The sequence below is a fragment of the Aulonocara sp. 'chitande type north' Nkhata Bay genome, linkage group LG16 (genome assembly GCF_057382095.1).
Source record: "Aulonocara sp. 'chitande type north' Nkhata Bay isolate Kocher_YH1m ecotype deep benthic linkage group LG16, A_spYH_male_GT1.1, whole genome shotgun sequence".
NCBI lineage: Eukaryota > Metazoa > Chordata > Actinopteri > Cichliformes > Cichlidae > Aulonocara > Aulonocara sp. 'chitande type north' Nkhata Bay.
This window is the reverse complement of record NC_141359.1, coordinates 5,034,004-5,106,092: the sequence shown is the minus strand read 5'-3', so window position 1 is coordinate 5,106,092 and position 72,089 is coordinate 5,034,004. Positions and strand designations below refer to the sequence as shown.

Genomic DNA, 72,089 nt, shown 5'->3' with positions numbered 1-72,089 from the left:
GTCTGAATAAACTTAACGCGTTCCTCAACTGGTCTTTCCCTGAACTTCCAGCATGTCTGTATGCCATGATTGCATCTTTCACAAAAAGTGCATTTCTTACGTTCTGCATTCTCTTCAGAGTTGCTCGCAAGCACCTTTGCACCAATGTTTCGTGCCTTTGTTATCTTTACCTTTTCACCATCATTAAACTTCAGGGCATGAAGAGAAGTCACTGGGTTGCAAGCTATTTTTGCTTCCTTTGTGATGAATTCCACGAACTGACTGAAAGTAGGAAACACATTACAAGTTTCTTCTACCTCGGTCACCTTCCTGTTCCAACTGGCCACCAGCCAATCTGGCAGTTTTGTTAGAAGTTTTTGATTTTCATCACAGTCGTTCAATACTTCCAGACCCTTAATCTGGGACATTGCAGCCTGGCAGCCTCTAAGGAAGTCTGAAAAATCCCTCAGCTCAACACTGTCTTTGGGTCCAATTTTGGGCCATGCGGCAAGCTTATCCTTGAAAGCTTTAGCTATCACGAATGAACTTCCAAACCTTTCTTCCAGGATGTCCCATGCTGAGTTGTAAGCTGTATCCGTTCCTAATAGGAAGTAGCTTTCAATGGCCTTTTTTGCAGGTCCGCCAACATATTTACGAAGGTAATAGACTCTTTCCCCTACTGGAATGTTTTTCCTACCTATCAGGGTTTGAAATGACATCTTCCAATCGCTATACCTTAGTGGATCACCCATGAAGATAGATGGTTCAGGTGTTGGGAGACGGCTTACATTAATAGACTCTGCTATTGCTTCAGCGAGGACTGTGATACTATCTGCTTGGTGTATCACGGGATGCTCACGTGGACTCCTTACAACTCCTGGAGATCTATGTTGTTGAGCTGCGTGGTTATGAAGTAACTCTGTTATTTCCTCATCCGAGCTTATGTCTTGTTCATAAACTTGGAGTCGTGCCTTCGCCGCACTTAGCTCCTTAACAGTCTGTAAGCGCTCTATTTGTCTGCGTTTCTCTTCCAGTGCTTTCTTTCTTGCCACATTTTCTTCCTCTTGTAATGCAATCTTCTTTCGATTTTCTTCTTCAAGACTTTCAAGTTCTTGTTGCTCACATTCTATCTCTTGCAGGACCTTTAGTGCAGCTTGTGTAGCAGCTAGCTCTGCTACGGCCTCTTGTCTCTTAATGGAGGAAAGGCTTGACTTTTGTGACTTTATGCTGGAACTGCTTGCAGAGCTTAGACTTCTTTGAGAGCCCTTACTTGTGCCTTGAGAAGCTGAAGATGAAAACACTGAACTAGACTCAGGCCAGACTAAATCCTCTATCTGAACGTCTTCGTTATCTTTATTCTGAAGGTAAGTGGTTGCATTGTCCAAGATTATTTTGGATACCGCGTCACAGGTGTCTGCCCTACGACGGATCTCACTGTCTGGGGAAGCACATTTGCGCAAATCTTCATATGCGTGTCTCACATCTGCTGATGCACAACTTAACTTACACATCAAATCCTTCACAACCTCAACAGAGGGGGCTCCCTTTATCATTTTCTTAGCTTGCTTGGCGTTTGCTTTCCATTTATCATAAGTTGTAGTGAAACGATGCTGAAGTTTTTTTGACTTATCATCATGCAGTTGCTGAGCCTTTTCAGTAAGCTTTCGAGGTCTTTGACTTCTTCGTGGCTCTTCTTCACATGACTGCTGTACATTTGTGGCACTACTATCCTCAAGTAAGTCGCCGTTCTTAGTTTCATATTCAGTTGTTTGATCCATTCTGCGATGTTTACTTATTACTTGGCACAAAATAAATTCTAGCTATACCTTTAACAGACATGCGGTTTAACAACAGACCAGCTCAATTGCCTGAAATATTAATAGCTACAAGCTTAACCTTGTCTTTAGGTGAACTTGTCCAAAACATCAAGAATGGATAATACCTTCAAGATTTTACAACACCTTAAACCTTAATAAAATATCTGAATGAATACCATCTTGAGTCGTATAAATATGGTGAACTTTGTTCCTAAACCAACAACACATACGACGCAGCACTTAATTCTACAACACTTCTAGCATCCAAATAACACGAATAGGTAAAATGACTTCACCTATAAAAAATCTTATTAGACAGAACCATGAACTTAGAAAGGAGATATGCAGAGCACAGATTACTTTCAGTTCTTACAGTGTTCCGTTAAACAGTCGTCAAAGTTGACCCACTTCTTAACATTTAACTTGTTTTAAATGCATCACTTAAAGGATCGTCCATGTAAACTTCAACTGTTTGCTGCTTAGGTTAACTGGCGTATGCATAGTCTTATCTGTCTGATGCTAGCGTGCGATGAATTTCTTCTTGCTCAGTGGATGACGACACCGCTACTCGTCTCCTCGCCTCATGCCGAGCAGACTGAGTTCTCACTGTAACTCCCTCCAAGTTGAAAAACGAACACAAGGCGTTCTTGATTTACTGGCATTTATTGCACACGGGCGCCACCAACGATGCCACCAGAGATGCCGTAACGATGCCGTGAGAACTGTACAACAACATAAAATAATCAATTTCCGCCGTACATTGTTCTCATAGAGAATAAACAATAAGGTACATCATTAAACAACACAAATGCTTACAATTTACCTTCACAAAATGCTAACATATACACGTGGTTACCATAAACTCGCTCGCTCTATCACAAACAAACATCTTATTTTCTATCACAACATATACAAATTGCATACCTCATTGGCCGCATTAACTTGCAGGGGTTAATGAAACGCTTCTTGTAGTGTCACTCTTTCCCATAGTCGAACACTCCGTTGCATACGTCTACATGTTTCTACCACCACCAGAGAGACGAAAAGCATGCTGCGCTCTACCGAGTGTGGCGTGTAACTGAAAATATTGTCACCCCAAACAACAGACTAAACATTGGTTCCACCCCGGAAACATTCTGTAACCCTTGTAAATGTATTTCCAGCCAACAACATACATTACATCACACACATATATTAACAATAAAGTATTTCACTTATTCATTGTAACTTGAACCATAAAATTGTCTCAAATTGCATAACTGCTGCTGACGGCAGCCACAATAATGGTGTCAGAATATGCGGTGCACCATGCTGCTGACTTGCTCTCTAAATCCCCCAGATGCCAGTCGAATTGGGCATCTGTTGGATATATTAATTTTTTACTCAAATATCTGTACTTTCTACTGCTTACATTTTCAAGACAGGCTTGTTAGTTTTGGTTTAATAATGAGTAAAAGAATGAGAGATGACTCAGAGATGGAGAAGGATGTATGAGAGGGCAGGAGAGGAAGAAATGTTAGAAATCAATCTAAAGGTAAAGACTGCACTGTTGCCTCACAGCAAGAAGGTCATGTGTGTTTGAATAAACAGATATTTATGGTTTGTTTTGTGCATACATACAGTATGCATGTATGAGTTGGGAGTGTTTGTGTTTATATAAAGAATGTGAGGATATAACAATATACTGTGTGTGTGTGTGAGAGAGAGAGAGAACAGGTATAATCAGGATCAGTGTCTGCTGTTGTTCAAGGTGAAGAAGAGGAGGGTTCTCTTCTTCTGACAGTTGCAGTGCCAGCACAGTAGACAGGTAAAGGCCATTACTGTTTGTGTGTACCGTATTAGACATAGTCAGACGTGCCCTGTTTCTAAAACCGTTAACCTCATCCTAACTGTGAGAGGCCTTTGCCACTATCCCAACAAAATCGAAGGTTAAGGTGCAAAGACGTTTTTTTCTTCTGTACTTTGAAACTCGCCATATTGGACAGCAAAGGTTCCGCTTGTTTTTCTGAAGAGGGACTGCAGTGATGATTAGCTCAGAGGAAGTCCTGGATTAAAATGCTTGAACACTGCATGACACAGTTAACTATTAACATATACAGATGATATTAATAAATACATGAAGACAGGATATTAGCAAAACAGCTAAACTTAACACATTTAACCAGGTGATTTCTCATTGATCCTAATCTGAAAGTGCTGGTGGAGCATGCACCTATCCAACTGTTGTCTGTTGGCAAGCCGTGTTTCGGCCCAGAATCAGGTTGTTAACGGTTATTTAGCAATGTCAGAAAAATCCTGTAAATTTTCAAAAATAATACTGGCAACACTTTACTGGAAAATTCACCATACTGCAATTTATTTCACAGTGTTTTGTTGTTGCACCTGCCCCTTTGCCCCAAGTGCCCTTTTCTTGACACAGATTTTTATTTATTTTTTTGTAATGTGTGTGTGTGTGTGTGTGTGTGTGTGTGTGTGTGTGTGTGTGTGTGTGTGTGTGTGTGTGTGTGTGTGTGGAGTCCTGTCTGTGCCCCTCAACAGTAATATTTAACTATTAATCACAGTTTTGTTAAATATAAGGATCTGGCTTGCAGCAGTCACATGATGACCATTAACCAATGTTCGCCCCTGATGGCAGAGGGCGCTGGTTACGAGCCGGGAATGAGCTTGCAAAGAGCAGTTGCCGCCTGAGCGGTGCAGACTGATGCAACAAAAACCAGTAAGCAGGTTTACAGCGTACACTGTAGTCTATAGCACACACGAGTATTAGCTTATTATGTATATGTTGGTCAGTTGTCTTGTGACGACTGACAAATTGAAACAAACATTACTGGTCCTTTTATGAACTGGTGTGCTGGTCATTAGCTGCTAGCTAACTGGGGAAGGGTTTCAGGGGTCTGTAGCTCTGTTCACCGTTTTAGGGAACATGCTTAGTTTAAAGTAAGTTACAGGGCTAATATGCATATCCACATAATTATGGATTATTATAACTATGAAAAAACACAGTTTATATTAGAGACAGTTTATATTAGATTTGTATTTCAAATATGACAAAATGTTGATTTTACAGCAGCAAAATTATATTATCTCCACAATTTAAACATTTAATAAACTTTCTGCCTGCACGGAGTGGATAGTCAAGCAAATTGAATCATGATAAATACATTATTTTACATTTATTGCTTTATTTTTTTATTCTCATTACTTTATTATTATAGCACTAGGAATAAATATTAAAGGAAGGATTCTGGAGCAGCTCCAAGGAGCAAACTTGTGGCCATAGTATACACAGTATTCTGAAGAAGGTATAACATGTCACTGTGTGTGCATGTGTGTGCATGTTTTATGTTTATAGATTTTTAAATTATTACTCATGATACAACATTGTCCAGACTTGCCCTGTAAGGAAATGAGGAGGAAACCGTGACAGAAGGCGCTGTGTGAGGATCCCTCAGCAGCTGGATTACAAAGAGCTCAGGTCACAATAACAGCTGTACCAGTTGTTGCATTGCAGAGGTGTTCAAGTATGAAAATAATAATAAACACAACTGCAATGTTTTTGTTCTATAACAGTTTTCTATCATTACTTTATTATGGATTAGGTGCAAGAGTTGTTACGTGTGGATAATTAAATAACAGTTTAATGCAACAGGAAGTTGTGCCTTGTTCTCAGATGGACACCAAGTGGAGAGTGATAGATGAGATGGAAGAGATTCAAAGAGTGAGTCACAGGCAGAGCCTGGTTTATTTTTTATATCTGTTTCCTTATGGTTCCAAGCTCTGTCACCAGTCTTTGCATTTTATTATTATCTCATAACACATGTTTAATCAGCTCCCATCTCTCCTGTGGACTCCTTAATGTCTCCAGTCTGAGATCAGCACAGCCCTGCCCTCCAGCACCATCAGCAGCAGCAGCAACATTGTACCCATCAGGTAAAACATCGGCTACATTTGCTTCGCATTGTCCCCACATGAATAATATAGTATGATGTGATTCCATATTAGATTCTTGATGAATGTGGGTTGTTGTTATTCAGCCTGGTTCTATGAGCCCATTTTTAACTTTGAGCCCTGCACCTGTAAACATGGCTATCAGCACTGTTTAACAAGACTGACTTAAAATTCTAAGATAAGTGAAAATAAAAGGCAACAACGTCTCTGCATTTCTGTTTTTTCACTAGCGCTACGTTTTTTAGCATTTCCAATTGTTTCTGTAACTGAAAGTAACTGGGATGATAATTGGGGTGGCTGCAGCTCAGGAGGTAAGGGCAGGTCAGCTACTAATTGGAAAGCTGGTGGTTCAAACACTAGCTGCTTCAGTCTGTATGCCAAATATCTTTGGTCAAGATAACACCCCCGAGTTGCTCTCCAGTACAACAATCGAAGTATGAATAAGTGTGAATATTACAGACAAAGCTGTCATGCAGAGAAAGCATTGAAAAACAGCTTGAATGGGTGGGAGATCATTTAGTATACAAGACCATCACCATATGAGATGCTTACAGCCAAAAAGACCACTACTACACTTCTTCACTCAAATTCCCTCCATCAAATACACAGGTACACCTTCAGACACATGCAATGCATTTCTCACACGCATGCACATGTTCAGCAGGGACCACACACAATCCTGGTGTTAAAAATGTTAGCTACGGTCTGCACTGAGCTTAATTCCCAAAATTCCTCTCAGTTGTAACTTGAACTCCTGGGATGAATGCAGCCACTGTCTTTACATATCTCTCTCTGTCTGAGTCTGTACTTATAGACACATTATGACACCTCAGAACTTCAGGACTTGCCAAACTATTGATCGTTACCCAACCTCCATATGCTACTATTAATATTCAACAATTCTTCATCCCAGTTTATCACACTTCGGTTAGCCCCACCGAAACTTCCTTACATCGCAGCTTAGCTAATGTGGGGGCCTTAAGTTATGGACTTACATGCCAACCCAATCCAGGCCCTGCCAGATGACATTGGTGGTTCTGTCACTTGGTGTTCACTCTCTCTGCGTTAGAGTATCACTTCCTGCTACTGTTCCAACACACAGTGGTGTTTTTGTGTAGCAGTTTAATTAAAAACTTATAGATAACTTCTTATTTCATAGTGTAATCTTCACATGCTTCATCTGAAGCACAATCTCTGCATGTTCTCTCGCTAATTTACGGTCACAGTTTTCACTTACTGTGTCTTTAGGGTTTCACTAGCTTAACTTAGCTCGTAGCCAACTCGCTAGCAGCATGGCCTCTTCACCTGTCCCTCCTGCACTTTCCTGCTCATTGTGTCAGATGCAGTTGCTCCTCAGCCTCCCTTAGCAGTAATGATACTTGTAACAAATGTAGCCTATTTGCGGCTCTGGAGTCCTGGGCTCCAGGACCTCATCCACACTCACCCTCAGCACAGGTGCCCCCCAGGGATGTGTGCTCAGCCCCCTGCTGTACACCCTGTTCACCCACCACTGTACAGCAACACACAGCTGCAACACCATCATCAAATTTGCAGATGACACCACCATTATCGGCTGCATTTCTGATGGAGATGAGATGACATACAGGGCAGAGGTGAGAGCCCTGACATCATGGTGCCGCAACAACAGCCTGCTGCTTAACGTCAGCAAAACCAAGGAGCTCCTCGTGGATTACAGGAGACTGCAGAGAGGAGGCCACACCCCCATCCACATCAAAGGGGCAGAGGTGGAGAGAGTCATCTGCTTCAGATTCCTGGACATCAACATCAGTGAGGATCTGAGCAACAGTGTGAAGAGTAGCGGGCTCTTCAACCGACAGGCTCCCCACCACGAAGGTCATGGAAAGACACTGTACACTGTGTAAAGCAAACACACATCACCCGACAGTAAGTGGAGATCAAGCAACCAGTGATTTCACATCTGTACAGCTTTTTTATATATAAGCTGTGGGGCATAACCAGGCAAGTCGGAGTGTGTTGAAGAAGTGTCCACACGCCCTGGCAAACAGGGATCATTCCTCATAAATAGGGAATATGTAACAGAAGGTATTTTTTCTCCTTAAACAGCAGCCAGGATCCAGGATTGTTAACAGGTGAGTTAATTATCACAGGTATGCTAGACTGAAAGGCAGGAAGCAGAGGGAGACCCACCCCTGCCACAGAAGATGTGGGTAATCCGCACACATATCCACACCTCCACACACAGACAGAGGAAGGAGAGGAGAGAAAGATGGATACGATGAGCCTGCACAGGAAGACTGACCACGATGTCTCAGCCCGGTTTTGCTTTCAAATCTGACTTTTTAGCAACAAAATGTTGTGTTCTGGACATAATGACAGAAGTAAGAGAAAATCATTAATGAAATTATAAATGAGATTGATGCAACTGGCCAAAAAATTGTAAAATGGAATAATTCTCCATGGGTTCTTTCACTATAAGTAACCGTTTTGATTATGTGTGCTACACGTCTAGTCGCGTGACCCTTTCCTTAGTATAACAATATTTATTAGTGCAGTGTTCAAGAACTTGTTTTGTGGCCAGTGCTCAGGGTCATTATAAAAATTGAGTTGACTTTTTAATGTTGTAAATCAGTTAAACTGAGAAATAGGCTACATTTGTTACAAGTATCTGCCCCAGGGCAGCTGTGGCTACAACTGTAGCTGCCTCCACCAGTGTGTGAATGTGAGAGTGAATGAATAGTGGAATTGTAAAGCGCTTTGAGGGGTCCCAAAAAGCGCTATATAAATGCAATCCATTATTATTATTATTATTAAATATTGAGTGCATTTCTACTTATTTATGAATATGCACAATTATAGTAAACAAGTCACCTATCTTCCTTAAATTATGTTTAATTATTAAATTGTATATTCTTCCATATTGTTGCATCAGAGTATGCATCATATAATATTTATGTATGCTCTCAATTTTGGTTCCAGGACAGGACTGAGAATTGAAAATTGCAGTGAGATTAAAATCTAGAACAAATAAAATTTCATTGCTAATTGCTGTATTGTGATACATTGTTGTTATTATTTAGTCGATCTTCCAGTAAATAAAATATGCTATTCATGTGTAAATCACATAATTGTTTTTTCAGGATACATTGTTGATGTCAGATTTAGGCTTTCTCTGAGAACCTGCATTTGATATTATTTTTTAATGATTCATCTAATTATCTTTGCAAATTATGACATGCAGATGTATTTTTGACTTTCTGTTGCACAATAACTGATGCAAAAATAGGCTTGAAGACTTGCCAAAAAGTTTGTAAATATGAATTTTTATGGTTCAATTTCTAATCTGTCTAGTGTGTTTATTGACTGAGAGCCAATACCAAAAGTCTTACATTTAATGCTTCTGAAATGATAAAGAACACATTAACATTGTATTTTATTACTATTGTTATTTATTATTAATATTAGTAGTAGTATTAATATTAGTGTTATTATTTTTGATGTTGTGTCCTTGGGCAAGACACTTCACCCGTTGCCTACTGGTGGTGGTCAGAGGGCCCGGTGGCGCCAGTGTCCGGCAGCCTCGCCTCTGTCAGTGCGCCCTAGGGTGGCTGTGGCTACAATGTAGCTGCCATCACCAGTGTGTGAATGGGTGGATGACTGGATATGTAAAGCGCTTTGGGGTCCTTAGGGATGAGTGAAGCGCTATACAAATACCGACCATTTACCATTTTGTTTTTTAGTTTTTTTAGTTTGTGTACATCTGTGTTATGTCATTAAAAAACAGCATTAATAAATTCCTGGGGTAAAATCTTCCAAAGTGTAATGTAGTCTGTTGGTGCAGAGTCCTTGTTTGCTCAGACACATACGCAGTAAGCACTGCTGCCATTTTGTTTGGCAATTGTTGATAACAGCGATTGCAAACAGAGGATTCGGGGAAATGTCAGCGTTGTCATTTTTACTACTTCTTTAACCTTTTACAGCGGATGTTCAGAAGATGCCGAGGACTTTTACCGCTCTGCTCAGAAAACGAAATGCTGGTGTGTTTTGGTATTCTGTTCTGTTACTGTGTGAGAGCTGAGAGTGTCTTGTGGATTACATGGCTGAATTTCCAGTCTTGTGTAATTAAAGATTACAGAAATGACCAGACAAATGCATGCGCTTATGCTTCCTGACCCTCACTGTTATGTGGCCACAATATGTTTTTTAATAATATAGACTGTCATGAAAAACAATGTCAAGTGATAGATGGTGCACTGGGGGAAGAATATTATGCATATAATCAATTGTAATTTAAAGGCAACACTGTCAGTGAACTGATATGTGTGTTGAGACATTTGTTCACAAACTGAAGCATTTAGCAACCACTGCACAAACTACTGAAATAATACTTTTGAGACTTTCTTTGGTTTGAACTTCATTTGCCTGCTGGCTTAACTCAATTGGCATCACTGCAGCATGGGGTGGGGATATGAAGAGATCCAAGTTCAGACCCTTGAATGGCAGTTATATTTGAGGAGCTGCAGAAGGAAACCATGTAAATACACTGTTTGTATGCTATATTTGGGAACAAACAGACCCTGGGAGGAGGTGGGCCGGCTAGCTTTGATGGCTGGCTGGTAGCTTAAAAGTTTTAAGCTTTTAGGGCCCGAGCACTAAAAGTGTGAAGGCCCTATTACAAGTGATCTGTTTAATATCATCTTCAATCTCCTTTTTGAAGGCCTTAGCATGCTCAAACACTAATGAAGTATTGAATTTTGCACATGCATCGGGTCCAGTGAATACTTTTTGAACTCCTCAGGATGTTAATGGATCATTTATCAGATTCATATTTTGACGTGGGCAACATTAAACTGCTGAGCTTTTGAGTTTTCGTTGAAGAGTTTGTTTTTGGGGGAATTTTGATCATTTGCTGTGAAATTTTAATTGGCTGACATATTTTGTCCAGTCTGAACCAAAGGTCTCACATGTCATCAGGCTCCGCCCCCAAATACATATTAACTGCAATATTGTACAGTGTTCACAGCGCCACCTAGTGGGAACAGGAAATGTAATGTTTTACACTTTGGGGGTACAGTTTCAAGGCAGCTGACCTCAGCAACCTCAAATTTCGAGTTGGTCTTACACTACAAGGAAAACTGAGTTTTCATCTAAGCGTGTAACCTTGGCAACATTGCGAATTTTTATGTTTTGCCATGAGGCACGAAATTGCTATAACTCTACGACACCTTGTCCAGTTTCTCCCAAACTTTAAAGGCATGACGAGAGTCAGACTCTGAACAGCTTATGTTCATTGTAAGCAAAAGCTACAGCGCCACCTAGTTGTAAGGAAATGTGATGTTTTATACTTCGATGTACTGCTCCTCCCAGGTTGACCCCATACACCTCAAAAGCTGTCTGAATAAACATCAGAAATTGATGATGCTTCAGTGTGAAAATGTGAGCTTTCATTTAACGGCGCACCCATGTAGAATAGCGATTCTGTCACAGTCTGGCGAGGGCAGACTGTATGAATTGAAAAAGGACCCAAAACGCAGACGCCAAGGAACAGGGAACAGAACTTGAAATGTTAACAAAAGGCGAGCCGTTTAATAAGGCTAGTAGAAGAGGTACAAACAAAGGGCAAGGCAAACTGAAGCAAAATTAACACAAACCTAAACTGGGGAATCTAAACAAGCAATAAGAAAAACCTAGGCAAGAAACTTGGAAGCATGGCATGGGAAACATGGCGTGGACAACAGACGACCTGACAATCACACACTGAAAACAGAGGACTTAAATACACAGGAGGTGATTAGGGGAAGTGGAGACACATGGAGGAACAGCTGAGGGTAATAAAGCAGGACGAGGCAAGGGAAGCAAAACTAGAAACACTCACATGAGACATGGACCTTCAAAGTAAAACAGGAAACACACTGACTGAATTCTAAACATGCAAACTTAACAGCAACTGGGGAGACAGAATATAGGAACCTGAAATATGGTACAAAACCATCACAGTGGACATAACATGGAACACAGGGAAGCCATATGATGAAGCCAAAGAACTAAACCTATGATAACCATAACTGAGATCTAGGGAAACACGAAACAGTACCACAAAGGACTCAAAACATAATCCATAATATAAAAACACGAGATCTCTCCAAAATGAAACAGGAACATGAGAGGCAGACATAACAACATAAGACAACAGACATGAAACACACGAAGGGCAAGGGAGATTTAACATAGTTGGAACACGAGGGGGAAATAATAACTAGAAACACTTAGGCATAATAATACAAACTTGATAACATAAGACACGCAGCATGAAACACGAAGGGTGAGGGGAAGCTTAAATACAGGGGAAGAAAACACAAGGAGTCTAATAACCAAATGAACTTAGATAACCTAATGAACAAAATAAACTCAAACTTAAAACGCTGGGTCAAGAGACCCAGGACCATGACAGATTCGCCATCATCAGGAAGTAGTTTTCACAGAGCTTGGAAAGCTTGAAAAGTCGTCAAACCTGGCAGACTCTCAAATGTGATGAAGGCTTTCCTGTTTTCTAGCCCTTTTCATTGAATATTGCAAAATGGCTCCACAATGCCACCTATGAAATTTTAAAGGAGTCCCTGCACTTTTTCATCTATGCGTTTGAAACTTGGCATCCTAATGTCAGATATCAAGATATACAATAAAAGTCTCATCCTCAACCCAACAGGAAGTCTGCCATTTTGAATTTAATGTGTAATTTTGGCCACATTTTCTGCTAATTTCAGGCCTCATACCTTAACAAACACTGAGGGATTTCATGAGCTCAACACGATCTTCACTTAATGGATCCTAAAGAGTTTTCATGAAAACTAAATGGCATAGCAACACTCCGAGTTTTGATCAATCACCGTGAAGCACGAAACTGTTGTAACTCAAAGACACAATACTCAGTCTCTACCAAACTTCACAGGTGTGATGAGAGTCCAGCCCTAACACACACACAAAGAAACACAGCACAATCATACAAAAGACACAAGTGAAGTTGTGCTGATAATTCAGTTACACGATGACAACATGTTTAAACGTCTTTCTTTTGGTTTTGTTGTCTTTGCTCTTTGGTTAGTGTTAGGCATCAACACCATGTTTAGAGAAAGATGATGAGCTGGTTAACAAACATGCCACTGTAACAAACCACCATTTCTGGTTAAGTCTAAGGCCTGTCACGGATCTGTGGGAAATAAATATGTGGATTTCAGTTCTACTGGATTCAAATTCTTACTGCCAAAGTACAGTTTGTGTCCATGTATGCAACAAAGACACCTTTTCATTCCAGCTTCATTAATTTCCAGACGGCCAGAATACACCAGAGTACACAGAGGAATTGTGTGAAATATAAGAAAAGCATCTTTTGTCATATCTCATTGTTTATCAGTTTGTTTCTAATAACTTTATATCATTGTTTTCTGTTCCTTTTACCAAATCATTTACTGAGTTGCTTTTTGCCATAGGCCGTTTAAAATAACACTGCACAGTGACGGGGGGGCACACACAGCTTTCTTCTTGTACTCTGTGTTTTGCCATTTTAAGAAAGTGTGTTTAGGTGTTTGGTTGTTTTTTTAAACACAATGTGCAAAATTAACTGTAACCTTCCTAAAATAATAATCATAACATAAATAAATTTAGATATTGTTGTGTTGGTTTACAGATTATCTGTTCTAGTCCTTCTTTGTTGAATATATCGGCTTATTGCTGGTAAATGTTCTATCTTATCACAGAATATAACCCAACATTTCACTCGCCCCTGTCTGTGTGAAACAATCTCGAGTATCAGAGGTGAGCAGTCAACATGTGACATTTAATGACTGAGTAATCCTTATCGAACAAATTCTTCCTGGCAGATGGGCACACACATGCACACATACATCTAACATCCAACAGTTAATCCATGTATGAGTTATGGATCTTAGCACGCACACACACACACACGCACACACACACACACACACACACACACACACACACACACACAGAGTGTTCAGTAACAGTGTGGGAGGCCTGTACAACTCAATGCCACTTTTGTTACTCACCCATGATAAAACAACCGTGGCCATTTGTGCCACAACTGTTTTGCTGGCTCTCACAGTTCACTTGTTGACAGACTGTAGACAGAGAGAGACATGCAGAGTTCAAGTCTGCACACCACTGTGTATGTTTGTGTTGAGACACATACATAAAGCCTTTGCATGTGTGTTGGTATAACCGTGTGGGGGATTTTTCCCCAAATTTTAATGTGAAGATTTTGAATTTCAGCACAAAAAATGTTGGCTATGAATTGCATTCCTGTAAATTCAAATAAATTAGACACCATGGTAATCCACGTGTGTTCAAATTTAATGTATCACTTGTTAACACCTTTTCTTTTCTTCAGTCACTTCCTCAAGAAAGTTTTTTGTTTACTAAGAAGGTTTTAAATTTGATCATTTTATGACTTGAAATGTAATTAAGTTCTTTAATTACCACGGGATCATAGCAGGTGTTTACATCAATCTGCTGATTTGGAATTTTCCATTTTTTTGAAGTTTTGGGTTTGCTGTGTGCACTTTTTGTTCTAAGAAATGAGGACTTTCAATTTTTTTTTGCTGCTCACAGAGCAGATTATCAAAGATTCCTACTGTTCTATTCAAGAAAAGTTATTATTATTATTATTATTATTATTATTATTATTATTATTATTATTATTATTATTATTAACAACAACAACAACAATAATAATAATAATGATGATGATGATGATGACAGTAACAACAACAGTACTAATAATATACATTCATAAAGTTCTATATCAGCAGGGAGTCTTTCTTTATTACCTTCATTTGCATGTAAATGAAAGCTGTTCCTGTAGCTGCAGGACCAGCTGTTTGGTTGCACTCTTCAGTCACTGCATCTTTACCAGTCTCCCTCACACACACACACACACACACACACACACACACACACACACACACACACACATAGGTATAGATATTCCAAAGGCCTGTATAAGAATCCTCTTCCCCTCCTCTTCCTCTGAGGCTGGCAGCAGCAACAGCAGAAGAGTGGAAGAAAACAGGTACAGGCAGAGGACCATACAACTTGTCACAACATCTACGTTTGATTTTGACAAATTGATCTCAGCCTGCTGTTACCCTCTGCTTTCTTTCTTTTTTTTCTTTTATAAGGAGTAAGGAGTGCTTTCATTGGACAGGCTCTGCAAGAGGCAACCATAGGTTAACTATGAAGCTCCAGATGACAGATGACCTCCAGGCTACAGGAAATAACTGGTTTCCTCTCCAAGATACTCATTCTGTTTAATTTAGTCCAAACTAATTACACAGTGGACTTCTATCAGTAGCTGATAACGCAGATCTAAGGTGTTTATGTTTATATATTTCTCTAAGGTCTAACAAAGCCCCCTTTCCTCCAAACAAAAAGGGATTATGGTTCATTTTACTTGTCAGATTAACCGGAGGTCATTTATCTGTTCTACTTAGCTGATAGAATGAAGAACACATTTCTTTGGATGAAAACAATAGCTGGATGGAGAGTGAAGAAAGAGATTATGCCGGCCGAAGGTTACATTTATTTATTTTAAACAAACACACTTTTTATCTTGTGAAAGAAATCATCTGGAGCGATAGTCTGTAAATGTAGCTTGTATAAAAACGAGAAAACTTTACAGTTTCTTTATTTCGTGATTTTTAAATATACTCCAAAAATAATACAAGAAAGAATTTATCTAAAAACAAACCAAACCAAAGATTATTCGAGTGTTTTTGGTTTTACATGGATTGTATTTAGTAAAACCCGATCAGGCTGCTCAAATGATAAAGAAACGCACCAACTAATTAAATGTAGGGAATATGAATTGAAATATTCATTTTCTTTTATAATTTTTAACCATTTGCATGAAAAAAAAATCAGATACGCCCTCCCTCTCTCACCTGCTTGATTTGTGCCTTTCTGTGTTATTTTAGTGTTGCTTGTAGGCCGTGCCTTGACCTGTCGATTTGCTGGTTGTCTCTCGGAGACACACACACAGGCGGACTCACACTGCGTTTACCTTCAGCACCTTGGTATTTTTGTTTAAGGCTGTGCAGAGAGCCGGCTGATGAAATGGGTGATCACAGAAAGACGGAGAGGCAATTTCATGCTCTGTAACGCTTTGAACGGCGTGATAGCGATGCGTCTTGCAGTGTAAATTCACCTCCTTTCCAAAGACCTATGAATATGGATTCAGTTGTCCCCACTCACTTGAACCAATGAGCTGCGACGTCCCCTTACCCCCAGCTTCTCCGCAGACAGCCTCACCTCCATTTTATTTTATTAATTGAATATTCAGTTACACACACACACACACACACACACACACACTCACAACTGGGTCAGTTCCAATATAAAAGTGTTTATTTGAAATTGTACATAATGTATTTCAAGATGTATTTCAAATAGTGCGATGCTGTTTGCCGAGTGTCTCAGGCCGCTTTGCACCAGAGGAAATGACGCACAGAAGCGCTGTAGTAATCCTTGGGTCCGTTTAAGAGACATTAAGCTCAGAAAACACAATTACACAATTTCGACTAAGAAACCGCTGCAGGTGCACACACACACGGTGACGTTATGAAAATGCAGTACAGCTCACACGTTCATTTGATTTGATTTTAAATTTCTTTGTTCGTTTGTTTATTTCTTTTTATTGATCGGCCGATTAGATAAAAGAAGTGGCACAAAAACAGAGAGTGTGGCAAAGCTGCAGATGTTGTGTTTGTGTGAAGGCGTTGTTGTTTCAGTTTTAGCGTGTATGTCTGAAAGTGAAAAGGACCACAACACGTTTTATGTGCTGCTGTACCAATAAAATATTAACAAAATATTAACGATGGGCTTTTATCGAGGCTTTCTCTCAGCAATTACAATTTTAAGTTATTATTTATAATACTGTTTTTATATTTTCCGTGTGGTTTCTCAAAGGGCATCATACAGAATCCTCTATTTAGATCAGATCCCACATGTGTTTTCACTGTAACAGATTGCATGAGACGTTCCTAACAAATTCAAAGGGATTTCTTGTGTCTTTTGAAATGACAGAACCACGTTGTTCACATTTGGTACTCAAACTGTGTGTTGAACCTTATTCAAACTGACCGCAGGATTAGTAAAGTACTCGTATGGCTGTTGGAAGTGGTCAGCAGCGCGTTCCAGAACGAAAGCAACTACCATTAGTAAAGTAAAAATGCCCCAGAACATCAGCTGGTGTGCGCCTGTTATGGCTGTGAGGAGGAATGGATGGGTGAGGGTACACTTCAGTCTAACATCAAGGGTGCTGCTGCTTATTAACGTTTCTGAAAGTGTCTATTTCTCAATAAAATCTTTGGTTTGGCGGTGGCAGGTCAGTCTGCTCGAATCTTCTGCTCTAGAGTCACTTCTGAAGAGGAGGAGACGAGGAAGAGGACACTAGCTCGGTCCCCCATCCTCCACGTTAAATTAGATATTATTATTTACAATGTACAGCGTGAGTGTAAGCAGGAAGTCGTGTTCATCAGTCGCTGTCCTCCTTGTCCTCCTGGATGGTGGTGGTGGAATGGTTGTAAAGTCCCTGCGCCATCAGCTGAAGGGCCAGCCCGTTCTTGAAGCCACTGGCCTTTTTGATCTTGGCCCTTTTGTTCTGAAACCATATTTTGATCTGGGACTCGTTGAGGTTGAGCTCCTGGGCCAAAGACTGGCGCCGCTGCTCCGTGATGTAGCGATTCACTTGGAACTCTGTCTTCAGTCTCTGCAGCTGCTCGGCCGTGAAGGCCGTGCGTGGCCGTTTGTCCTCTTTGCCGCTTTTTGACTTTTTCAGTTTCCGTGTCCTTGGGCCTGCAGTAGGGGCGAAAGAAGAGAGCGGAAACATAAATATGCAGCGTGCGCAAAACAACAGCGCGCTAACAAAGCTGGAGTTCTAAGTAATCCAGCCTGCAAGCTATGGATACATGACAGATACTACTACTACTAATAATAGTTATTATTATTATTATTATTATTATTATTATTATTATTATTATTATTATTATTATTATTATTATTTCTTTATTTAATTTACAGAATAACGTTATGCGGCACGTGTCTGTGTGGTGGTGTCTTCAGAGTATCAGCGCGTTTACACACTCCTGATTACTGCCTGCACGGATGACTACAGCAGCCTGAGCCCCTGTCTGACATCATTGCGAACACATGTACGTTTAGGTGTTTTTCACACAATAATCTGTCATCTAAATATTCGACAATAAGATTTCCTTTTTTTTTTTTTAATGTTTTAGAATATTCGGCCGCCCAGATCATGGTGTGCATAGAACAGCACGCGTTTACTGCTTTTTCTCTTTTTCTTTTTAAACGACAAAAACAAATAATGCCAGTTGGAACAGAAAGCTTCAGTTCACACTGAACAAAGTTAAATTCATTAACAAGATGCCGCACAAAGACTATGGTTTGAACAATCCTCTGGTGTAGTGACTGGTGTACGATTGACTTTTTAAAATATTAATAAATGTCTTTACTTGTTTGGCTTTGAAATACTGAAGTCCACGTCACAAATAATATGGCTCACACACACACACACACACACACACACACACACACACACACACACACACACACACACACACACACACACACACAAATATATATTAATGAACGTGCACGTGTCTTCTAGCTATTTACATCTGCATAGTTTCTTTAGCAAAAATTTAAGCACGCGCTTAATAAATTCAAAATGTCCTCTGTAAAGACGAACAGGCTCGCGAGGCTGTAAGACTTTATTTACCTTCAGTTCCTTTGTGTTTTATTCCACCTTACTGATGGCAGCTCACACACCGGGTCACAGGAGCTATTACACGCCATCACCGGTTTTTGTGGAAAGACAATATCTCCTGGAATCAGCCAAAGTGTCAAATATGTTCCGTTGTCAGCTACACAATTCTAATCCTCCAGGATCAACGCTGAGCGACTGCTTATGGAAATCTAACAAGACTAAATACCGTTTATGACTAAAACGGGGAGAAGTTTTTACAGGCCGCACGAGCACTGGTTGTGCTTTTTGATGCGCGTGAATTTAAATTAAAATAGCTTTTAGGATTATTTATTTAATCATTTTTTTATTTTGCAAGTGAAACTTTAAACAAACAGAAATTCACAGAAAACCTCCACGTCAAACACACCAAAGTGTTACAGATGTGTAGTGAACAATTTTATATTTTCATCCCAAAATATATAAATGTAAAATATATATTATTTTTGAACCGAAATAAATAAATACATGAACCAGCATTTTAAACTGTTTTCTGTCTTTATCGAGTTTTTTTTATTATTGTGGTGCTGCGTCGAGCGGCATGAAATCCTGAGACGATTTAAAAATAAATCAAAGCGGCAATACAAACATTATAATAACATATATCCAGTATTGTATTGCTAACCAATAAACGATTTGGTTTGATATTAGATTTGAGTCGAGTCAGTGCAGCTTCATTTTTTGAGAACATTTAAACGAAGGTCTGAAAATGTTCTAAAACTTTATTTCGTGCTTTACTTTATTAGAAAAATTGTTCTTCGTTTGTTGCATGGAAACTGTTGAATATTAACGTTTAAAAAAAGTCTTGATGAATAAAATGTTAAGTGAGTTTAGGGTGGAAATAATCCTCAGTTATGCACGGTCACAGTTGCATTTCTTCACGAATCTACTGCCTTACCAGATGAGGGCCTGTCCGAGTATCGGGTGCAGTAAACCCAGGCAGGCCAGAGCAGTGGCTGCGTCTCCGGTGTGGGCGCCGCGGTGCCGTTCAGCACCACCAGCGAAGACGAGGTATTTTCCCCGGTCCCAGTGCCAGTTCTCCCCTCTGCTTTTACGCCATGGCCGTTACCGGTAGAGGGAGCGGCTGCGGCTCCTCCGCCGCTAACGTTGCTTTTTTTGGGACTTGCCAAAGAAGCGGAGGAGGCAGAGGACGAACTACTGTCAGTACTGCAGTTGGAGTCCTGGCACGGCGTCCCTGGAAGACTCGGCCTGCTGATCGCCGGGTGGACGCGCTCCCGACCGGATGTCTGCGCCCTCTCCCGCAGGCCAAGGCCGTGCTCCTTCTTGCAGCCAAAGTCCGGTCTCAAAATGTTGTCAATGAAAAAGTTGGTGGTTCTGTGGGCCTGTTGGGCGACCTGTAGAGGCAATATAGGCGGGGAGGGCAGGCTGGGAGACGGGGAAACGCTCTCCCCCTCGCTGTTATCCGAGCTGTTAAGATCCCGCTGCTCCTCCATCGGTGCTTCTCTGAAGAACCTGGTTTCTGTTCTCTTAATCCACTTCCACTGCGTGAGTTTATTTTGTATCCAAATTATGACTACTAACTAAAACATAGTTATTTTCTCACCGGAATGGTGCTGGTTGTTGTCATTATTCGGAAACTGTGGGCATCCTCCCTGCGCAAAGGCGCTCCAGAGGGTCATGGTCGTTGATTTACTATAAGACTGACTGTGGTCGCTGTTGCACACTACTCCCACACACCCAGAGCTTTTCACCGCTGTGTGACACTCTTCACAAAGTCCACACACACACACACACACACACACACACACACACACACACACACACACACACACACACACAACTAGAGGCGCATGAAACGTATCGGGCCAATCACCGACCGGGACACTTTGGAACAGAGTGTGACGACGTCCAATAATGTCATGAGTCTCTGAGCCAAGTGGAGAGCTGTGGCGCAGGGAGCAGGCTTCACAGAGAAACCAAACAAGAGATTATCGCTGCTCCTCGCCTTCAGTCTCGTTACGGTGTACTGTTACATCTATACAGCTGATGAACGGAAGAATACTGGCTGTTTACTGCTGGTTTTTGTATGAAATTCAACTGCGCACGTCTACTTTACTTTGACCTGTACAGACACAGGCGGGCCTCAGACCCAGTTAAACCGTGAGCCACGACTGCACACAAAAATGCTTTTAATTGGGCCGTAGCGTAAATAGATAGGATGACATTTGGGGGTTTGCTTCCCCACTTACAAGCATGTTTTATCCAAACCAAAGCGCACGCCTTCTACATCTTCATATGCGCCCGTTCGCTCTGAATGGTGGTATCTAACTGCGCACAGCTGCAGGTTAGATACCACCACCTATCAAAACACACGCACATACCTGCTGTTTCCCCTTCTTTCTGGCCATTGTTAGCGCGTGTTGTTTTCGCTGAAATAGCGCGCTCTTATCTCTTTCTGAGAGAGAGGAGCTGCCGAGGGATAATTTATAGGTTTTAATTATTTTTTATTCCGCCTGATGGGCCGGACGTTCATCACCTGGCTGCAAGAGAAAAGCCTTTCAAAGTCTCCGTCAACGTCGCCTTGCCAAACACTTCATCAAAGTGTGAGCAAAGTGGGCCGATAGAATACCAGAAATGCGCATAATAGACAGGCACGCCGCCTGCCAAGATGTTAATAGAAAAGCTGCTGTGCAGCGGAATACTGAGAGGTTGTGTGAAGGGACAACTTAATTGGTATAATTCATATTAAATGAAGCCTGATTATATGTCTTATACGAAGTAATAATAATACTAATAATAACAATAATGATATGTAATGTTTTATATTCTAAGATGCCCTAATTGGCTTTAGTCTTCCTGCAGCAATTCTCCAATAGGCTGTGGTTTTATCAACAGAAAAACACTGATAGTGTGATTACAAACCAGACCCTGTGTCTCCTTTAACTTGACTACTTATTGCCTTTTCTTCGTTCCTTTAGTAGGATAAGGAGTAAACTTCATAGCAGTCGTGTCATTAAATATACCGATAATAACTAATACAGCGCTTCACTCGGCTCTATGTCGTCGACTATAAAATGTTTATGAATCATTTTGCAATTCATAATCGTTATAATAATTTGGTTGTTATAACAAGCCTTATTATAACAAGCTATGATGAGTCGTATTTTTATATATTGATTATTGAAAATGTTTTACATTGAACATTCACAGTTACATTACTGCTGCGATCATTTGCTTTATCTCTGGCTTTCATCTCCGTCAGTCAGTAAGCGTTATGATTTAGAGCTGCTTGTTTTCCTCACAGACCTGTGATTCCTAATAATTCCCTTATCCTCTAGTTTAAGGTTTAGTAATATGATTGTGACACTGCAGAAAGAGACAGGCTCAGAAAACGCAATAACGCAAGAACCCTCGGAGTTGAACGGACATGAAAACGAATGAATCTATATGAACACAAAAAGAACAGACGCGTGTTTAGATTTTATTCGTTGACGTATCTATGACATAATCTGCTAACTGTAACAAAAATACAGTTTGGCTAAAAAGAAAGAAAAAAATCCGAACTTCTGTGTTTTCATTTTTGAGTTCTATTTTTTTTTAAATCGACTAAAAAAGTAATGCGTTTAATTTGATAAACTGGTAATAATGATATCTGTGCTGCACCTGATTAAACATATACTTGTACATGATTTTAGCTTCACAATAATCTGCTTAGAGCTGCTATTTAAACTCAAAATCAAAAGAAACATTAAAACTACAAAAAGCGAAAACCCGTTTTTATATAATCCGCTAAGGAAGTATCACGGATCACCCACCGGTGTCTCTGAACCTGTACAGCGGGACAGTGGAGCAGGCGGTCAGACCTCAGGACATTAAAAAAGTACGATGTTCGGCTGTTATTATTGTTCTTATTATTATTGTTATTAACAACCACAACACCAATATTAATAATAATAAAATCACGTGTATAGGAAACCTCAGGGAGCTGTCTTTTTAAAATTATAATTTACCTTTAATTTCATGGCAAACGATCTAAAAACATTGTAGCAGTTAGAAACAAAGGAGAATGACATTTTTATTGAAATTTGTTGGGGGAAACATTTAGCAGTAATGCCAAGAGGAATTCTTAATTTACAGCGTGACACACACACACACACACACACACACACACACACACACACACACACACACACACACACACTTTCACTGTTTTTTTTTAATTATTGTGATTTTAATGTTACTACTGAAATAAGTCTCTATCTTTAAAGCAGAAACATTTCAGCAGTCCACGGAAAAAAATTATATCAGGGCGACACCTAGTGGTTGGTGATGGGTACAGCAGGTCTCTCGAACCACTGCCGTTCCTTTTTAATAGCTATTTTGTCCCGTTTCTCGGTGTTTACATCTCCTGACATCTTATACTAAATTCTAGTTCAGGGGGTGTTAGCTGGTAGGAAAACTGTGGGCAGTTATAGACAGTTGGTCTACCTGCTAATAGTCTGCTGTCAGATAGGGTCGTTTCAACAATATGTGGTGTCTGTGGGCTGTGGATGCTCATGCTGTTACTGGTCCATCAGCCAGCTCCAGGTAAACGTGAAAACAAAAAAGTGTTTAAGTGAAACCCAGTGTTAAAAACAAGGAAAATATCCACTGCAGCCACTGTCTGTACTTGATGTTTTAAAATCTTTATGTCTCTTTATTGTAGTGCGTACACTGGGATGGCTGTAGCTCAGGCAGTATGCCATCTAACAACTGGAAGGTTAATGGTTTGATCTCCTCCTGTTTACATGACAAATAATCACAGGGCAAGAGGAGACTGTGTGTGTGTGTGTGTGTGTGTGTGTGTGTGTGTACACTACCAGTGAAAAGTTTGGATGCACATTTTCATTTAATGGGGTTTTTATTTTATTTTTATGACTATTTACATTGTAGATTCTCACTGAATGATTACGTATGACATTACGTGGTAAAGTAAAAAGTGTAAAATAACTCAAAACACGTTTTAGATTTTTTAAAATAGCCACCATTTGCTTACCTATTTGCACATACTTAGCATTCTCTCGATGAGCTTCATGAGGTAGAAATCGCGAAGGAGTTCTCAGAGATGCTGAGCACTTGTCTGACCTTTTGCCTTCACTCTGTGGTTCATCTCATCCCAAACTGTGGAGGCCAGGCCATTTGGCGCAGCACTCCATCACTCTCCTTCTTGGTTAAATAGCCCTGACACAGCCTGGAGGTGAACCTCAGGTGACCCCAAACACATGTGTTTGGGGTCAATGTCCTGTTGAAAAATAAATAATGGTTCAACTAAAAACCATATGGGATGACATGTTGCTGGAGGACGCTGTGGTAGCAATGCTGGTTCAGTGTGCCTTCAATTTTGGACAAATATTCAAATGTGTCTGCGTCACACAGAACAGGTGGGACCAAAGATCTCAAATGTGGACTCATCAGACCAAAGCACCGATTTTCACTGGTCTAATGTCCATCCCTTATCTGGACTCTGATCTGAGCTGCTGTTAAAATGTGACTTCTGAGGCTGGTGACTCAGATGTATTTATCCTCAGCAGCAGAGGGACTCCTGGTCTTCCTTTCCTGGGGCATCCTCATGTCAGACAGTTTCATTGTGGTCTTGATGGGTTTTGCGACTGCACTTGGGGACACATTAAAAGTTTTAGTAGTTTTCCGACTGACTGACCTTCAGTTCTTAAAGCAATGATGGGCTGTTGTTTCTCTTTACTCAGCTGATTGGTTCTCGCCGTAATATGAATTCTAACAGTTGTCAAACAGGCCTGTCAGCTGTGCACCAACCTGACTGCTGCACAACACAACTGATGGTCCCAACGTCATTAAGAAGGCAACAAACTCCACCAATGAACCCTGACAGGCTCACCTGTGAGGTGAAACCATTTCAACCATTTCATCATGAAGCTCACTGAGAGAAGGCCGAGGGTTTGCAGCGCTATCAACATAGCAAAGGGCGGTTAAAGAGGTTAAAAATATTTAACCAACTCAAAAAACTACAGGCAGATGTTGTCCTTTTACAAGAGACCCACAGACCTCTTAGAGGTTCGAATGAACTTAAAACACCTGAGTTTCCCAATGTGTTCTCAGCTTGTTATAATTCTAGACAAAGGGGAGCAGCAATTTTAATACATAAAAATATTAATTTCACAGTACTCGATACAGTTATAGATCCAGAGGGCAGATTCTTAATCATTAAACTATCTATACTTGATAAAAAGCTATGTATTGCAAGTGTATATGGTCCAAATGTTGATGATCCCTCATTCTTTCACGGTTTTTTCAGTGCACTCTCTGAACACTTAGATGGCACACTTGTTCTTGGAGGCGACCTCAACCTTGGACTAAATGAAGACATGGATAGGCTCAATACAGCGGGAACTCAGCGTAATTGGCAGTCCACAAATATAATCAAACAGTATATGAGCGACTTTGGTCTTTGCGATGCATGGCGCTCCCTTCACCCCACCAGTAAGGAATATACTTTTTTCTCACATGTCCATCACTCCTACTCTCGTCTGGATTATTTTTTGGTCAGCAGCTCACTGCTGAACGACATTTCAGACACTGAGATTCACCCTATAGCTGTCAGCGATCATGGTCCTGTATCTTTAACACTAATGCACAAGAATAATACTACGCCAAGAAAAAACTGGAGATTTAATATATCACTACTTAAAGATGAAGACTTTATTAAATATTTTAAAAAAGAGTGGATTTCATATTTGGACTATAATGACACTCCCGAAACATCAGCTTCTGTTCTATGGGAAGCAGGGAAAGCTGTGATGAGAGGTAAAATAATTTCTTTCTCATCACATAAAAAGAAAAAAGAAAACAAAAATATTCAGGAATTAGAAAAAAACATCAAATCACTAGAAGAAGCCTACGCGTCCCACCAAGATCAGGAAACATTGAACAAAATACGCAAAACAAAACTAGAATTAAATGAGATAATTGATAAAAAAAACAAAATTCTTAGTACAAAGACTACGCCTACAAAATTATGAACATGGTAATAAATCCGGTCAATTTCTAGCAAACCAGCTAAAAATAAAGAAAGAAAAAACAACTATATGTGCTGTTCAAGATTCATCTGGGAACACAATATATGAACCGATACAAATAAACAACATTTTCAGGGATTTCTATAAAACGTTGTATTCACCACAAATAAACCCATCTAAAAAAGAAATTGATCAGTTTTTGGACAACATAACTCTTCCAAAATTATTGGACACTCAAGCAATGGCACTGGATTCACCACTGACACCAGGTGAACTCCAGGAAGCCCTGATAAGTATGCCCAATAATAAGGCTCCAGGTCCAGATGGCTTTCCTGCAGAATTCTACAAAGAATTCTGGTCGATTCTAGCACCAGTTTTCTACAGAACGTTGTTGGAAATTAAAGAAAAGGGCAGACTTCCATCAAATATGAATTCTGCAAACATTAATCTCCTGCTAAAACCAGGCAAAGACCCTGTATATCCCTCAAGCTATCGTCCAATATCCCTTATAAATGTAGACCTTAAAATAATCTGCAAAGCTCTCTCAAAGAGACTGGAGAAAATAACCCCCCTCTTAATTCATCCTGACCAAACTGGTTTCATGAAAGGTAGTGTAAAATAAGGAGGGGATGTTTTTCTCATTTTCATTCATTATTTTAATATGGCATTATTAGTTCATTAGAAGTATATAACCAGCTTTGCATTAAACATAAATTGAAGTTTTTGACCTTACATTATCTTTTGCATTTACAGTGATGGCTATAATTTCAGTTTGATCTTTTTCCTTGCAGGTACCAGAATAATAACATGATTTTCCATTGCAGATGTAACCATGATCATTCCATACACATTGCAGTTTGTCGCTTATTCTAGAGTTGTGCTCAAGTTAATTAACGGTTAAAAGCTACAGCCAGCGCGAGTCTGGCTGATCTATGGAGGGCAAAGGCGTTGAGCTTGGAAGGCCGCACGCGCTTACACAGCACTTATAAGATGTTATTCTTGGTGATTTTGTGCTTAGTCATGTTTTAATATGTTTTAAGTAGAAGTAGCTGATCCAGCAATATTCATTTAATATTATATACTTGATTTAGAGCAATACACACTGATGGTCTGAGTAAATGAAAGAGTCCTTGTAGCTGCCATGTTGTGTCTTAGCAGGGTACAGACGGTTCCAGGAGACGGGGGCAGTCAGCGTCTGCCCTCGGGAAGGAGACAATGTTATTCTTTGTGTTAAATAAAATTGTCAACATTGATTGTATTGCACCTGTCACTACGCATGAAGGGGCGTTCTAATACCCTGATTTCATAAAACTATGGTGAGGTGTTTTTTGAGACGAGATCTGAGACTGTCTGCATACAGTGTCCATCTCCCACGTGTGTGATCATTAAATCATCGTTTGACTCAACCCGACCGGACCAGTGTTGTTATTGTGGGTTTTTCCTCTGGTGTCCATCCCCAATATTTTGAACCTTAACAGTAGGCACTCATCAACAAATACACGTAGATTACTTAATTTGATAGACTACTCATACAGTAAAAACCTAGAAACTACAATATTCTCTTTAGACGCAGAAAAAGCATTCGACAGAGTTAACTGGAAATTTCTATTTGCAACTTTACACAAATGTGGTTTTGGATCCTCTTTCATAAACTGGTTAAAAATATTATATAATTCCCCAACAGCTTGTGTTAGAACAAATGACCAGACATCCTCCAGCTTCTGTCTCTTGAGGGGCACCAGGCAGGGATGCCCACTCTCCCCTTCACTGTTTGCAATTTTTATTGAACCACTAGCAGCAGCAATTAGACAGAATTCAGTAATTAAGGGCATAAAATGCAAGAACGTGGAACATAAAATCAGCCTTTATGCGGATGATGTGTTACTCTTTCTCCAAAATTCACAAACCATATTGGTTTGTGAATTTTGGAGAAAGAGTAACACTCTTTCTCTGGGGTGATTGAATTGATAAACTCTTTTGCAAGAATATCAGATTACTCAATTAACTGGTCAAAATCTACAGTCCTACCGATTAATTGCTCCTTCCATAATTCCTCTTCTACACCACTACAATCGGGAAATATAAAATATTTAGGTATTAATGTTTCTCCCAAGCTTGCAGATCTAACTAAATTAAACCATATCCCACTTTTAAAGAAGGTAGAAGATGATCTGGCTAGATGGAAATGTCTACCCATATCACTCATGGGAAGGGTTGCCGCTATAAAAATGATGGTCTTACCAAAAATAAATTATTTATTCTCAATGATCCCAACTAAACCGCCACAAGATTGGTTCAGATCTCTAGATTCATATATGTCCAAATTCCTTTGGAAAAATAAACCCCCACGTATAAGCTTAAAAACACTACAAAAGACCAAGGATAAAGGAGGACTAGAACTGCCTAACTTTCAGCACTACTTCTTAGCCAACAGGCTTCAGTTTATCTCAGGATGGCTAAAACATACCCTCTTAGATGAACCTTGGCTAGACGTAGAACAAGCACTTTGCAATAATCTAGAAATCTCAGACCTACCATTTATCAGCTCAAACATCAAAAGACATGAATGCTTTAAAAGCATCAACATCAGCTCTTCTCTGACAGCATGGTGGGAGTTTCTAAAATTGACGGCGTCTTCATTAATCCCATGCAAACGTACACCTATCTGGAACAACCCTGACATATTACAAAACAATAATATGATAAACTTTTCAGATTGGAGTGGTAAAGGAATCAAATATTTAGAACATATACTAGAAGGAACAGAATTTATTTCATTCGACGGACTAGTTACACAATATGGGATCAACAAGAAAAGATTTTTAGAATATCAACAAATTAAATCCATAGTAAAAAAGAAATTTAAACCGGGTCAAGTTGAACTACAAACACCACCAAGTGTGGTTCAATTTCTTACTCTTAAAACCCCCAAATTACTATCCAAAATATACAGAATGCTTTCTAAAACAGATGAATCAAACAGATGGATTTATCAGTTAACTTAGACCTAAACTTCTGGTCTCAGATTTGCTTAAAAACCTTTCATCTAATTAGAAATCCCAGTCTTCAATTAATTCAATACAAAATATTACATAGAGTGCACTATACAGGTCATCGGATGTTCAAGATGGGCTTTTCGTCTACCAACAACTGCTCACACTGCCAAACCAATTCACCGGACAATTATATCCACGCTCTTTGGTTCTGTCCACCAGTTCAGAAGTTTTGGCGCGAGATATGTGAAGACTTATCAAAGTGTCTGAAATGTAACATTCCAACTTCCCCCTTAGTGTGTTTGTTGGGCAGCTTAGATAATGTCACTTCAGAAAAGAATATCGCCCATATGGTTTTCACTGCCCTATGCATAGCCAAGAAAACAGTCCTCATGAACTGGAAAAATAAAAATAATCTTAATTCTAACCAATATAGAAATTATCTATTAGATTACATTAGTCTTGATACAGCCTCTGCCACCACATCAGATCAATTGCTCTGGGCTCCTTTGATCAGCTCCATCACCTAGTGGGGGTGGGGGGTCATAGTTTGGTCCCGCCTTCACTGTTGTGATTGGTGTGGGGGTAGGGACAGGCTTAGAGCATCGGGGGGTTCCCCGGAGGCATCTTCCTTGGGGGGCTCAACCCGGGGTAGCGGTCATGTTCGGTTAGGGCTAGGGGAGGGTCTGTGCTGACGGACATGGGTTACTGACCTGGTAGCCTGTCTGCCCCTGGGTGGGCGTGAGGTTCTGGGGGGGCACCGTCTCTGGGCTGGGGCCCGGGCCGGGCCTCTGGGGCTTGGGTCCTGGTTGGTGTGTTGCCGGGGTTGTGGGTGGGTGGGTGGGTGCATGGGGACCCAGCCCTGGAGCAGGGTGCCGCCGGTGCATCGAGCCACCTGGGGGTCTCTTCAACTGGTGGCGGAGATTGTCACATCTTGCAGGAGCTTTCCTCTCTTCGGGAGCTCTCTCTGCAGGAGGGGGAGATACAGGAGAGGTGGAGGAAGATCTCAGCCTGGGTGTTTATTGTCTTATGTAGTCTGGAAGATGAGTGGATGGTGGGGTGGGTGCAGTTTTCTCTGTGGTGGGGTTGGGTGGACTGTGCAGCAGGGTGGACTGTGCACTGTGGACTGTGCAGGACTGTACAGGGCCCGGGAGGCGCTGCTCCACTGGGCCCCGGTCTGGATGGGCCTGGGCCCCCTTTCCCTGGCGGGTCGCGGAGTATGGGGGTGCCTACTGGGGTCAGCAGGGGAGCTGGCCCCAGGGTGGGGTCACTTGCCCCTCCCTTCCTTCCCTCCCCATCTCCAGCTGCCTCCCTCTTCCCGCTCCACCACAACCACCCACACATGCAGGACCTTGGAGTAGGGGTATGTCACCAGGGTGCAGAGGAGGCTACCCCCAGAGGGCTAGCAGGAGGGACCATGCGCTTACCTGCTGCTCTCTGGCAGGTAGCTCCATGCCCTCCTGGGTTTTAAATGCACCTTAGAACACACATGCATCAACACTACAATGAGCGGGTGGAGGGAGATTTGGAGTCTTCTCTCACCCCCGTTCTCTGCGGCCTGCTGGAGCGGGGGGGCTAGGAGGAGGAGTTGGCTGTCCGACTGCGGTCTGGAGTGTGGGGCCTCCCTGCTGCTGCGGAGTCGGGGCGGTCTGCCTCCCCCCACCGCAGGGAAAAGGGTAACACCACCTGGGTCTGGGTGCAGTTCCCCCCTCCAGGGGCAAGGGTACCTAGACCCGGTTTGTAAAGTATGCTTGGGGAGTGTGATCGTGTGTACAGCGTCTCTTTATGTCTGTCTCCACGTTGGTTGAGTGTGGAGTGAGTGCATATGAGAGCATGAGGGTGGGAATGGATGTTTGTATCTGTGTGTGCCTGTATGTCTGTGTCTATATGTCAGGTTGGGTATCAGACGCCACCTCTCTGGGGACATCTCAGGCCCTCCAAGGTTTGGAGGCCTATCTCCCCCTACCACCACTTCCCCTGCCAGTGGCAGACTCCCTCAGACATCGGTGCGTTGGTGGTTCTTTGTGTCCGGGGGTGGGCGTCCAGGTACACACCGGCTCACTCCTTGGCGGCCGCTTATCGGGGCCTGGAGCCTGGGGCTTGCTCGGGCCACTTCTGAGGTGGGGTGCCCCCGGCCTCTCGGCCTGGGGCTCGGTCACTCAGGCACAGCTGGCTGCCGGCGGAGCTCACGGGCGCGTCACTGCAACTCCCACTGGCTTCTGCTCCGCGGCTGCTGAGTGAGCCCTCATCTGGGACTCTCCTCAGCTCTTTCTGGGACAGTGGCGCGGCTGCCCCTCTGTTGGTCTTCCTTGGTCTCTTGTGTTCTGGGGGCCTCTGGATGTCTGGAGTTTTGATCTCCTCCATACCTGCTTCATGCCCTGGAGGACGGGGCTGTGGCCCCCCCACACCCTCTAGCAGATCATTACATGAAGGAACCTTTTAAAAACAAGCGCGTCCATGCTCACAGGTGTACACACGGGTGATCACACCCACAAACTACACCCTTTTTGGCTCCTACCTCAAAGCACACTGTGTTCTGTTGATCTTATGTGCTGCACAATAATGTTTAATATTTAGTATTTACTGTCATATTCCCATATATCATTGTGATGTTGTTTATTCTATTACTCTTGTTCTCTTCTGCTTGTTTTCTTTTTTCTTTCTCAGCAGGTGATCCAGGTGATTGATATATGCATTTTTTTTTCTCTGCCCGTTCTGTTGGTTTTTGTCTTTTGCCCTTCTCCCCCGTCCCTCTTCTCAGCTGTTTCTCTTTCCCTCTTTCTTTCTCCCCTTCTTTCCTCCAGTCAAGTCTGTCCCGTATTCAGCAAGTGAAAATAAAATAAACAATAAAAGATGAATCAAATGGACCATTACGGCAAGGCTGGGATGGTCAGTTTGGTAAAGTAAATCCGTTGGGCATCTTTCTTTGCCTTTAGACAACAATTCTGATGGCAAAAGAGCCAAACGGGACAGGCAAAAAAAAAAAAAAAACATAGCAAAGGGCGGCTAATCTCAGGAATCTGAAGTATAAAACATATTTAGAGTTATTTATCTTTTTTTTCTTTGCTACATAATTAAATATATCTTGCTTCATATATTTGATATCGTCAGTTTGCATTTACGATGTAGAAAGTAGTAAAAATAAAGAAAAACTATTAACCCTTGTATGGTGTTCGGGTCTGTGAGACCCGTTTTCAGTTTTTCTCAAAAGAAAAATTAAACAATTAATTATTTTTTCAACCTGAAATTCATTGGCTTTGGCTTATTTTCTCTGAAGAACATAAATCTGAACTAATTTTCAATGACCGCATACTGTACCTCCCCCCACGCATTTACATTACATACAAGGTGTTCGGGTCCACTGGACCCAGGTCTAGTAAAAGTGTTGAAAGTGCAGGTCCTGTGTTCCCATACTCTGTCTTCCTCCTTTCTGGTGCTGCTGATAGTGTTTTCTTCCCCTCCTGCTCCGCACAAAGTTGCAACATTGTTGAAAATTCAACTATCAACACCGTCTGCTCTGACATTCCCGCACATTTTACCCTCTTTCTTGAGGGATCCAAATTTTATTTTCTCATACCGTGTCCCACCTGCAAATTAGGGGCATAATACTATAAATAAGACTTTGCCAGTGTGGTTCTTTATCACAACTGATCAAGATGGCAAAAGATTATCTGCTGCGAGGGCCATCCAATTGATTTTGGAAGAGAGAGGGGCTTCGGATGATGATGTTGACAAAGAGGTTTCAGAACATTTCACATTTCTGAAAATTCAGAGTCTGACAGTGACTTTGAAGAAGAGGATGAGGTTGAGCACCATTTAGTAACAAAATGAAGACGAGTACCCCATCTGCTGCCAGCTCCAGGACCAGAACAAGCCCACCAGACAGCAAGTGAAGAAATAAGGATGTCAATAACTGGTGAAATTGAATGGTCTTCTTGCCCAAGAAATGAGCCACCCTGCAGAGCTGCTACTGTGATAAGCCAGGGCCAACACGGCTGAAGTTACTCATGTGCAGGACATGAAGTCTTCATTTGAGCTTTTCATCCCAGATTCCATCCAGAAAATTATTCTGGATTGCAGTAATCTAGAAGGAAGGTGTGTTTTTGGAGAGAGGTGGAAGTAGATGGACCAAATTCATCTAAGAACCCCAAAGGCCTACTTTGGGGTTCTTATCCTTGCAGGAGTTTTCAGGTCCAAAGGGGAATCCAAAGAATCCTGTGGGATGCAGAAACCGGCACGAACCTTTCCGTGCATCACTGTCTCTGGAAAACTTCCACAAAATTTCCAGGATTATCCGTTTTGATAACCGAGACGACAGACCAGCTCGACGGCAGAGAGACAAGCTAGCTGCCATCAGGACAGTGTGGGATAAATGTGTGCACCACCTCCCCCTGTTTTACATCCCTGGGCCTAATGTCACCATTGATGAGCAGCTGATCCCATTTAGTTGTAAAACATATTGCTTCACGTGTAAATATGTTGTGTATTTCCACTCACTCCACTTGATTATAACTTATTCATTTTTTATAACATTTTATAAAAAAACCCCCAAAAAAACGAGAAGCACATTAATTCATAAATGTGATCTAACAAAGGTAAAGGGAAAAAATTAACCATTTTTGCTGTTCATATGTCTTGTAATTGGGATGAAGTAAATATCTGTTGAGTAATTTAACATAAAATTGTTTGATAGTGTTAATTTGGAAGGCCAAAACTCTAGCGGGTCCACCAGACCCATGAACACTGGCTGAGTAACAAAAATATGAACACCACACAAGGGTTAAATGAGAAGGTGTGTCCAAACATTTTATTTTGCCCTCCATCACTGTAGCAATCAGAATTATTGTCTGAAAGCCAAGAAAAATGCCCAACAGGTTTATTTTCCCATGTAAACCATTATGCCTTTTTGTATGCTGGTCCACTTGACTGTCATAGTTTATCTTTGTTATTATTATATATATTATATATTTTAAGTTATTGCAATCACAACAGACAGGACCAGGGGACAGGAAAGAGAAAGAAGAAGAAAAGAGAAGTTGGACAGAGAGTTAACAGAAGGAGAGTTAAAGAAATAAAATAGAGGAGAAGAGGGATAGAAAGAGAAAAGACAGTGAAAATCTGCTTGATCACCTGCCGACAAAAAACAAGCAAAAACCAAATAAGACACTAGAGAAACCACAGCAACAACCGACAAGGTCCTCTTTTCTCACCTTTTCCACCATAGATCATTTATTTAACCCTGATTGTAACAGCTCCCAAAGAAGCCCACAGACTCGCTCTGTGAGCAGTTTGCAGACCACTTCAGGGGAAAAGTCAGCGCCATCAGAGCTGATATTTTATCTTCTCGTGATATGATTAAACACATCTGAGGGCTCGATTGTACCTGAGGAGACACTGGACAGCTTTGTCCTGGTTAATGCTGAGAACCACCACATGTCTTTTAGATCCAATCCCCTCTTCACTCTTTAAAACACTTTATGGATTTTTTGAGGCTGAGCTTTTATACATGATGAATTGCTCTCTTCAATTGGGTGTCTTCCCTGCTGCCTTTAAAACGGCGGTGGTGAGGCCCCTTCTGAAGAAGAGCAATTTGGATTGTAATGATTTTAATAACTACAGACTCCAACTCACCATTTTTAAGTAAAATCTTAGAAAAACTTGTTTTTACTCAGATTACTGATTTTCTCAATGATAGACAGATCCTGGAGATATTCCAGTCTGGATTTAGGGTGAACCACAGCACAGAGACGGCTCTCCTAAAGGTTTTAAATGATCTTAGATGTAACTGGGACTCCCAAAAGCTCTCAGTCCTGGTGCTACTGGATCTAAGCGCAGCCTTTGATACAGTAGACCACGCTGTTCTTTTAAACAGACTGAAACACATGGTGGGCCTCTCTGGTGCTGTACACAACTGGTTCACTTCCTGTCTCTCTGACAGAACTTTTATGGTGAGTACGGATACATGCTCCTCTAAGATCCATAGAATGACATGAGGTGTGTCCCAAGGGTCGGTTCTAGGCCCTGTACTTTTTAATTTGTATATGCTCCCTCTCGGCGGTGTCATCAGGAGGCATGGAGTGAACGTCCACAGTTACGCTGATGACACTCAGCTGTACATCTCCGTGTCTCCTGATGACACCAGACCAATGGATGCCCTTTTTAACTGTATTTTAGATATAAGATCTTGGATGGCAGAAAACTTTTTACAGCTTAACCAGGACAAAACTGAAGTTTTAATTGTCGGTCCCGAGGCTCAGAGAGAGAAACTCTTGTCTAAATTAGAGGCATTTTCACTATGTCCTTCGCTACAAGTGAAAAACCTGGGTGTTATTTTTGACTCTGAGCTTGGTTTTATCCCACATATTAAACATGTGACCAAAATTGGATTTTATCATCTAAAAAATATAGCCAGAGTCCGCCCTATTCTCTCTCGGGCCAACACGGAGATGCTGATGCATGCTTTTATTACCAGTCGCATTGATTACTGTAATGCCCTGCTCTCTGGTCTTCCTAAGAAGAATATTTCAACTTTACAACATTTACAAAACTCGGCAGCTCGTGTGCTGACGGAGACCAGAGGGCGGGCCCACATTACACCGGTTTTAGAATCGCTGCACTGGCTCCCCGTGTGTTTCAGGATCGATTTTAAAGTTCTTTTATTGGTTTTCAAATGTCTTAATGGTCTTGGGCCTTCTTATCTCTCAGATCTGCTTTTACCATATGAACCCTCGCGGACCCTGAGGTCCTCTGGTACTGGCCTTTTGATTGTCCCTAAAGTCAGGACACATACTCACGGAGAGGCAGCTTTTCAGTGGTATGGTCCTCGTCTGTGGAACAGCCTGCCGGAGGAGCTCAGGGCCGCAGAGAACGTACATGTTTTTAAGAACAGGCTCAAGACCCACCTTTTTAATTTAGCTTTTACTTAGCGTTTATTTATTTTATGCTTATTTATTCTATCCTGTTATTCTATTTATATTATCAATTTAGGTTTTACCTAATATTTATTTATTTTATTCTTATTCATTTTTTGTCTTCTTACTCTATTTAGATTTATACTGTATCCCATTCTTATTTACTTTATCTTTTTATCCTGTATATATTCTTATTAGGTCATATCTCCAGTGTTTCCTCGGAGGGGGCTCTCTGCACCGGGGCTGTGACCGACCGTGGCTGCTGGGGCTCTGGGGGTCCTCTCAGCCTGGCTGGGGGGCTTCTTTGCCTCCCTCCGGCTGTGTGCCCAGCCTGGTGGCTGCGGTCTGTGACCGGCTCCTGGTGCAGACGGCTCCCTGTGATAGTGTTTCCTCACCTGGCTCATGTGTGCCCAGCCCAATTTTACTCTTTAAGTGTGTGTGTGTGTGTGTGCGGGGGGGGGGGAATGTATCCATGATCATTTATGTTAATGAGAGTGTGGGGAGTGAGTTGGAGGGCGATGTGGGGTGGGCTGCTTTTAACCATGTGCTACATTTCTGTATGAAAAGTGCTTTATAAATAAAGATTGATTGATTGATTGATTGATTGATTGATTGATTGATTGATTGATTGATTGATTGATTGATTGATTGATAAGCTTAAGAAACAGTAAATAATAGATATTGAAGGTTACTGAGCAGCATACAGGACTAAGGATATGTTTAGAGGCAGCAGCCAACCAAGAAAGTGTGTCTGTGAGTACCTGTTTTTACACCTGTGTGAACGCTCGTGTGTACACCTGTGTGTGTGGGCGGACTTGTATTCATAAAGTTTCTCCTTGTAAGCGTCTAATAGTAGTGGGGAGCTATAGCCCTGCCCTCCCAGGACATGAAGGAGATCCTGGCCTCAGACATCCAGAGGCCCCCCAGAGCATGAGAGCTCAAGGAGGACCACTGCTGGGGCAATCCCGCCACCCACCTAGAAAAGGGCTGAGGAGCGCCCCAGGCGGCCATGTTTTCCCGTGTCCACCCCTGGTAGAGCCATCATTGTCTGAACTATTCTCGACTCACCTGAGACTAATCCCTGGCAATCTGTGGGAGGGTATTTATGAGCTGTCTCTTCTGGGACAATTCACCAAATTACCCATGTTGGTAACAGTTTTTCTCTTTTCCATGTTCCATGACCAAGATGGAGTACTTACCTCCTCTTTGTGCTAGAGTTTCCTCATCGTGCCACTGATCTGCTCGTCCTTCTCTTGGATGCTGGTCATCACTAACTGGATTCACTCCACAGTCTGTCTCTCTGGAAAGATCTCTTCACCACACACCTGCCTGCCCTCCTGCAACTCAGGTCAGCCCATCATCACTGCACTCTCCTGTCCACACCACCCGGACCTTCACCTTGTCCTCCAAGCTTTAACAGCTCAACCTGCCAAGTAAGCAACCCCTTAACCTCCATTCCTTCCTGGCTGCTTTTCATGTACCCGCTAATTATTATTTATTGTATTTCTTATAAATGTATTTTTTTAATATTTCTGCTGTACAGCACTTTGGTCGGCCATGTGTTGTTTTTAAAGTGCTATATAAATACTCTATGGTATGGTAATTACCTTCTCCTCTGTTCACAGTTCACAGCACGCTAAGGTCATCACGGCACGAGTCCGTCTCCATGTTTAAAGCTGTTGCTCTCACTACACATTAGATCGCCACATCACAAATCCCTTCTTGTGTTTAAACCTTTGTTTATAGTTTTAAATAAAGCTTGTGAGAAATTCATTCAGCTGTTTCTGTGTTTGGGTCTGTAGACTGCAGTAACGTACTGGCCCTCCTAACCCTAACCCTTGAATGCTCCAATTACCACGAGAACTGCTGTTGTCTTTACCCGCCACATCTTCTCGAGTTCTTCTTTCAGCCCTTGGTATATTTCTTCCTGATGTTGCTATCACTCAGTATCGCTAGGGAATCAAAAACTGTTCCTTGTAGAAAACCAGTTCCCAGCAGTCTTGGAATTCTTAGTCTGCCTGCCTATCAATCCTGCTTATCCATTTATACACTCGCCCTACAATCAGCTGATTTCAGTTTGTTTTCAGTTTACAGGGAATAGCTATGCAGTCCAGACATCACCATTTATCTCGTCGTTTTGTGTAACAAAAACACAAGCGGAAAACTGCAGCTGGGACAGAGGCAACCGCATTATGCCACTAACATAACTTCTTTGCAAGCATCTGCCAAGACAGCATGCTAACGCTAAGCTAGCCAAGAACCCAGTGTGAAAGCTGAGTGAGCAGCCAAACCCTTAATTTCAACAGGTAACAAGCAGATGAGCAGTCAGGCTGCAGCCTCCCTTCTTACCTGTTCATGTTTCTAAAGCAGGATCACTGTGGTGATCGCTTTTTTGTGCTGGTTTTCATCTTTGCTTTGTGCGGTTAGCTTTGTATTCTACTAAGAGAAAGATCTTAGAAATGTGTGTCCTCATCAGGGTTTTGTGTTGGTGTGCCAGTTGTAGCCCCAAATTTATTTTGTTAAATAGCGATTATGAGACAGAGTGTTTCAGCTATTTTACAGAGTAACATGAAAGCAATGTAATGAGTAGTAATTAAGTAACGTACTGCAATACTTTTAAGAAAAGTGTTCTGTGTAATAAGAGTAATAATGACCTTTTTGAGTAACAACTCCAGCAATGGTCATAACAAAGATATCCCCAAAACTTCTACAGACGGACCCAACACACTGTTGTTGTGTTCACGTTTGGAAGTGTTTATTGTGGTTTCACACATGCAGTGTCTCTCTGTTCAACACCCAATTCACCAACTTTGCAGACGGGCCTCAGCACACACCCTCCTCTCGCTCCGGTCTCTGGCTTCACTTCACAGATCATCACGACCTGTGGCCTCAGCTGGCACCGCCCCCTCAAACTCACTGCACCATCTCTCCCCTGCAGCTGAGCCAGGGACCACACCTCTGCCACAAGTGCCTACTGTGGGATGATTGGCTGCTCCAGGAGAAGTCTAAGTTTCATGGGATCTTGTTCAAGAGTAAGATGAGAAGGCAGAAAGAGACTGACAGACAGATCAAAGTCAAGTCAAGTCAAAGTCAACTTTATTGTCAATTCTGCCACATGTACAGGACATACAGAGAATAGAAACTTCGTTACTCTCAATCCCTAGATAAAATAGAAAATGAACATTTAAATATAAGAGTGATTAAAATGCAAGTAAAATATTTTAAAGTAAAAAAAATTAAATAAATATAATACAATTTTACATATAACAAGAAAGCTATACAATATACAATATAATGGGTAAATGACATTGAGTGCAAACCAGGCAGAGTAGTGCAAATGGGCAAATAGTGCAAATGGAGATTTGGTAATGTACGGTATGAGATAGTGTAACACAAAGTCTTATGAGGTAATGGCAGTCCAATGCTCCACAAAGTGACTGGTAACTGGTGCAGGCCAGTGAGTGAGTCAGAGAGTGTGTGTGTGTGTGTGTGTGTGTGTGTGACAGAGTTCAGTGAGACCGTGGAGGAGAGAGGGGAGAGGGGGCAGAACCGGGAGGGAGTTTAGCTTCCTGACAGCCTGATGGATGAAGCTGTCCTTCAGCCTGCTGGTCCTGGCCTGGAGACTCCGCAGTCTCCTCCCCGACGGCAGCAGCTTGAAGAAGCTTTGCATTGGGTGCGTGGGATCAGCCGCTATGCAAAGGGCTTTTTTAGTGAGACGGGTGCTGTAAATGTCCTGGAGGGAGGGGAGAGAGACACCAATGATCCTCTCTGCAGCTCTCACTATGCGTTGGAGGGTTCTATGACAGGACGCGTTGCAGGCTCCAAACCACACAGTGATGCAGCTCGACAGGATGCTCTCGATGGTGCCTCTGTAGAAAGTGTGCATGATGGGGGCTGGTGCTCCTGCTCTTCTTAGTTTGCGGAGAAAGAAGAGACGCTGCTGTGATTTCTTGGCCAGTGCTGTGGTGTTGTACGTCCAGATCTTTGTAAACACACAAACACACACACGCGTGCGCACACACACAAACACACACACATTAATATATTTGCAAATATTATTTTGTTCTATTTATCACAACTTTTCAATTTTTGTATTTCATGTATGAACTGTACATCGTGTAGAGTCTGAGTGGGTAAATTACTCAGGGTAATGTAAACATTGTACACAGGAACTCAAAGCCAGAGGACAAAATAAAACTTTATGTGATTGGCTGGGTATTAAGACCTTGTTGCTGTAGGGTATGTACGTTATTGCAAACCAATATTTTCATAACTTTCCGAGCTTTTTTGCATTGTAAAAGAGTAAAAGTGGTAAAAGAACTTGGACAAGAAAATTGCAACTTCCGTTATGGTTTTGTAAGACCTAACCAGCTTCCTCATTTTGGTTTAGCAGTAACACTAAATAAATGTCAGCTGCAATATTTTAGTCAACTCAGCAACAAATCAGAAACTTTTACTTCCTCTCTTTTAGTCGGTTCTCATGTGAGCTCTTTGGTACAGAGCTTCTGTTGCAATCTGGGGAAGAAGTGTCATCTTTTACCTACTGCATATGTTAAAAGAGGCTCCCAAGTAGGACGTGAAGGTGATTTGGGGCTTTAGGAAGAATGGAGACGGCAATGAACAGGACAAGGAATGAGGTCACATACACTCAGAGTAACCCACTGTTTGACATGTCACTCAGCAGGAGTGATCTCTACAGCCTTCAGCCTGATGGTAAGTGCTAAGACAGTGAGTGTTACTTCTTTCATAGAAACTGTGTTGAGATTTGGAAAATAGTTATCTGTAACATTTGTCATGTTAGAATGAACGTGAAGGCCTAAATCCCTGATTGTTTTACTTTTTAATTCCAAACCTTTGGTGCTGTTGTTTCTGAAAATGTGCCTAAACTTATCCATAATCCTTAACTGGCCATCAACAGTCTCTAAAGCTGGAAATGCCAATTAAGAGATATTATTTTCTTCCTGGTAGGTTGTAACTTTTGAATAATCCATATACAAGCTGCTCCTGAAAAAAACCTCACTGGAAACATTATAGTATCATTTAACAAAAAATAATTTTTCAATTTGCTATAGTAACCAAAAATTTCTCGTAAAGTAAGAAACACTGAACCATCGTGAAAACCAATTTCAGCCTCGATGCGACCAAAGAAAAGTTTGGACTGAATAAAAACATGAACAGTGGAGTTAAGTGGCACAGGCTTTATTAGACTTGATGACAAAAACAAAAAAATCAGCTTCCTTAAGTTTTTTACGCCAGCTGCCTGAGCGGGTAAAAAAACAAACAAACAAAAGCTGCTGTTGACAACAGACAAAACAATATTGAGTTTTTTGTCTTGGAAGAGAGTTTATTAAGACTCCTGAAACAAAAAGGAACGACATAATGGCTTAACTGAATATAGAGCAGTTCAAAGAATAACTTACAGGAAAGTACAAGAGCAAACAAATCATCTAAAAAACAACTGTGGGACTCTGAAAAACACAGAAGTAACCTGAATACTGGCAAGAGGAAAATGATTTGATTCAATTTGAATGAATTCTGGGGACTGCAGTGACAAATGTACGATTCTGTTGCTTCTAGTGCTAGTAAGTAAACTTTATTGTCATCTCTACTATATACAGTACAGGATATAGAGAAACGAGGCGAGGCTCCGGTTCCACTCAGTGCAAAAGACAAACAATAAATATAAGAAGAGAAATAAATATACACTTTAAGACAAAGATAAAAGGATCAATAACAGTTAAAATTTACAATTTACAGTTTGAAAACTGCAACAAAACCCATTTTACACCCACTCTAAATCAAAAATCAGTCTAATGTCATTATCTAATGTTATTATTTACCATTATTATTATTATTATTATTATTATTATTTATTACATACATATGTACTTATGTTTTAAAGCACCGGTCCCCAACCTTTTTTGTTCCACGGACCGGTTTAATGTCAAACAATATATTCACAATAAGGTGTCGCAGATAAATACAACAAAATAAAATGATAGGACCGAGACAAAAACTGTGGTATTTTGTAAATATAATAATAAACGCAAATTGTGTAATTGTGTAATTTTATTAGCAGCGTCCTCCTGAAAACAACATTGAGAGTAACATCCTCCTCTCTGCCCCTTAATGCCCTCTGGTCGCTATGGTAACGTGGAAATATTTCTTTCAAAATAAGACACACAACTACAACACGGGAAAAGACCCAGGGAAACCGAGTTAATGATTAAAACCCCAAAAACCATAAATTTCACTCAACTCTCGCAGCCTGGTGACAAATGACTCACAGCCCAGTACCCGCTGATTTAAAGTACTGTCAGTGCTACAGTGGCTGTCATTCTTAAACCTGGGACAGAGTGAAATGGCAACCTTTACCAGCAGGTGGTGGCAGTGTTTCATATTTTCTTTCAGTGACAGCAGGTTTGCTCATTAAGAGGTTTTCCTCGATTCAAATTTAAAAAACGAAATAAAGAAAATGACATGAATGAAAATTCACTCAAAACAGCTCCTCATATGCCAACTATGGAAAAGCATCTTATGGTACAATCAACAGAGCTTTTAAAATACTGATGTTTTAAACATGCATAAAAAAAGCAAGCAGCAGGAAACTCGCATCAGGACTACCAAGATGGCGGCGCGCACAGACGCAGCGGCCCGGGGCTCCTACATTTTTGCACTTTTGGTGGTATTGGGTACACTTGGGTTTTAAGGGGTATTTATTATTTTCTTCATTATTTTATTTACGGGTTGTACGGAAGCCCCAAATGCAATTTCATTGTTCTCTGACAATGACAATAAATAAATAAATACTAAATTATCTCTTTCTTTCTCTCTTTCTCCTGCTTTTCTCAAACTCAACATTTGTACTCAGTAGTAGTAATTTGAGTACTAAATGCCTGAATACAACCTCCTGCTTTGATGACAGCCTAGAAATAGAAACTGTGTATTATCCTTGGAAGCACTGAAAGCAAAGTGATAAGTTCCTGTATTTGGTTTGTGCAATGTATATACTGGCATTATTTTGTTTATTTATTTATTGCTTGACTGATTTATTTGCAGAACAACTTGAAAACATTTGGTTAAATGTTAGTGATTCACTTGTATATATATGTATATATATGCATATATATATATATGGTTTCTTGCTTTTTGCTTGGTAAATGTAGACAAATATTTGTAATAGCTGAATAAATAGCTGAATTTGTGTGTCCAGAAGTGACAATTTGAAGAAGTAATCTTGGTCCAAGAGATTGATCACATAACCCTGTTTGTGTTTCAGATCTGAAGTCATCCAGGCCCAGGAAACTACGGTGTTTTCATGTCATAGTTATTTACCTCATCCTGCAGACAGTCCTTAATGCTTTTCTTCTTTATAAAGGTACAGCTGCATACCATCTCATCTGTAGAATGAAATAACTTATGAGCAAAGACAGAAATAAACTACATTATTTAAAAGTTCAGTGATGCTACCATATCAACAAACACCATGGCGACAAGGTTCAATTTAGTTTAATTTATACAGCAACAAATCGCAACAACAGTTGCCTCAAAGCACTCGATACTGTAGACCCTACAAACACTTCCAGCACAGTTACTCCTGACACAAAATCTCCTTTTTCTATCTGCACACTACAAAACAACAGATAGAAACACACAGATACTAATCTGCCATCACTTCAATGCACACAGAATCCAAACATTAGAATAAATTTTATTATTCAAATCATTTTTCATTCTCGATCCCTGCTCCATCTCTCTGGACAGCAGACATCTAAATACTTTGTTAATCAGTTATTTAGACTTTATAAATGACACAATGACCATGTTATAAATAAATAATTATAAATAAGCATCTTAATCAAGAATTTTTATATTTGTATTTAATGAGGAGTAATGGTTTATAAGTGATGAAGCACTTACTAATACCTTAGTAAAGCAGGTTAGTAAGTTTAGGGTGACATTATTATTAAGATGTGTTACCCATTAACATACATGGGAAGAAAGTATAGTGAAACATATTTGTTCATTTTCTCTTGGTTCCAGTTTTCACACTGGAGGCTTCACTGGCTCGGCCCAGATCAGAGGGGCAAACGTCCAATGATGTTTCTCATGGTTATGAAAGCTTCCAAACTCTCATACAAAACAACAGTCAAGAAACCAAGAACCTGAGACACCACCTATGGACGCTGGAGAGCCAGGTACTCTTCTCGTGTACATATAATGTGACACGGGGCCAATGACACAATGGATATTGAAGATTGTAGGATTGACCCATGGCTGACTTGATCTTTCCTGTGTTGCTCTGGTAGAGCGGATCAATCGCTGCCCCATGTTCTTGGGCAATATGTTGATCCCTAAATTGCCGTTGATGTACTCACTGGCATGTGAGCGTGTGAATGTGACACAAAGAGTTTGGGCATACATAAAGGTGCAATGGGAATGTGTGTTATTTGGTGAATGAGACTTACAGTGGGAAGCGTTTTAAGTGCTGAGCTTATGTAGAAAGGTACTATTTAAGAAGCAGTCCATCACTGAATATACAGCGCATCCGGAAAGTATTCCAAAATGGCCTGTATGGCAGTTTGTCCAGACAGAAGCCAAAATCATGCATGATGATGGGCAGCCGTGCCCCTCTCCACACGCCTGTCTCACACACACAGCGAGCCAACGACAAGTATCATAGTCATAACAACTCTATAACAGAGCTTATCTATGTGCTTTGCTTATAGTGAATCATCTTTATTCTTAATCAAAGATATAAATCAAAGTATAAGTCTGATTAATATGTTAGCTGAGACATGAGCTGGGTAATGAAAATTATTCAGATGTCTGGATTTTTGTGTGCATAGACATGATCCAGCTGCAGCCTCAGTAGATGAGTATCTGTGTGTGGCTGCAGAGATGTGAAAGATAAGAAATGTGCTGCCAGCCCAAAATTATGTTCTGAAAGATTCTGGAAAAGAGAAATGGTACTAAGGGTTGAACAGAGAACCATAAGTCAGATGTGATTTTAATGACAGTTTAATTATGCTTAATACTGATGAGAATATAACCAATACAATGAATGAGAAAATATAATGATGTCATGATTCAAGAAACAACATTTCTTTTGAATCACGTATGTGGAAAAGCCACATAGATAGATGGTAAGATATGGCTGGACATCAGGTAATAAGTTGTTTGTTCCTTTCTCTTCTCTGAGATGAGCGCTTCCAAAGCTTAGATTATATTTATATTATAATACAGCTCGGTAATAAAGGGGTAACAGTAGGGTAACAAGGGGGAAACAAGAGGGTAATAATGTAGTATTTCTAAGTTTTAATATCCAAAGTAATAACCATGTAATGTCCAAGTAATATCGAGGTAGCAACAATGGTTACAGTTGAGTATTATTACCCTGAAATTTATGTAATAGGATAATAAGAAACCCAAAAATTGGGTGTAATAATGTGGAAATAGAGCTAGGTAATAAAGCAGTAATAGAAGGGTAACAAGGACAAAATAAGAGTGTAATAATGTGGTAATTTCTAAGTTATTACCACTCAATTACCAGTGGTAGTTTCTATATAAAAAGCAGGAAACAAAATGCCAAACCGCCTGTTTCCATTTAATAACACATTAATAACCCGTTAAAGCTAACTTAAAGAAGTGTGGTTATTACCTGGAAATATCTCAGGTAGTTTCCATGTAATAAGAAGGAAACAGATGCAAAACCACTTGTTTCTATCTAATAACACATTTATAACTATGTAATAACCTTTTAAAGCACACTTAAAGAATCGTAATGACGACCTGGAAACACCTTTGGCGGTTTCTGTGTAATAAGCAGGAATTTAACACTATGGTCATGATACCTGATTAAAAGAAGCACCAGGAAGTCTGTAATGAACTGGAAACACTTAAACACAAAATGTTAATAATTAAGTTTAAAACAATAACACATATGAATACATATGTGTTATTCTCTGCACAGGAGTGTAGAGGACCCTCCATCATGGCAAAATTTATACATGGATGACAACACATAATATGGTCAATATAGTTAAGGTGGGAAAGAAAGTGGAGCACATTTTTAAAACTGTGATCAGTCGTGGCAAATCATCAAACATCTGCTGACATCTTGGTGAATTGAGTTGTGTAAATCCACAAAGAGCAGTAAACCTAAAAGCAGTAGCCCAGATCAGCTTATCACAGCTTGTACATCAAGAAAATCTACTGGACCCGCAGATGTATTCTAGAAATTCTTGTGAGTTGTGATTCGTTTCTCCACACTGAGCCATTCCAGCTGTCTTTAGGGTTCCCCCATCTGTTGAATCCCACAACGTAGGCAACAGAAAACAGGAATACAGGAAAATAAAAAATATCTCTATCTACTAATATTTTAATATTGCCTTAACATTGCACAAGGCTTAGTCAGCTTTACACAAAAACATCCTCCAAAAAGCAGTTTTTTACTTTCTTGCATTTACACACTACAGGTGTACTTTCTGTGTAGCTGGCCTGTACCACTACACTTGGTGTCTTACACTTCTGTCTTTGGAACGTTTGCCCCCCATTCCTTCTTTCACAGTCTGTCTTTGCAGGTGATTGATGGATGGTGTGCTCATCAAAATAAAGCTAACATTAATCTCAGTGTTATTCCACATTACCTGGACTATATCAATATTCAGATCATACAGAGATTAGTTAAAATATAATATGTGGATGTGCAACCATAGTTTTCCCCAATCGGGAGCTGAGTACTGATTTGTATTTCTATAGATTTGGATGAATGCATTTGTAAATAAGTGTACTCCAATCGCTTTGTGTTTGTGCATGAATTGAACACAAATTCAACAACAATACATGTCAGCCTTCTAAAATCCCTGAGCACTAATCTGAGCAGGAGTACCTTATACACAAAGCTTATTCATCTATAATAATTCCTTTAAAAAAGTGTTTCCATGTTTTTACAGTTTAACATCACAGTCACATATTTTACCAGATTAAAGGCCTGTGTGGCGAGGAAGGTCAGCTGGACAAACTGAAGACCGACCTGAGCCTGCTCAATACCACCACCCATAACCTGGAAGGCAAACTAACAGTCATCAGCTTGAAGCCAGGTCTGTGCATGTGTTTATCTACACAACAACAGGGTAAAGCAACAACTATCACACAGGGCATTGTCTGATTTCAAGCTTTAGATCCACATCATTGTTGTTTAGACAACACTGAGGTTATTGTACTCTGTCCTACAAGTTTTAGAAATGTGGTGTTTAACCAAGAATTTACTTTAGATTGCACTACGTAGCTAAGACTGTGAGGAATTTAATGAGGAATTTCTAGTATTTAGTATTTAGTATTTATTTATTTATTGTCATTGTCAAGAACAATGAAATTGCGTTTGGGGCTTCCATACAACCCAAAAAAAAAAGAAGAAAATAATAAATACCCCTTAAAACCCAAGTGTACATATTTAACCCAGTGTGACTCCAATGCAATAAGACAATACTTAGCAATAATGTTCGTAGAAATTCAGACAAAGACCTGAGAAACATGACAAAATACAACAATGCAACCCATTCAATATTATTGTACTGTGAGATATGATATCAGATATGATAGTTATCTATTTAAGAAAGAGGGGGGGGGGGGCAGGAGGGGGAAGAGAATAAAGATATGATGCACCAATGCAGACCAGTTCATTGCTATTAAGAAGTTGGATATGGTTATTGTCCGTGAGAGGGGGGCAGAGAGTTCAGGAGCCTCACAGCCTGTGGATACAGGCTGTTGGCCAGTCTGGATGTTCTGGCCTGTATAGACCTGTACCTTCTCCCTGAGGGCAGCAGATGGAAAAGGTGGCGCGCAGGGTGATGTTGGTCCCGCAGGATACTGTGCACCCTCCTCAGACAGCGAGTGGGGAAGATATTACTGATCTCTGGCAGACTTGTTCCAATAATTCTGCCAGCTTCTTTCACCACCCGCTGGAGTGCTTGCTGATCGGCCTTGGTGCAGCTGGGGAACCACACTAGAAATCCATACGTCAGAACGCTGCTGATGGCACAGTTGTAGAAGTTCAACATCAGAGATCTGGGAATGTGTGCGCTCCGCAGTCTCCTCAGGTAGTAGAGGCGCTGTTGGGCCTTCCGTACAACTGAGGTGATATGGTTGCCCCAGGACAGGTCCTCGGTCACAGTTACCCCCAAGAATTTAAAACTGCTCACCCTCTCCACCGCCTCACTGCCAATGAAGAGAGGCAGATGGTTGTTATGACCCCTCTTCCGGAAATCTACAATGATCTCCTTGGTCTTTTTGGTGTTTAAGACCAAGTTATTGTCGTGGCACCATGACTCTAGTTGTTGCACCTCTGTCCTATAGTTTGTCTCATCATTGTTGGATATAAGTCCGAGCACTGTGGTGTCATCTGCAAACTTAACAATGAGATTGGACGCGCAGGAGGAAATACAGTCATGGGTGAAGAGAGTGTATAGCAGAGGGCTCAGAACACACCCCTGAGGGGCACCGGTGTTGACCACAAGGGTGGAAGAGGTGTTCTTACCCACTCTGACACTCTGTCTACGGTTAGTGTCTAACCGTAGACCGTAACCAAGATTTATCCTTTAGCATGCACATTAAACAAATATATAGGGTTGCCTTCATTTGTTTGGTAAAATTAGAAACATCCGGACTCAGAGTGATGCCACACAGCTAGTGCTTCTATTGTGATAAATAATTATCGGGTCACTCTAAAAGCTCCTGAAAAGCCTTCAGTTGATCCTGAATGCTACAGCAAGAGTATTAACTGGAACTAGAAAGAGAGACAATATTTCTCTCTTTAATTTGGACTTGAATTTAAAGTCTTCATCTTCACATGCAAAATGAATAACGAGGCCACGCCATAAGAATTTATAGTAAGTTTCTAAAAGTAGAATAGAAGGCAGAGCCTTCAGCTATCAGACCCCTGTATTATGGACCAGCTGCCAGTTTGGATGAGTGAGACAGACACTCTCTGGGCTGTGAGGTCTCTCTCTCGCCTCATCCTCCACCGAGACCCAAGGGCCCCCCACACTCCAGCAGGGGCCCGACAGAGTCAGGGGGGCCAGGTCCTGCCAAGCAGCCGCTGAAAGGGAACCAGTACACAACTGAATACTCAGCCTCTGACATCCAGAACCATCATTGCTCTGCCAGGTGGGGACACCAGCCACTGGCAGGGACTGTGGCGTGGAGAAATAGGCCCCCACACCTGGGGGAGCCTGAGATGTTCTAAAAGAGTTGGATTAGTAAGGAAAACAGGCACACACAAGCATACATGCCCATCCTCATGCACACATATAAACACTCTCACACTTGCCCAACATGGAGACACTCAGAGATGAATGCAGTACACACACACTCACACTCCCCATACACACACTATACTCCCAAGTCCAGACACCAATGCCTCCAGAGGGGCAATCCACTCACAGACCCATGAGATGGGGTAGAGACCACCACACAGCCCTGGTCCATGCAGCAGCAGAGCAGCCCACCAGCCCTGGCTGGAACGCCAGTCCCAGACCCCATGCCTCCCTCCACCAGCTCATATGTGGTGTTGATGCTGGCCTATAGAGCATTTATAGTACACTTTGCAAAGGAGGAATGAAAAAATAGGATGAATGTTTCCTAAGTTGCAAAGCTTTGACAACAGAACAAGCTTGAAACTAATCAATGTGACTGATTGTCCCGGAACAACAATACCTCAGGTGTAATCAGATGCATCATAACACATAGTGTAATAAAATACTTTCTAAAGTTTATCAAGCATAGCAATGTATTTACGTATGTGTTCTCAGGACCCCCAGGTCCTCCAGGCACCAATGGACATCCAGGTAACCGAGGAGAAAAAGGCAGCAAAGGTGAGGTCAAAGTTACAGAAGCTGTAATTGATGTATTTATATTAACAATGTGACATAAATCTGCCAATGTGAAATGTCATATTCAGTAAGTTTAAAGCAGCAGCCAAGGCCAAATGGAACGAGCTGATGACAGAATCATTCAGAAAAGCAGCGTCACATCTGTATTTATTTTTACAGTGTTTAGTCTAAAACCTGCTTTGGTAAAGAACAAGAAAAGTTTCAACTGTAAAAACTTCATTCATTAGAAGATGCTGTGGGGTCGTGTGCAGCAGAATACATTAGCTTTCAGCTGCTGCTCTGGCAATGATCCCAGCATTGATGACGCATCATCTCCTGTCAGATGGATGATGAGACCTGGTTGATGGATGAGCTGCAGCCGTTATTTCACATAGCTTCACAATGTAGTGCACTGACATTTGCTGCATGAAATCTCTATCAGGGCTGGACTTTTACTCACACTGACAAATTAACCAGCTCTAATGCATATATTTCCCAATAGATAAAACTCTGCGTGGCCTCAAGCTCTCTGCTAAAAAAAGTCTTTGATCAAACTTATATTTTATGATAATTACATTTAGTTGGTTTTTTGTGGTTATTTGTTGGCTCTAGACAAGGACACTAAGGACAGATTGTTGATTCACTAACATCTTCATTTTCCCGAGTCCTCACATAATAATTCTCAGTTAATCATCAATTTAATTCATTTTTTTTTCTTAATTCATTGCCGTTATCTCAGTGCATTTCATTATGTAAAGACTGTAGAATATTAGAGAAAGATAAAAGATGAAGAAACAGTTTGCATCGGTGTACAGAGAGAAGATGAAGCCTTCTCAGGCAGCTGCTGTGACCAGTTGTGGGGTTAAAGCGTCAATATGTTTCTTTTTTACTGCACTGAAAATTTTAATTAGTGAATCTTATTAAGGATGATTAAAAAGGATGTAAAGCGAGTGCTGTAAAAAGAAGTGTTTTAAGTGTAGTGCACTTATACCCAAGATTTACCTGTTATTGAAGTGCTTCAGATGTCCACAGAGATGAATGAAAAACAAGTTCCGTCACCTAAACACTTAAACCCCCACGGACTGCCATTTGGCTTTTCTCTACCTTTAAAACCCAGAGAGCAGCCAAATGGCTTTTAGCTAAGCTTTAGCTTCAGCCAAGTGGAAGCTAAATTGGCTAGTCATTCATATGTATATTAGGTTGTTACCTGGGAATTCTGGAGGGAGGGGAGTGGGGGTGTGTGATTGAGGGCGTGGGGGAGCTGCTAAAAGCTGTGAACTTCCTTTTGTGTTTCATCTTGATGCATTCTCAATCATCCAGGGAAATAAATCTCCAAAAGTCACCAACTTGGAGTGTTTCAGTTTGCCATCTTAGGGAGAAATCAACACACATGGGTGTATGTCCTTTGTTGCTGACATTTATTGATAAAAACAGTACAAAAAACCAACCATTTGTACACATATTTACAAATAATAATAAAAAGTGAGTGAGTACAATTCAACATTTTCAGCAATCACTCACAATCCTGGCACTGCCATGGTATCTGTCGTCTGCATTTACCACATGTGTATCTTTTGCAGTGAACACATCGCACAGTGGCATGATTGTTCTTGCAGTTGTGTTTAGGGTTGCCAACCGTCCCTTAAAATACGGAATCGTCCCGTATTTAGAAACAAAAGTACACGTCCCGTATTGAGCTAATAAGGGACGCACTTTGTCCCGTAATACAGTGAGAATCAAAAGTAGTCTATAAATGTTTATGGAATTAACACTTTGTTTGAAAACATAATTCCCAGCCCCTCTCCTGCTTTGTGACCAATGAGCTGACAGCACACTTATGACAATTCGAGTATGACAATTCAGATTACCGCTCATCTCATTGGTCGGGGAAAGGTCGCTTACGGAGAAAATACCGGAAGACAACCGATGACCACAACAAGAAGCATGGCCAACAGGGAAACAAACGCCGACACTGCGGTGCAAGTCTCGGACGACAGTACACCTAAAGCTGGGCAGACACTGTGCGATTTTTTCAGTCACGTTATTCAGCTCCTGCTCAAACTGCACGATTGACTCGCAGGGGTTAGAAGTTGGTAGGTCACGATGCAGGTCTCACACTATACCGCCCGATGCTCTGATGCGACCTGAGTGCTCACACTGTGCCTCCATAACATGAAGGTTATAACAGAAAATCTGTCGCTCGCTCTCTCTCTGTCTCTCACTCACACAGACACACCACCACCATCAACTTTGCTAAATTGCTAATGAAAAACATGATCAGGCAGCTGTGATTTAGCAGCGATGTAGATCCAACTATTTTCATGGTTGTTGTGGTCGTGATCATTTTGTGAGGCCACATCGAAAAGGCTCGGATGAGCTTTCCAAAGTTCTACAAGTTGTGCCTCCATCGCTTGTGTCCAGATCACACGCTGCACAGCCGTGCTGCGCCGTCTTTTTCACCGACGTTTACGTGTTTGCGCGTGCGCAGTGTGAGCGGCTGTGGTGAGACCCTCACGAGCGATTGATGATCGGGAGCTGGTCGTGAGGTGTTAATCACTTCTCGTTACCCCACGTATACTACACGACGCACGATGAAGGCCAAAATCGGTCCGATCACTCAAAAATCGGCTCAAAATGGGCCTAAAACCGCACAGTGTGAGCCCAGCGTTAGAGCAGCAATGTTTGTTCCCCTCAGAGAAAGGGAAGAATGGGAAAAGGAAAACACCTGGCTGGAAAAAGTTAATATGGGCATGTGCAATGAATATCAGCGCTATGTGGCCAGAAGTGTGATAATATAATTTATTTTGTGTAATAAACAACTGCAAGGATAGATGATTACAACAAATAGATGACTAATACATAAAAGTAATACATAGATGAATAATGATGATGAGTTAAGATGCGTAATCATGGGAACAAGCGGGTTTACAAACAGGAGCAGCTGATTAGCATTAGAAAAGCTGAAATAATATTTCAACTGAAGCCAATTGTACTAAATGCACTAAATGTGCACTGTTACAAGAATATTTTTCTTTCTATTGTTTTCTATTATTTTAAGTTAAGCAGGACAGAGTTCTTTTAAAGAAAGATTTACTTATATTCTCAAAAGTTAAGCATGACAGGCTTCTGTTTAAGAAAGAGACCTGTTTTACTGTGTTAATGTTGTCATTTTGAGCTAAAAATAAATGGCTAAATGATCATTTGTTTCACATGTGTTCATATCACAAAGAATACACATCTACTTAAATCAAATTCAAGTCAAAGGGTTAAAAAAAATAATTTCACACACAAAAAAAGAGCTAGAAAATTCACCACACTGGGAAGGGTGAAGACAACTGGGTCGCCCGGCCCTGGCCACGAGGTGTCCCTTATTTATTTTTCAGGGAGTTGGCAACCCTAGTTGTGTTTGACCTGACACATGGCTCTTTTTCCAGGGCTAGGTGTGGAGGGTTGTGTCCGAAGCAACTGTTCTTTTCTTGCCTTCTTCGCAGCTACATGAGAGTGAGCCAACTCTGTTGCAAGCGCCACCAGGAAGTCCACCCGTCTTTCCTTCGTCCCGGTGCATGCTTGATACAGCCAATTTAGCTTCCACTTGGCTGAAGCTAAAGCTTAGCTAAAAGCCTACCAGCCATTTGGCTGCTCTCGGGTTTTATAGGTAGAAAGGTAGAAGCCTGGGGATGCTAGTGTAAAATAGTCACGTTCTGTGCGGTGACAAAGTATTTGACAGCTCCCTGATTTCTTACCTTTTTGTATTTCTGTTGCACTCACTTGTTTCCGATGTTTCAAATCATCACATCATTTTAGACAAAGATAACCTGAGTGAACAGGAAATGCAGGTTTTAAATTGCAATTTCATTTATTGGGAAAAAAGATATCTAAACCTACCGGGACCTATATCCAGCCCTGTGCTCATATATTGGTTTCTATTACTTTTACATCTTGATGAAATCTTCCTCCATGTTCATTTCTGAGATTGGTCAAATCTGGAGAAAGAAAGTTGTGATAATAACATACAAAGTACATCGTTACTGACATTTTGGCCCCATTAGCTGATGTGCTTTTGTGGATCTCAATCAGGCACCCCTGTGTCAGGAAGGTCTGGAACCTGCTCTCGGTTTAAAAGGTCGGAGTCTCTGATCCTATACTCAAGAAAGAAAAAAAAACAACCTTTGAATGAACATAAAAAAATGATCATGCAATGAATTTCCACGTGATTCAATTTCTTTATTATAGCAAGGAGACCACAGACAACCATTCACACCTATGGACCATTTAGCATCCTTACCCTAACCCTACTAACTGCATGTACCTAAAGGGCCACAAACGCAGGGACAACATGCAAACATGCACAGAAAGCCCAATTGGTGGATTCGAACTCTTGCTCTGAGGCAACAGTGCTACTCACCAACCTGTCACTCCATACTGTAGAAAAAGTAGGAAAGCTATGATTTCAAGGCTTGAATTTTTTTTACATTTTTGTCCTTGACAGGTTAAGCCACAGTAAACAACAATAGCATGTACGTGCTGTGTGTTTACTTGCCTCTAATAACCCCAGTGACTTTCCTGTGGTTTGAAATCTCTTGTGATCAAGCGCTAACAGCTTCGCAGTCCTCCAGATGTCGATCATGCATCCTCTGAAGATTTGGTTGCCAGGTTGGCCTCTGATTAAGCCTGAAAAACTACAGAGTTCATTTTTAATGCTATTATGACATCTGAGTGATTTGATGTCAATAATAAACAGGTTTTTACCTTTACAGTTTCACAAGGTGAAAAATAGAATGTCCACAACTCAGCTAATGCTGATTTTGAGAGGAGAGAGGTTGAGGAGAGAATGGGCAGAATTCAGGCTGAAGAAAAGTATTTCTGTTCTGTGTTGATGTAATCCAGCCAAGTCCTTGGAAGTTGTCTTCCTGCAGAAATCAGTGGAAATCCAAATCCTCTTGATTTTGTAATCTAACATGGCAAAAATGAGAAAAACACAAAACCAAACTGTAAGACAACACAGAAGTACATACAAGCATGCGCATCAAATTACAGGAAAAGACCAGAATATCAGGAATCATTATTGCTCAAACTGCAGTTCTTCATGATAATTAGACTTATACTTTGATTACATCTTTCATTAAGAATAAAAATGATTTACTATTAGCAAAAGCACATACAGATAAACTATCATAGCACTTTGCATCACTGTAAACATAAAAGGCTGGATGGTATCACCTCTCTCCAATTTAATATGAGCTAAGCCGGCAAATTCAGACTCTGTCGATCCCACCTTTCTTGACATGCTGTTTCTGAGGTAGAAAGTTGCACAGACAGAGCATTCGTTTTTCAATTTCTAATACCCAACCAATAAGTTACGGTGAAGTTGAATCTCCTGAATAGAGAGACAAGACGAGAGTTCAGCTGTTTGACCAAGTGGAAGTCGCTAACTCCCACTCGATTTTGTGATCGATGTAAACTTAAAAAAATATATCAGCTCTTTTACTTCTGTGGTGACACTACAGGGTTAATATAACTGATCTAAACACTAATGTCTAGGTACAGTGTATATTTTGCTGAATAAACCATGTTACTAATATCAAGCACAAACTTACTATTTTAAATCGGTTCAACAGAAAACCATGGTGAGGTGACTTTGTTTTCCTGATGTGTAGCATCTGCATAGCTTCTACAGCACAAGTTTCTTCCGTAATACAGTCAACAAAAATAAAAATAGACGTTAAATTTATTAAGTATTTGAAAGATTATTCAGTCATTAACTTTGGCAGTTCATGGATTTTGCAAACTATCATCATATGTTGTGGAAACAACTTGATTATCTAGGAAATAGATTTTTCTACTTTTACGTTGATATAAAATGTGCCAAAATTAGAAAATCGCCTTTAAATGAAATTACTTTTTTAGGGAACAAGTTTGTATTTTTATTTTTCAAAAAACGGAATTTTATAGTTTTTTTTTTTATAGAATAGCTTATAGCATATTGGTATGTAAATATAATAAATAATATAGAAAAACAACACTAAAAATAGTTCACAATAGAAAGAATTAACAAGATATTCCAACTGATCACAACTTCTACAACAACAATACAAGTCCTGTGTAGAACTGCAATGTTCTTTACATTTTCACTTTCTTTTTTATAATCAAAATTTTATGCATTTTATAAAAATATGATGTGGAGTAATAAAATTGGTTTGTCTTGTGGTCATCTTCTAACTGCACTGGCCGTGTGTGCTTTTTTTCTGCATGCTTGCGTCATCAGATATTATAATCCATCACATACCGGTATGTTTCTTTCCAGGAGACCATGGAGATAACGGCCTTCCAGGACCAAAGGGTGAAAGGGGAGACAAAGGAGAACAAGGAGAGCCAGGTACTGGAAAATGGTAGAGTTTAATATGCCTATACAGTCCATCCTGTGGCAGCTATAGTAAGAGCTGCTCACATTCTCTGAAATCTTATCAAAGTTGCTTCAGTGCATCCTTTACAACCAGCTTCTGTACTGGGGAGACTGGAGATATCATCTCACAGATCAAAGCACGACCCCAGTGCAACATTCAGTACTGTTGGCGACAATATTTTAGCACCTTGGGAACGAGAATGGGTGCCGGGGCAGACCAGACACTCCCACCCAAGGAGTAGGAACGGATGCAGGAGCAGGCTGGGTCATGGCTGCCCTTACCTTGGAGTGGCATCAGCAATGATCTGGCACCCGCTGTCTCTACCTGAGAACCAGGTACTGGAGCGGAAACCAGCAGGGCCCTAACTGATTTGAGACCAGGAAACGCGATTGGCTGAGCCCCAGCCTCCCAAACCTGAGGCACTGGTATGGGTGCAGGGGTAGGCAGGAGCCCAGCTGCCCTCGAAGCAGGAGCTGGTGCCAGCTGGGTCCTAGCCAGTGTCCCCCGAGAAACTAGTACAGCTGCAGGGAATGGGGGGACCTTGGCCACCCTAGGAGCAGGTGTGGGTGCACAACCCATCTCTGCCTTAACTGACTGACTTACACCAATGATCGTTTCAGGCTGTGCTGCTTCATAAACCCTTTCTGAATGAGAAGCATGAGAATTCATCTTTGAGCACAAAAACAGTCTCAGAGAATGCAGGTCATGAATAAATGAATAGTCTGAGGGAGTCTTTCAAAAAGTAGTTTCATATACATAATCCTCATGCACAGTCTTGTATTTAGCCAGTTCAGAAGCACAAATGTATGTTTGAGCTTCTGGAAAAAAACGAGCCGTTTATTGTGGCTGATAATGAACAAGAACAAAACAGAGAAACAAAATTAAACGAAGAGCCAACCATAAAAAAACTAAATACAAAATACCTGAAACACATGGAAAGAATGAGAGGACATGGAGACACGAGGGAGGACAGAAGATTTACAGACTGAGGGAGAGACAATAAATACGCTGAGGGATGACGAGGGAAGTGGAAACAGCTGGAGTGAACAAGATGTGATGAGACAGGGGAAGCAAAACTTAGCACACTGAACACAGGACGAGAGAATGAACAGGAAACACTGAGACTTAAGACATACAGCCGGATACAGCAATGGAGATAAACAAGCAGGGTGTCATGCGGCGGCTGTGTGAAGGCAAGAGAGGACCCAAAATGCACGGCTCTAGACACACGGGGATGAACTCAAAGGCAGGTCTTTATTAACAGGAACATAAGAAGTCAACTATACTGGGAGCAACTAAAGCTGAGGCGCTGGGAAGACACGGTAAATGCACACAACCTAGAGGGACGACGCAACACGGAACAAAGGGACACTTTGACATAAATACACAGAAGGTAATGAGGGAAGTGGGAACACACGGGGAACACAGCTGAAGACAATTACTCGTGACAGAGCGGGGAGGACACGAACCTGAAAATACTGACACCAAGATGTGGACCTTGAACACAACACAGTACACAGAGATGGGCACAGAGAGAGAGGCAGAGAAGAAGGATGAATATGGGGGGATGAGGAGAACACAGAACACAAAGGACGGGAACACGGTACCAGAACAAACACCACAATAACAGCATGGACACAGGGGGGATCCAAATACCAAACCAAACAATCCAATGAACATAAGGAACAAAATACAAAACCACAGGAAAACTAAGAACACTGGGTCAAAATGACCCAGGACCATGACACAGGGAGGCAAACGATGAGACACAAGGAGAGCAACAGCATGTCTACACACACACAAAGTCTAGACATTAGAATTATTTTTATTACTCAAACTGCATATCTCATTCAGCATGTTAATTAGACATATTCAATTCAATATTTTATTGTCCCACAAGGGGAAGCAATAAGAATAAACAAAACAATGATAAAAAGCCACAAGACAGTTATTTGCCATTAAGGAGACGGGTTGCAGTTGGGATAAAAGAAACCTGGAGTCTCTTGTTCTTCCTCACAGGTTCTCTAAAACGACGGCCAGAGTCAAACTCACTTCAAACAATTTATAATAAAAAGAGCCTTCCTTCCTCTTCCTTATATCTTTGACTATAGCTTCAATTTGCACACATGAACTTTGTTTAGCACTCTGTATCACTTTAAACTTAAAAGGCCAGATGTCTTTTTACCCTCTCAGACTTAATAAGAGGCGAGCAGGGAGGGCTTCATTCTCTCAGTCCAACCTTTCTCGACTGGAAGGCAGCCTTCACCTTCCACTTCTTCTCTGGCTCCTCTGTGAGCTCTCGGTATTCCTCGAGCTTCTCACATTCCTTCTTCCTGGTGTTGCTACCACTTGGTATCACTACATCGATCCCTACAGCCTTCTTCCTCTACTTGTTCTTCCGATTCAGCTGACTCCTCAGGATGTTTCTTACGCTCTGCAGGTATTTTGTGGTTGAGACTTTCCGAGCAGTTTGGTTTCCCTCTGTGACACCAAGGTACTTGAAACTGACATCCATTGTTAGTCAGTGGTACCAGCTTCAGTCATTATGCAAATGTACCGGAAAACACAACAAGTTTTAACCGTCTAGCTTAGATTGGAGGTTATGTTGAAGAATTTGGAAATCATTGTCGTTCTTCATTATTCTAACAACTTTGTGCAATGTACCGGTACCACTGGCAGCCAAACAGCTCCAGAGCCAGATGTTATCACCATCATCAAGGTATAAATAATATGCTTCATTTTAAAAGCCCTAACTGTCATGAACAGTCAGGGCGGGATTGGACCCTGAATGCAGACAAGATCATTATATCAATAAGAGAACAGAAAGAGAAAAGTCACAACACAAACTAACCTGTCTAAAGGAAAAAACAACACAACCAACAACCAGACGCACTTCTGTGGCCGGCCAGCCTTCACTAGTAGCAGCAAAAAAACATCTACACTGTTCCCGAAACTGTCAAAACGACTGTGTCTTTCCATTCTGCTCAGCAGAATCTCAGACTCTAGAGAGCAGAGAAAATTGCAAGTGGACCTCAAACAGACTTTATAATGTTTTATGGCTAACTGCTCAGTGAGTCCAGGTGCAGGCTGGGAAAAATGAGCAGCAGAGGAAGAGAAACAGCACCTCACCTGCACATCCCCATTGCATGTAACAGAGGCCAGATGGTTCAGTTTTTGTCTCATCTGGCCATAAACCTGTCCTGCAGAAAGGCTATTCATTGTGAGCAGCTGCTAAGATCGTCAGCTGAAACAATGTATGTAAGTTTGTGTTATTTGGATGTTTCACGGCTTTGGTGTTCTTCTGAAAGGTGACTACAAATGTCACCCTTAGATAAGAGGAAACTGGTTGGGATGTCTGTCTTTTGTTAATTTACATTTACGAGTTAAAATTTGCTCCCATAAAAGTTAAACAGACATTTTAAAATCACCATTGTTGTCTTTACAAATGCAGGTCCTAGGGGTCCACCTGGGGATCAAGGACCAGGTGCAAAGGGAGAGAAAGGTGACCCTGGCAGTCCAGGTAAGGTTTTTGGTTAAATTCATTGCAGCCGTGTTGAGGATTCACTCAAATTCAAACTGAAGCAGATTATACACTAGGGCGACCAATCATCCTCTTTCTCTGCACTTGTTGACTTGTAAAAGACTATATGACATTTTTTATTTCACCATTCATTAACCGCACAGAGAAGGCATCGTTTAAATATGTCAAAGTTTTCTTTAAGGCAAAAAGAATTTTCTGGCACAACTTCACCTGCTTCCAAGGTGCATGGAGAGGATAAAAGAATTCACAAAGCAGAAACTCCAGCAACACTTGAGGGAAGATGAACAACTTTAATAATAGATGTTTCGGCTTGTGGCCTTCATCAGGGTCCTGATGAAGGCCACAAGCCGAGGATATGCTTCCTAGATATTCCAGCATTGTCCCTAGATATATTCCGGTCCTGGGTGACCGACTGCACCAGCGTAGGGGCTGACAATGGATCCCTGGTTTTCATCCCAATCACTAATGGCAGTTATGGTGACACCGCCTAGGCCAGGGCTGTCGAACTCATTTTACATTGCAGGCCACGTACGACCCATCTAAGCGGTCGGACCGGTGAATCTCCCCTTTCTGTCAGTGTAAAGAAGTTTCATATTTAACAGTTTTTCTACATGATAAAGAAAAAGAAACAAAATAAATATTTATATTAGAAAGTGAAAATCAGAAACCTTGTTTTTCACAAAGTTACAGAGGTTTTATTAGAAACATAGCTATGCGTTTAGCAATTTGGCATAATTCACTACCAATAAAAGGTTAAATTTTTTTGTAGTGAATAGCAGGAATGAGGCTTTCTTGTCAGAAGTCATTTTAGGAAAACAGAAAAACAGCAGCCAGCAGCACTGTACACAACTGGTGCGTAATAAACAAGTAAATAAGGCAGATAATAGAGATTTTTGATGGGAAACTGGTCCTGAAGCACACAGAGATGGAGCTGATTTGGTGAATTTGGCTCGCAGAGTGATCAATCCTGCAGTTTTGCAAGATGTCTGTTATGACTTTACATGCCTTTATGCACCTCCCTTTGTTAATCCGTTCAATACTTTCTCCCTGTGTCAATTCTCATTATTACACATAATTTATGGACACATATGGTTTGATTTCTGTGCATGTATGGATAGGATGGGTTGTTACTGTTGTTACTGATTCTCTGGTGAGAATTTTATGTCAATACCACCTTCAGAAATATATTGTCTTGAACGTATACACAAAACTGAATGTGTACACAAAACTGAATGTGTACACAAAACTGAATGTATACACAAAACTGAATGTGTACACAAAACTGAATGTATACACAAAACTGAATGTGTACACAAAACTGAATGTGTACACAAATCCAGAAATAAACGGACTGAAAATTATTTAAGGCTTTTCTAGCCTAACTGAGCACTCAGAACACTGGTGGATACACTGAGGGCAATTTGGACTTCATCCCTCTTCTTTTCTTTGTAGGTCACAGCAAACCTTATTTGAAAATGGAAATACTTTGCATTTACTGTATACGTCATTGTTTTAGTCTTACTGACTATTCAATTCAATTCAATTCAATTTTATTTATATAGCGCCAAATCACAACAAAAGTCGCCTCAAGGCGCTTCATAGATACAGAGAAAAACCCAACAATCATATGACCCCCTATGAGCAAGCACTTTGGCGACAGTGGGAAGGAAAAACTCCCTTTTAACAGGAAGAAACCTCCGGCAGAACCAGGCTCAGGGAGGGGCGGGGCCATCTGCTGCGACCGGTTGGGGTGAGAGAAGGAAGACAGGATAAAGACATGCTGTGGAAGAGAGACAGAGGTTAATAACAGATATGATTCAATGCAGAGAGGTCTGTTAATACATAGTGAGTGAGAAAGGTGACTGGAAAGGAAAAACTCAATGCATCATGGGAATCCCCCGGCAGCCTACGTCTATTGCAGCATAACTAAGGGAGGATTCAGGATCACCTGGTCCAGCCCTAACTATATGCTTTAGCAAAAAGGAAAGTTTGAAGCCTAATCTTGAAAGTAGAGATAGTGTCTGTCTCCTGAATCCAAACTGGAAGCTGGTTCCACAGAAGAGGGGCCTGAAAACTGAAGGCTCTGCCTCCCATTCTACTTTTAAATACTCTAGGAACAACAAGTAGGCCTGCAGAGCGAGAGCGAAGTGCTCTAATAGGGTGATATGGTACTACAAGGTCATTAAGATAAGATGGGGCCTGATTATTTAAGACCTTGTATGTGAGGAGCAGGATTTTGAATTCAATTCTGGATTTAACAGGAAGCCAAAACAAAGGAAGCTCTCTCTTTCTAGTCCCTGTCAGGACTCTTGCTGCAGCATTTTGGATCAGCTGAAGGCTTTTCAGGGAGTTTCTAGGACTTCCTGATAATAATGAATTACAGTCGTCCAGCCTGGAAGTAATAAATGCATGAACTAGTTTTTCAGCGTCACTCTGAGACAGGATATTTCTAATTTTAGAGATGTTGCGCAAATGGAAGAAAGCAGTCTTACATATTTGTTTAATATGTGCTTTGAAGGACATGTCCTGGTCAAAAATGACTCCAAGGTTCCTCACAGTGTTACTGGAGGCCAAGGTAATGCCATCCAGAGTAAGAATCTGGTTAGATACCATATTTCTAAGATTTTCAGGGCAGAGTACAATAACCTCAGTTTGATCTGAATTAAGAAGCAGAAAGTTAGCGGCCATCCAGGTCTTTATGTCTTTAAGACATTCCTGCAGTTTAACTAATTGGTGTGTGTTATCTGGCTTCATGGACAGATAGAGCTGGGTGTCATCGGCATAGCAGTGTAAATGTATGTTATGTCTTCTAATGATGCTGCCTAAGGGAAGCATGTATAATGTAAACAGAATTGGTCCTAGCACTGAACCCTGTGGAACTCCATAATTAACCTCAGTGTGTGAAGAGGACTCTCCATTTACATGCACACCTGGAGACCGCTGGAAGCACTGTGAGAATCATGTTCTTTGATTTCTCCAGTGCCTTCAACACCATTCTTCCCTCGGTTCTAAAGGACAAGCTGGTGAACTCTGGAGTGGACCATCACCTCACTACCTGGATCCTGGACTACCTCACCGACCGACCACAGTATGTGAGGACTCAGGGCTGTGTGTCGGACAGGGTCGTCTGCAGTACGGGGGCCCCACAGGGAACGGTTCTGGCTCCGTTCCTCTTCACCATCTACACTGCAGACTTCTCCCACAATTCCACCCAGTGCTTCCTGCAGAAGTTCTCTGATGACTCTGCAATAGTCGGCCTCATCACTGATGGGGACGACAAGGAGTACAGAGGTCTGACCCAAGACTTTGTGGACTGGTGCCAGCTGAACTACCTCCAGATCAACGCCAGTAAAACCAAGGAACTGGTGGTAGACTTCCGCAGGCACAAGCATTCTCCACTGCAACCACTGAACATCCAAGGTATGGACATTGAGGCTGTGGACAGCTACAGGTACCTTGGTGTTCATCTGAACAACAGACTGGACTGGACTCATAACTCAGACGCCCTCTACAGGAAAGGGCAGAGCAGGCTGTACCTGCTGCGGAGACTCAGGTCGTTTGGAGTGGAGGGCCCACTCCTGAAGACCTTCTATGACTCTGTTGTGGCTTCTGCTATCTTTTATGGTGTGGTCTGCTGGGGCGGCAGCATCTCTGCTGGGGACAGGAAGAGACTGAACAGGGTGATCCGAAGGGCCAGCTCTGTTCTAGGATGCCCTCTGGACCCAGTGGAGGTGGTGAGTGACAGGAGAACGGCGGCTAAGCTGTCATCCCTGTTGGACAACGTCTCCCACCCCATGCAGCAGACTGTGACAGCACTGAGCAGCTCCTTCAGTGGGAGACTGCGGCACCCACGGTGTGGGACGGAGAGATTTCGCAGGTCTTTCCTCCCCACTGCTGTCAGACTCCATAATAAAGACTTTAACTGATCAAGCACACACATCCATACATATGCAATAATACTAAGTGCAATAATCCTTTCTGTCATTGTTGTATTTTTACTCAGTTGTATATAGTATTTGTATTTGTATTCTATTTTTATCTTATTGTATATTTATTTTATTTTATTCTACTGTATATAGTATTTTATTCTATTCTGTACAGCTGTGTACTGTATTTATTCTTATTGTATTCTAATTTTTGCCTCATAACCTTTGCACTGTCCACTTCCTGCTGTGACAAAACAAATTTCCCACGTGTGGGACTAATAAAGGTTATCTTATCTTATCTTATCTTATCTTATCTTACAAACTGGAGTCTATTAGATAGATATGATACAAACCACTGCAGCGCAGTACCTGTAATACCTACAGCATGTTCTAATCGCTCTAATAGGATATTATGGTCGACAGTATCGAACGCTGCACTGAGGTCTAGCAGGACAAGCACAGAGATGAGTCCACTGTCAGAGGCCATAAGAAGATCATTTGTAACCTTCACTAAAGCTGTTTCTGTGCTGTGATGAGCTCTGAAACCTGACTGAAACTCTTCAAATAAACCATTCTAATCAACTAATCAAAGTATCAAAAAAATAATCACAGCGTGTCACTTGTGCTGTATTTTGACAAGTTATTGCCTTATTCCATAATGAATTAAATTCATTTTCACCTCAAAGTTCTACACTCAATACCCAATAAGACAAAGTGACAAAAGTTTTCTTGCAATTCTTGCAAATTTATTAAAAATAAAAAACAAAAATATAACACGTGCATAAACATTCACAGCCTTTGCTGAATACATTTTCTGGTGTAACTTTGGCAGAACTGTCGCAAGTCTTTTAAGTATAATGCTTCATGCTTGGCACACTTTTTTGGGCAGTTTCTCCCAGTCTTCTTAGTAGATCCTCTCGGGCTCTACTGGGCATGATGGGAAGTGTTAGTGCACAGCTATTATCAGATCTCTCCAGAGATATTCAGTGGGTTCAAGTCTGGGCTCTGGCTGAGTCACTCAAGGACGTTCACAGGTGGTCCTGAAGCCACTCCTTTGTTATCTTGGCCGTGTGGAGGCCATTGTTTTGTTGGGAGACCTTTGACTAAGTCAAGGTCCAGAGTGCACTGAAGCTGGTTTTCATCATGAATGTGTCCATCACTGCATTCATCTTTCCCTTGACCATGACTAGTGTCCCAGTTCCTGCTGCAGAAATACCATCACATGATGTTTGGTAAAGTGATCATTGGCTTCTTGGCCATTGTGTTGTCCCTGACTAAGGCCCACCAATCCCAATTACTCAGACTGATCAGGATTCCAGCTCTGAGAAGAGTCATGGTGGTTGCAAACGTCTTTATGGATGATCGAGACCACTGTTCTCACTGGGACCTTCCGTGGTGCAGAAATTCTTCCGTACTCATTCCCAGATCTGTGCCTCGACACAATCCTGTCTCAGAGGTCTACAGACAAGTGCTTGGACTTCATGGCTTGGTTTGCACTCTAACCTGCACTGTCAACTGTGGGACCTTAGACAGACATGTACTTTTCCCAATCATGTCCAACCAACTAAATTTAAAACTTTCAAGTTGTAACAGCTGACAAATTATCAGGGGAAACAGGATGCACCTGAGGTCAGTTTTCAGCGTTAATACATATGTTTTGTTATGTCTTTATTTTTAATAAATTTGTGAGAATTTGAAACTTTCAGACTTTTTTAAAACTTTGTCATTGTGGGAAACTGTGAAGAATGATCAGGCGAAAAATGAATTCACGCTATTTTGGAAAAAGTCTCTGACATGACACAATGTGGAACAAGTGAAGTGCTGTGAATACCGTGTGTGTACAGTGTGACTAATGTGAAACAGTGTTTTAAAACAGTATTTGTTAAACCCATACCAATCCATATTCTTATATGTTTGTGCTGTTTGTGTTTTTCTCTTTCATGAGATTTCATTTTGTCATTTTCACGACAGGTCCTAGAGGGCCAAGTGGTTACAATGGAACACAAGGTAAGCACATTTAATCAACAAGCCCGTTTCCACGACTAAAAAAAGGATCCATAACTCAAAACTTCGACTTATTTTCTCAAAATTTCGACTTGTTAACTCAAAATTTCGAGTTAGCGCTGCCAATCGGTAATCTACGTGAATGACGTCATTTCCTTGTTACCCGGAAGCTGAAGCCCTCAGGTAAGCTACCGGTATTACATCCAGTCATGAATGCACAGATTGCTGAGTATTTTCAGCTTGGCTTCAAAAATGATAAAATCCTTGTGTTATTGGCTGAATCACATGGTGTTACTATCAGCAAACGCACTCGCTAAAGCGCCAATTTGTTGCGATCCGGTTTTGCGCGTTAGTCTGCGCCATATGCTTCCCGGTAACAAGAAAGTGACCTCATTCACGTTGATTACTGATTGGCAGAGCTAACTCAAAGTTTTGAGAAAAGTAACTTGAAATTTCGAGCTATGTTTCTTGAAATTTCAAGTTAATAAGTCGAAATTCAAAGAAAGTAGCTCAAAATTTCGAGTTATGGATACGTGTTATTATTTTTTTTTGTAGTGGAAACGGGCTTCCATAAAAGATGGAGAAAATATGACTTGGAGTCTTGTTTCTCTCACACACTGGAAGCTTAGTTTTTCCTTACTTTTTCTGGGGGTTACATATTCCACAAAAAGAGCTGGTTTTGTTAGAAAAGTTCCACTAGGCAACATCTATAAGAGATATCTCATACAGGGAAGTTTAATGTGAGAGCCAGTTCAGTAAACAAAGATCTTTATAATGAATTGAACATAATGACAGATGACCAGTAAGCAGATTGGAGGCTGATTGGCTTGAAGAAGGCAGGCAGAAATATGACTGAACTAGAGCTGTGATGTCAGCAATGAGCTTGAAAGTGTGGGAAAGTGGAAGTGATGAAAGCACAAATTAGGCGCCAAGCGCCCAGGAAGCAGACAGATGTTTGATTGTAGATCTTCCTTAATAAAATTATGTATAAGCTTCAGTCTGTTTGTGATAGATACATTTGGGTCCATGACTGACACCTTGTTGACTTAGATGTTGTAGATGTTTGTTTTCTGTCATCATGCACTTCAGCTGTTTTCTGTAGGGGACAGTGTATAATGCAAAGATTTGTAAAACCTTTTGAATTTAAGTTGCAAGTCTGCACTGCAGTCAAATATTCATCGTGATATAAAATCTATTGTAGTGGTGTACAAAAGCAAAACTGGGAGAAATATGTCTTTGTCTAATAAATGATGGGCCTACTGTAATTTCATATGTCAGCTTTAATCTTTTCTCCACAGGTCTTCCTGGGCCACCAGGTACCAAAGGAGAGAAGGGAGAGATGGGAACAGAGTGTAAGTGCACTTCATGCTGACCTGAGAGCAGCGATAGCTTCAGAAACCTCAGATGTTAAACATTAAAAAATGTATTAAAGGTATTCTAATGTCTAAAGGGACATTAACCATTTTTGACAGAGAGAAAATAAAAGCCTTAGAGTGTTTTGTTATTAGATTTGTACTGATGAAAATAGCATGCAGCACATAGTGATTCAACAAGTATGGCTGCTATATCACAGCAGAAATATCTTGATGCATGCTCAGTCATCCAGGTAAGTAAATCTCACAGCAGAAATATTTAATCGCCAGAACACAAGTTGGCTTTTTGTGAAGTAGTCACAGAAAATGCAGCGTGTTTGTCAGTTAGCATTTCCAGATTTGTCATTTATGAAATGCAAACCAACTAAATGTCTCACAGGGACATTTTTACCATTGTTAACCATCCTGATCTCTTTCATAACAACAATGATTCCAGTAACAACAAAAACCCACTGTTAATCTTGTCACCTCAACTTTGTCCACCACAGTGACTGTGCGTCTTGTGCCAGGAAAAAACCAAGGACGAGTGGAAGTGAAGCACAACAATATCTGGGGCACTGTGTGTGATGACAGATTTGACCGTGTGGATGGCTTGGTGATCTGTAAGATGCTGGGCTTCCAGACTGTCCATTCCACCTTTATTGCCGCCCCAGGTACCAAGCCCACTCTGTCATCTGTTTTCAATGAATCTCAATCTTACTGCTAGAACCTTATTTTATTTATTTATTTATTTATGTAATTTATTTAAAATGCTATTCCCAAATTTCAAAGAAATTAAATAATAAGATGTTGACTTTTTATGGTCAAATAGTAGGAAATCTCATAAAATATAACATAAATTCATAAAGCCACATCTAATTCCAGGTGAATGTAAAATGTGTGCACAGGTTGTAAGTGTAGCACAGAATTTATAGGAACTAAAAGTATATTAAAAAAGTAAACATAGGGACTGTCAATGCAAGCAGGTGGTTTATGTCATAGTATCACAAGATAAAGAACCTTTATGAAGATGCACAGAGACAAAGTGAAGAAAACGAAAGTAAGCCTTTATTTTGGCTGATAAAAATCTGTCAAATAAAAAAGAGCCCACTCACAAAAACTCATAGTTCATAAGCCTAAAACACTGGGTCAGAGAAAAACAGCACAACACCAGTCTGCTCTAACACTTCTTTCCTTCTGTAGGGTCTGGCAAGATCTGGCTGGACGAGCTGCGGTGCACAGGAGCCGAGGACAATATCTTTGATTGCCCTCAAGGTAAAATCGGTGTTAATGACTGCAACCACAATGAAGACGCTGGGTTACACTGTCTGTAGACTGAAGACGGAATCGCTGCTCTCGTGGAATCAAGAGCAACAAAATGTTTTCAGAAACTCAGTGTTCAGTATATATCACAGGAAATATTACACATTTTACTTCACTGTTTTGCTCAAAACTGACTTTAATGATTGAGCTTTAAAAACCTGTTATGAGCTTGTGATTCAGTACTATACAAAAGCCTGCACATTAATGACGTAACAGTAATTTTCCTTGTAGATCACTATAAAATATTCCTGATAAGTTAACTCAGACTGGTGTTTGTAATTGCTTGCAATCTGTGACCTTGCAGCTACACCCCACTAAATACTGCACTTTGTACTGTGAGGTGGCTCTGGATACTCACACCACTGTCAAACACATCGATACACAGCTCACTGACCTGGGAGCAGTACTGAGACTAATGGTGTTCACATCTCAGTCTAATTATATATTCACACAATATATTTTATTCATTTCATTTTAATGTCAATATTTAACATATTAGCTTAAACCAATGCTTCTTACTGACTTCTCTTATGCCCCCCCGGGAAGAAAAAGACATTTTGCGCCCCCCACAACTATAAATAGTATCATTTGTCTATAAAATTGTTATATGTACACCTCGCTTTAACACTTTATCCTTATTTACATTAAAGACACAAAAAAGAAAGAAATACACTGTAGATCAACTTACAACAAAAAATAACTTTATTAACATTGTTTTTTAGTCTGTAAGAGAAAAAATTGCAACAATTTGCCTGAAATAAAAAAAGAAATTAAATCCTTACTTAAACTTTGAACATTTTTTGACCGACTTGAAAAATAAAATTGATCAAACTCAATAAATAATAATAATAATGATGAATTCAAACTGATCAGCAACATTAAATCAGGAGCACAATATATTAAACACTTTAACCTACAAAAAACAAAAATAAATAAAACAAAAGTCAGGATTAATGGCTACAATGAGCAGGTTTTGCAGTGCACATCTTTTCTAAGCGGGTTTGAAGCAGGATCCTGCAGCTCTCACCTCCTGCTCAGTGTTTAGCTGGGACCTGTCTTCAGTGCAGCAACAGCAGAGAAGCCAGTCTCACAAAGACGTTGCAAAAGTAAGAAGAACGCCCACAGCCTTCTGCCCTCAGAGTGGATACTGCTTCTCTACCAGAATTCACTCAGTGTCTGTGATGTGAACTGCAGTCTCAGTGTGGAGTCAGATGTCATGTCAATGAACTGGTTCTCCTCTGCAAAGCTGAAACCAGTTGAAGCTGGTGCTTTGAAAGGATCTCTCGCCCAGTCATACTGGGAACTGTTTTCATGGAAGTACTCTTTAAAGTATCCCATAAATGATGGAATATGCTGCTTAATATATGGAGTGACTGAGGCGGCATCATAGTCAGTAGTTTCAACAAATTCATGCAGGTTCTCAATGAATCTGTGTTTCCTTCATCAACTCGCCTGCCTCGCGTTGCAAGCTTTCGAGTGAAAGAGTTGATCTTGTCCCTTGGAGGTTTTTATCTTTCCCTTGAAGCTGTAGATTTAGTTCATTTAACTTTCCACTCAGGCCAGCCAGTTTTGCCAAGAAGGTCTCATCACTAAATTTTTCTGCAACTTTGCACTTGTGCTCCTGCTCCAAAAACATTCTTATCTGCTCTCTGAGCTCAAAAAGTCGGGACAAGACTTTTCCTGGTGACAGCTGCCTTGCTTCACTGTGAAACAGCACAGCTTGATGTTCGGCTCCCATCTCCTCACAGACAGCAGAGAACACGCTTGTTTTTATTGGTCTGGTCTTTATAAAATTGTCTACACCTATAATTTCAGTCATAACTTCACTTAATTCAGAGGTTGATGCCAGTGCTTCTGTGTGTATAATACAGTGTGTCCACTCAGTTTTAGGTGAGTCCTTTTCTCACCCCTGCCATGTTTTGTGCACCATCACTGCAAATACCAATGCAGTTCTCCCACTTTAGCCCATTCTCAGCCAGGAAGCAGTCCAGCATTTTGAATCATCCTTCAGCTGTGGCTCTGTCTCTGACCTTTTTACAAAAAAGCAGGTCCTGACACAGGGTTAGTCATGTCAAATCGTACATAAGTAATAAACAAACAGTCTTTGTTGCTGTCAATTGCGTCATCAAATTGTAAGGCAAAACGTTTGTCTTTGAGTTTATCTAATGTTAGCAATGTCCTTTATACGTCTGGCAACAGTGTCATTGGACAGAGGGACTGTTTTTAACTTTGCAGCACTTGCATCAGTACGCGAGTCCGTACTCGCGTTCTCGGCGAGTCTGGACTTGCCGGGAGTCCCCTGTTCTTGCCAGGTGTTCTGGGAATCCATCCTACCTGACAAACCATCCTACCCGATGTTTCTGCACATGCGCACAACACGAAATTAAATGGCGAACTGTCCTACCTTTGTGAATATTAGCTAGAAAATACTCTGACAGGTAAAATTAAGTGCCAAACCATCCTACCTTTGTGAATGTGACCTACAAGCATACTTTTTCAGCTAAATTTAAGTGGCAAATCATCCTGCCTTTGTTAATAAGAGCTAGAAACATACTCTGACAGGTAAAATTAAGTGCCAAACCAGGCTACCTTTTTGAATGTTACCTACAAGCATACTTTAACGGGTAAAATGTAGTGGCAAACCGTCCTGGCTTTATGAATATGAGCTACAAGCATACTGTGACGGGCAAAGTTAAGTGGCACACCGTCATACCTACTTAAATATGTGCTGGAATTACTCTGTGACAGCAGAAATGGTCAAAAATTTTTTACCAGTATTGAGCCGGAGGATCCAGTTGGCTGTCCGTCAAGATACTGGGCAATCCTCGACCCAAATTAAGGCTGTTACCTGTACCGACTGCAGCCCCATAACCATCAGACGGCATCTGAGACTGAAGAGCTTAAAAAAAATGTCTTCAAAGGCCGCGTCTCCTTGAACGCCACAAGACTGACCATTTGGACTTTGCAAGAGAGCACCAAACATGGGACACTGAAAGGTGGAAGAAAGTTTTATTCTCTGATGAGATGAAATGTAACTTGATGGTCCTGATGGTTTCCAACGTTACCAGCATGACAAACAGATCCCACCTGAGGTGTTTTCTATGTGGGGGCCGTAAAACAGCCACTGGCTATGTCCAGATGTTGCAGAGAGCATCCCTCATGATTGAGGACCCTTGTCTGTGTGGTAATTGATTGATTGATTGATATTTCGAGGGAAATTGTTTTAAAGGTTGCCAGAGAATACGATGCCATCATGAGCACCCCTTCCTACCATACGTAGAATACACAAACATATCATTGGGAAGACAGAGAGGTACGAAAAAACTATGCAAATACACATTACATGAGAAAAGAGGAGGAGAAAAAACTCCTCCCAGACTGAGCTCCTAGGGGAGAGCAGTCGAGAACAGAAAAAAACACCTCAGCACAGAAAGCACATAAATCTTCACATCTTACATCCGCCTGCATACGTCGGGTGGGTGTAAGCGTTGGGAGGCGTTGGGAGGAGGGAGGGGGGTGAGTGCGTGTCTGTGTCAGTGTACACACGAGATTTGCGTGGGTGTGTTTTCCTGTGTTCATCTTGAGAGAGAATGTCCTTTCACCCGGTTGAGCAAAAGTCAGCATTCCTCCAGCTGATGTAGGTGACCTTGAAGGAGCAGATGGTCCAAACACAGTCCTGTTATCAAGGAGAATTGTTATTCTAGCCAGTGTCAGCCTTGGGCAGCCGCATGAAGGAGATGGTTGTTTGGGTTTAAACAATGACTCCAATACATAAGTATTGTTGTGAGAGTAAAGGAGCCTCTTAGTTAAAAATTCACTGTAGTATAGTATTATATGTAATAACTGCAAGTTATTCACATCCAGTTATTTATAAGCCATTACTACTCCTCCATAATATTTGTGTAATCAAAGTAAATATCTCTCATGCTTCCCTTATCTGATTTTGACTTCACAATCATTAGGGGTTTTGCCAACGGGCAAGAGGGTTTTTTCCCCTGTTCCTTTGGGTGGGCAAATGGGTCCTGAATGTCTTTTGCACTTATGCACTAGTTACAGTACTTGGCCTTCTTGGAGTCACATGGTGCTCCAACTGGTGACTCAGTCATCCTACTGGGAGACTTCAAAACTCACGTGGGCACAGCAAGACCTGGAGGGCAGTAACTGGAAAAAATGGCCTGCCTGATCTGGATCCAAGCCGTGTTTTCTTATTG

At 41.1% G+C, this 72,089-nt stretch overlaps 2 protein-coding genes across 2 annotated transcripts; one reads left to right on the top strand and one right to left on the bottom strand.

The window, feature by feature from the left end:
* Positions 1-16,133: 16,133 nt before the first annotated feature.
* en1a (engrailed homeobox 1a) lies at positions 16,134-20,203 on the bottom strand. Its single transcript, XM_086266402.1, has 2 exons — positions 19,460-20,203; positions 16,134-17,594 (listed from the first exon to the last, which is right to left on the bottom strand). Exons 1-2 carry the CDS (start codon positions 20,013-20,015, stop codon positions 17,275-17,277), a joined length of 876 nt encoding a protein of 291 aa, XP_086122528.1. The 5' UTR covers positions 20,016-20,203; the 3' UTR covers positions 16,134-17,274.
* A 19,760-nt stretch (positions 20,204-39,963) lies between these two features.
* On the top strand, positions 39,964-68,636 carry marco (macrophage receptor with collagenous structure). The gene is made up of 11 exons (XM_086266881.1): positions 39,964-40,170; positions 42,737-42,835; positions 43,501-43,655; positions 46,442-46,559; positions 49,269-49,331; positions 55,633-55,704; positions 59,184-59,252; positions 65,171-65,206; positions 66,502-66,555; positions 67,065-67,229; positions 67,759-68,636. Exons 1-11 carry the CDS (start codon positions 40,062-40,064, stop codon positions 67,887-67,889), a joined length of 1,071 nt encoding a protein of 356 aa, XP_086123007.1. The 5' UTR covers positions 39,964-40,061; the 3' UTR covers positions 67,890-68,636.
* Positions 68,637-72,089: the final 3,453 nt, after the last annotated feature.

Bases quoted from the DNA above. Each gene is read 5' to 3' on its own strand.
- marco (XM_086266881.1), top strand. From the start codon at position 40,062: ATGGAGACGGCAATGAACAGGACAAGGAATGAGGTCACATACACTCAG. The intron at 55,705-59,183 runs GTACTGGAAAAT...TTACAAATGCAG, and splicing joins AGGAGAACAAGGAGAGCCAG to GTCCTAGGGGTCCACCTGGG. The intron at 66,556-67,064 runs GTAAGTGCACTT...TGTCCACCACAG, and splicing joins GGGAGAGATGGGAACAGAGT to TGACTGTGCGTCTTGTGCCA.
- en1a (XM_086266402.1), bottom strand. From the start codon at position 20,015: ATGGAGGAGCAGCGGGATCTTAACAGCTCGGATAACAGCGAGGGGGAG. The intron at 17,595-19,459 runs GTAAGGCAGTAG...CCCCTACTGCAG, and splicing joins CTCGGACAGGCCCTCATCTG to GCCCAAGGACACGGAAACTG.